General features: G+C 39.0%; 1 protein-coding gene across 1 annotated transcript; it reads right to left on the reverse strand.

Annotated features, from left to right (window-relative positions):
- Positions 1–372: 372 nt before the first annotated feature.
- TACR3 (tachykinin receptor 3) lies at positions 373–36,796 on the reverse strand. Its single transcript, XM_054824423.1, has 4 exons — positions 36,315–36,796; positions 18,891–19,072; positions 17,281–17,444; positions 373–573 (listed from the first exon to the last, which is right to left on the reverse strand). The coding sequence occupies exons 1-4, from the start codon at positions 36,788–36,790 to the stop codon at positions 373–375; spliced, it is 1,023 nt and encodes a 340-aa protein (XP_054680398.1). The 5' UTR covers positions 36,791–36,796.
- Between the last annotated feature and the right edge of the window lie 35,293 nt (positions 36,797–72,089).

Genomic DNA, 72,089 nt, shown 5'->3' on the forward strand with positions numbered 1-72,089 from the left:
AAAACAAATTTGTGGCTACAATTAATTAGTGAACATACAGATTGCACTGTATGTTGCTAATGACTGTCGTCTTTATTTTAATGTTTTGCAAGCCAAAAAATATTAAACTGCTGTAGATCTAAAATTTTGCATATGGAAATGAGAAGGGTTGGTTTCTGAATACTGAATTTTGCTCTGAAATTTTAAGTAGAGCAAAGTATTTACTGGAAGTGTACAATTGTTTTTTGGGATTCATTTCAAGTGCAAACTTAAAGGAAGTTTTCGTTCTACTAACTGTAAACTATTCAAGTGAAAATTCCTTGTCTTTTATCCCGTTTCAACAATTTATATTCTCATTGAAGTTATGCATACCAACTGTTCCATAACCAGCTCTTACCTCTTATTCAGACAGCAGTAGATAATGGGATTGTACATTGTAGAGCTCATGGCAAGCCAAAAGCTGGCCAAATAGATTTGTTGAATGTATTTCCACCGATTTAATTGTTGGTAGATCCCAGTAACTATGAAGTAAATGTGGTAAGGCAGCCAGCAGATGGCAAATGTCAGCACAACCACAATCATCATTTTTACCACCTGAAAGAAGGAAGTAATAATGCTATTTTATCATATACATTAACCTTTTTTATTTGGACTAGCATTTCAACAGCTGTTAATAATATTCTTGCATTTGATTATTAAAGTTAGTCAAAGCAAAAATATGCTTTTATATAATTTTCCTTTTAATCTGACTTTCCTAAGTTTCTGTTTATTTTCTTTTTCTTTTTTCTTTTTTTTTTTTCCTTGGCTGGAGATCCTCCTTTTCCTAAGGAAAATAACATGAAAATCTTCTCTGACTTTATTTGTATTGATTCTTCCAAGTAATATATTTGCTTACTTATATTTGGCTATTTAAAAATACTACTTTTTTCTGTACACAGTATCATGGCATGACATTACAGGGTGTTTTATTTGGACACCTCATTTCGGCCTTTATTGAGCCTGGTGTCTTTTTCTATTGTGGTCTGCAAGTATATTCCTTGTCCCCGGTTATTAGATGTGTTTTGAGTAAACACTAGGTTGTAGGAAATGAGCAACTGCAGTATCCTGTTTAATTTCAGAGGCTAACAATTTCCTTGGCTGGTAATCATTATTTGTTGTTTTCTGCAGGCATCGTAACATCCGTTAGCTACCATAGTTTCCATTAAGCACAAATGAAGAGGAGCTCTGTTTTGTGCTTGAAACACAGGAAGAAAAGTTGCGAGTCACGTAAAATTTTCACCCATGTCTTTCTCTCTTCAGCTATGCCAAATACTAGCCCACCTGCCATTTTCAACACAATACGTCATAACGTTTACACAACAGCGTTTCCTTTTGTAGGTAAAACGAAATCAGACGTGATAGGTCTGTGCTGGAAGGTCTCTTCTTCATTTGTACTGTGAATACTGAGGAATAATAAGGATTGCTATCAACAGCTCCATTCATTTCTCTGTACATGGTACTGTTTCCTACGGTTTGCAGTTTTGCCAGGAAAAAAAAAAAAGACCTGAAATTTCCCATACCTACATGTCTTAGGTTGACATTTTTATAAAATTTCAGCTAACATAATTAAATCATTTTACATATAAATGTCATGGCGCCATCCTTAACTTATATTAGGTCTTCCTGTGGGAAACATAAAGCAATTTTTCATTTAATATCTAGCACCAGTTTACAAGCTTTCCTGCTGGCTAGGACTGTACTATACAAGATTTTGCTTATGAGAATACTTGTTAATACTGATACATATACCAATCATCACCTAAAGATACAAAAGGCATGTCTGTGCACACATACAACAACATTATTAATATTTGGTTCTTCTAAAGCACTAAAAATATGTTGTCAAATCACAGTCTATCATGAAATGGCATGTCTTTTCTACTTTTCTACTCCTTTGGACATAACTTCCACTATTCTTCTGCTGGGGATTTACAACTGTGCCTCGCACACATTGTGCAGGTGGAAGACTTAACTCCATAGTTTTACCACAGTACTTAAGCTCTCTGTCCATTGATTTACAGGTGCACTTTGCTTGTTGCTGTGCTTTTATACCTGTCAGGAATGATAAGTACTACTTCAACACCGTTCAGGATTTCTGTAATTTCAGAACACTTGAGAGTCTAATTACTTGCCTCAATATTTAATTAGCAAGTCTTGCAGTACCAGCTGTGCATGTGAAATTACTCTTAGAATTATTTATCATTGGAATATCATAGGTACTAAATGGAAGGATTTCTGTCTCCAAGTTTTCCAAGTGTAATCAGGCAAATCCATATTTATACTGAACATTTCATCTGTTCAGTGCTTGAGAACTGAAACAGTAGAGCTTTCCAGCAATAAATGTAGTTTAATCTCGTTGAACACCATGTCGCTCATGTCCCAGAGCTGCTAGAAATCAGGTGCGGGTTGCCAGTTTGGCATAGTATATTGTGCTAACAACATTTTCAGAAGAAAGTTGTTTGTCTTTTTTCTAACATTCAAATTCTTATTGGCCAGTTTTCCGTGTTATGCTGAAGGGCAAGTCACGCAGTGCTTCAAGAGTCTACTTAAAGGTCTCCTAAAGGTAATAAACCTTCACAGACTGTACAAATAATAGCTTTTCAATTTCAACTGTTGCACTCAAAAATTAACACAAACTGAATTAAGTTTTGGGTTAACCCAAATATAGTATTTCAGGTTTTCTTCAAGGAAACAGAAATCCCAAAATAACTATTTACACTATGATCCAAAGAAAGTTCTCAACTAAGAAATTTTTGTCACAATTTCAGGCAATTCGATTCTTATTTTAAAGATTTTAACTTTTTTTTTTTAAGTTGTGAAATGAAAAATGCCAAATCACCCCCAGAAAATCACATCTTTTCCTGCAAGGTTACTCTTTTGTTTAAAACAAAACACTCATCTTTAAAAACAATGAAATCCACATAAGATTTTCTTTTTGCTGATTCTGTCTGGAAATCCATGATTAAATATTAAGTCATCATCTTCCTGAAAGCACAAATTTCTGAAGTAAATAGTTAAACTAGACAGGAAGCAAAAGATGATTTTAGATGGTCATTAGTGTTTGATTAAGTTTGTGAAGTAACAGGTAACTGGAATGACAGACAGTGAAGCATGCTACATTCTTAATCATTCAGGTTTGCAGCTATTTTTCATAGATAACAAAAGTTACCTAAAAATTTAAAGTACCATTTTTCTCACAGATAAGGCTGTATCAGTCTGAGTTTCACTGAAGTGAATGGTAATATACAGATATATGTATGTTTAGGGGGAGACCTGCTATGGGGTTTCCTTATTAATATGTAAAGTGTTTTTTCCTGGCACAAAAAAGTGCTAATTTTTTCCAGCAAAAAGGGATGTTTAATAAAAGTCAAGTTGTTATTCTTTTGAGTATTTATGTAGTACAAAGCACTCATTGACATATTACCTGAGGAGAAGATAAGTGAGATGTTGCAAGTATGTGGCATGAAATTGTTTGAAAAACAGAGCAGTTACAGTTGATTTTGAAGTCAGCCACAGAAGTTATGAGAGAAATCAAAAAGCACTATTCTGTACTCATTTCATGGGCAAAGAATGAGTATATGTTGGCAGAAATGGAGGAAAAGAAGAAGAGGAAGCTGAAAAGGAGGGAGATTATTCCCAATTTCCTTTCCTCTTTCAGAGACAGGTACACACCGTGCAAGGCCATACCTTACAGTTTATGGCTGCCATTCTTGTCCATCCCCTTGGTCTTTCCAGTGTTAAGTTTCATTTCTTGATGATATCAATAACTGTGAACAGAAACTGCCTTCAAAGTCTATAAACCCAGGGCACCTTGACTTTTACTTGGTGTAAATCCTGATGAATGAGTGCAGTAAACTGTTCAGCTCAATTAGGGCACAGGGAAAAGAAGTGAAACAGGCCAAGTATGAATTTGCCACAAAAGCCTGATTGTTTTTTTCCAGTATGCCGTGATGTTTCACTAAAAAGTCTCCAATGACACTTGAAGGTTCAACTGTAGAGTATAAGAGAAAGCCTCAATGCTTGGAGTTTTTTGGAGTACTTAGACTTGTGGCTCTGACAATACAGAGTTCTTTTGTTTCTTTTTAATATGACTGTTTTGCTTTATTTTTTTGAGATATTACCATATTTCAGTTGCTTTATTCTCTATTCTGTGGTGCATAGAATTCATTAATAAGGGTTTGCTCTTGTGTGTTAGGAAACATTTCTAAAGCAAGCAAACCAGAAAATTACTGAATTCAGTTGTGCTTAATGTCTAATTCTCTTCCTGCTGCCATTTCACCATGGAGCTTTCCAAAATGTGTGATTGTAGTGAACGTCACCAACCTGTGTCCCAGTGGCACTGTTTTCCCTGGTGTTCTGCTCAATCTCCCTTTGTGTATTGTGGGCAGCATGGCCAGAGGAAAGGGGTTTTTTCTGTTCCAGGACTTCGTTAAAATGAGTTGTACTGAGCCTCTCAGTTGTGCAACCTTTAGGTGTGTCTTGAGGCTAGAGTTGGAATACGATGGAAACATTTGAAGCGGTAAAACTGAAAAGGAGCTAATAGATTCCGCAACACTCGCAAAGAGCAGCAAATATCTTTTCTTTTTCCCATCTGTTTTTATTTTGCATGAAAAATGGCTAGAAAAATGAGTCTGATTTAGATGTAGCGCTGAGAACAGGTCTTGAAAGATTAGGAATAAAATATACTTTTCCGAGAGACTCAGTTGATGCTGGGGGGCTATAGCAATTCACATTGTAAGGCATTGATTTGCCATCAATACCTAAGACTTAGGCTGGGGAATAATTTCCTTTTCAATCTGCTCTGCGGCTCCTTATTGCCTTTCTAAGTCATCTTTGATATTGCTGCTTCTACAAGGTCAGGAGTTTCACACTCTATATCTTCATTAGTTTCAGAACTTTTACTCCTAGGTGTTATGCAGATGTAAATGAGAAGCAGAGCAAATACTTTAAGAACCCATACAGTGTAAGAATGTCTTCGTTTAACCACTGATGGATATTATTTGTCCATGTGAATACAACTTAAACACAGTTTACGGATAACCTCTGGGAGTCATGATGTGTTTCTTTTTCTGCTCTGTGCTCTTTTGGAAGAAGTAAAATACCGAACTAACATTACACAAAGTATTTCTCCCAACATGTTAGGATGCAATCAGTAAATCCACTTCCCAATCCTGGGGATATACATGGCACTTGTGCACTAAGCACTAGAGAGAAGGGAACACCATTATGTCTTCTGCTCCTCCACAACACTAACTTTTGCAAGAAAATTAGAGTTCAAAGGTAACTACTGGGATTAGTATAGAGATAGGGCTGTTTTCTGAGATATCAGGTGCTGTGAGTTTTCATACAATTTTGACAAGCTCAGGGATTTTTTGTGCTCTTTTAGCCCATGGAAAGGATAGAGTCTTAATAGCTGAAGGAGATGCACATTTAAAAGGCGAAGGAATCAGAGCACTTGGAATTCTTTATCAGGTAAGATACTTGTCAATTCCAGTGCTTGACATCATTTTATTCTTCTGACTTATACTTTTCATCCATTTTTTCTCAGTTGCTTGAAATAAAGAAACCACTTTTCATTTCAGTTTGCATAATCCCTTGCTGCAGACAGAATTCACAATCACTTATTTGTTATTTAAGCTATAAAGTTGGAAAGATATTCTGTTCTAGTATGAAGTGGATTTGAATCAGATTGCTGTCTTACAAATGCTAAAATGTGGGGTCCTCCCCAAATCAAAGCAATTCTGACATTTTTCACGAACGGTCTTGGCTACTGCCGTTTTTAAATGATACTTTTCTAATGTTGCATGGAAAACAGCTTTGACAGTGACTTTAAGATTCTCTCGACATGTCAAGAAATATCTGTTCCATTGAAGAAAAGGGGCAAATATTTTGCTCAGGCTTTTATCCTTGAGAAGACATGATTTTACAAACATCTGATTGGAGGCGGGGAAGAAAAGTTGCCACAAGTCTTATGTTACTTTGTTTAAAAGAGATGTCTTAATTTCTCACAAGAGATTGTTAGATATTAGACAATATGTTAATGTCCGCTGTTCAAACTAAAAGAGTTTTCTTCCGTAACCTAGATGACAAGTAAAGGTAGGTAACCTTGTATCATTTCCTTGGTCTTCAGCGTGGAGTAGCATAAGAAGTTTATGTCCTTTAGAAAATGACTCTGAGTGGCTGTGTGGGATTGGCATTACTGGATATGGTTTTCTACCTGAGATCTAGTTCTGAAAAAAAGTGAAAAAGCTGATCTAGTGCTTTTGTACTTAAAATTTACACCATTACTTATTTTACAATAGTTTTCTTCTGTAGATATGACTTGGAATGAGTGATGGGGCACACTTCACTTCCATGCTTCCAAGCAGAGGTGAGGTTTGGTGTGGGGGAAACAAAATAATCGTACCTTCTTTTGTTTTCCCCATAGGAGTAGTTGGTTCTTAAGTCTACTTTCTGCCACAATTCTGAAAATATTCTGGAACCTTTAATCCTCATTGAAGGTGCTCTCAGAACTTTGTAAGTATTTTAAGGCTCGCTTGAATTTTCCATAGAAGACTTCAGAAGGATTGGTACATATGAACTTTTTCTCTTGGAAACTAGACTTTATATTGAACAGTGCAATAAACAAATAAGGCTATGCTGAATTATGCCAATGAATTATGCAAAAGTAGACCTACACGTAGTCTGCTTTCTGTGGGTTCCTATCAATAGAACCTGCCCTCTTGAACCTAAAATGAGATGGGTACCTTTGGTTATCTTTAAAACAGGAGCACAGGCTATTCGTTCATATGGAAAGCCTACAGGCTTTTGGATTGTTCTATTTTCAGCTTATTCACTTAGGGAAATTAAATAAGTGATTTATATAATTAGAAACCATTTTAATGTTTACCACATTTCTCTATAATTTTGGCACAAGCGCATCATGGGAAAGAATGCAGATTATTTAAAACATAGTTTGAAAAACCTCTTTCTTCTCTTTTCTATTGATAGGAATAAAATTGTGTTGCCTGAAGATGAAATGAATTATTCCTGGACTATACTACATAAAACTCACAGCAAAATTCTATTCAGAAAAAACCCACAGTTAAAGCTGTTCTTTTATTGCCATCATAATTATGCATTTGCAATGGTAGTAACATCTTTCCTTTCAAAGGTCAAAGCAAAAGTGTTTATTACCACCTAAGAAAAAACAAAAAAAGCGTAATGTCTTCCAGTCTTATTTTAATTTAAATTGAGTTGAAAGGAAGCTGTTAATGTCAGTGATGCCTGAGGCATATTTTGCATTTGATGCATTTAGTTTATTTTTGTTATTCCACAAACAATGAATTTATTAGAAGTAGGCTTGTCACTCACAAAACATTTTGGAAATATTTGGTCAGTAAAAAGGCTATTTCTGCTTTTGTACAGACATTTTAGCATTGCTTCAAGTGTTAAAGTATCCACACTACTTGGCAATAATGGTCAACACACTGATCATTTCTGCACTGGTTTGATACTCCTGTGGAATAAGGCATAAACTGACCCATGACAGGGTGGCTGAAACTGTTTCCTGGGAAACCTGCTCCAAAGCATGTGGAAATCAAAGAAACTCTTTCTATCCACCCAAGAAAATGAGTAATGATATAAAGGTGCTTTGAATAGGTTGTTTACAACGTTGCAGCACAGAAACTTCTAAAGCATGAAGTACTTGAGTTAAAGGATTAAATTTGTTAGGTGAAGGTATCAATAGACATAACACAAACACCCCTCTGTGTGTAGGTGATAATTTTCACCTGCTTCTAAAAAGCACATTTGGAATATTGTAGGTTCTCTGCAGTTTACCTCCTGCCACCATTTGTAGTGTCTCTGGGCTGTTTCATCTGCTTTCCTCTTTGTAAGTTTATGCTGTAGCAACAGTTTAGTGAGGTCTTTCATGCTAAGTCTTAAGGAAGTAGTGGTATAGACTTCTGCTTTAACTCAGAAAAAGATATGCTGAAATTATGTTTTGTTTTTACATGAAGAGTGACATGGAATTAATGTAAAAGTCTATAAGCGCAATACTGGAACTGCAGTTCTGCTCTGCGGAATATACAGCTCTCGGCGCTGCAGTCCTCCAGAATAACTGATCTGTGTCAGGTTTCCTGGACTTTTTGCCGCACAGGTGCTGGGCACCATTCCAGAAAGCTCACCAGACTCAAAACTCATGCTAAAATTAATTTGTTCATGACTTCCCTACAGGGACTCAATGAGGAGAGGGCTGCTTATGAGCTCTCTCTTCTCTCTCTCTCTTCCTCTCTCTCTACACACACAGGGCTATACATGTGATGGCAATTGAGTATATTTAACAGGATGCCTTTGCAGATTAGATGAGACACATGCAGAAAAGACAAAAGACCTTTTGAGGTTTTCAAGGATTGTTTGGCTGCTGGTGAAAGAATTTCCTTAGAACTTAAAGAATATACTTTCTCCTGAAACTGGGATATTAAGGTTACCTGTCTGGAGGGTCAGGTCCCAGACTTGAACTTGGGGAGAACTACAGAGAGGAAATGGGGGCTGTCTTAGAAAAACCCAAACAACTCCATAGTTTAAATGTGGAGATCATAATCTCCATGCTTAAAATTAAATTTTGAAAAAGAGACTGATTTGGTTTTCATTTGTCTTTCTGGTAGCTATCTTGATTTTATTATTAAATCCTGAAAAGGAGAGAGGGTGAACCCTGTTTTTCCAAAGTTCTAAGCCCATAAAATATCTCTGTAAAAAGTATTTTGGTTTTAACATGCAATAAAAATAATTCCCCCATACCTCATGTCCAGTCTTTCCCTAGGCAACTGCTAAGCATATGAAGAGTGAGTCTATAAAATTAAAATTGTGATACATAACATTAAGAATTTGCTCATTCCCTACATTTTCAGTAGGTATTCAGTCCATATACTCAGTAATAGAAAGGGTTTAACAGAACTTTTTAAAACTTAAAAGAAAATGTTTTCTCAGAGTACTGTTATGCTGCCTCGTATTGCTGGGGAAAAAACCTCTGTGTGTGTGTTTAGGGAGGGGGCCGTACATTGTCATTAATGTGTTTATTGTGCAAGAATTTAAGAATTTACTTGGAAAAATCCTGGGATTTGCTGAATTAAGAACTAATAAAATTTTCTGCTGTGAGTTGTGGAACGAACTGTTGTGAACAGAGGAGGAGGAGACGGATGTATTGATTCATTACAGCACGACAAGGTCATCAGTTTAATGAAAGGAATAAATGAGATATTAGGATGTTCCAGATGAGGCATTTTCAGTGGAGACAGGAAAGTGTTATTACCACTGTGCAGGACCATGGTGAGACTTCATTGCTGGCATTCCTCGTCTGGTTTTAGTCACTTGTTTCATACAGATGTTATTATATCAAAGATGACCAGAAGCACTTGTTTCATTTATGTAATGAATGTAAATAAAGGCTGAGAGATGATATGCCTATAAAAGCATCTGTAGAGGTAGCACCAGTGAGGGAAATAAGTAATTAATTAAGCTAATAGAAAATAATGGCATAAATAGAGCTGTCCATAAGTAAATTTAGCCTGGAAACTGGAACTCTGCGAGTGGTGAGATTTTTAGAGCACTTTCCATTAGATGTAGCGATCCAGAAGGCAAAATGGTTTTAAGATGGAGATTTAAGATGATATCAGAGGAATTCTGTTAGGGTTGTCTGTGATGACAGGTGTTGGGCCATGAGGCTGGTTCCTGTCCTGTTTTCATTTAACATTTTAATATTGAAAGACTCCCAAGGAATAAATGGAGAAAACTCTGGACGCAGCTCAACATCTTCCAGTGTCTGGCAAACAAGGGACGAGTTAGCTTTTGGAGGAGCCTTTAAAAGCTCCTGAGAATTCCTTCTTCCTGGGTTATTTTGACTTTGTCACATTCCTTGCTTAATGTCAAACACAACCACAGATAAAACAGATGTTTAAGACTTGCCATGTCTTATTGATATGAAAATCTTCAAATGGATTTAATTTCTAGAGTAGTTTCACAAAATCTAAGATATATGACTAGGTGAGTCTAGCCTCAGAGGAGACGGACTTAAAGGTATGAAATCATAAAGTTAGACTACTTTTATGATAAGGAAAACAAATTCAGAGCTAATCACTTCAGAAACTCTTAGTTCAATTCCTTGTATTTCATGTAGAGGAAAGACATTGTACGAGCGTAACAGGTTCCCAGTTTGGGTGGCATATTTTGTCACACTTCCAGCTGCCTAAGGAATAAACCAGTAGACATTTCCACATAAGGACTGGAATCATTAAAAAGCATATCTGGGGTTTTTTTGGCTGTTGACTGATAACAAAGCAGTGGAATGTACAGAACTGGTGCTAGCTGGGGTAAATGGTCCTTCAACCTAGTATTACTTTGTCTTTTTGCTTTTTGAATGTGCTGAACAATGCTTGCTAAATTTATGAATGGCTGCACTGAGGTACAGCTGTGGTTTTCCACCACAATAAAGCTTTGGCCTACAAGGCACTCATAGTGCATCAGCATTTTGGATAAATGATAATTTATCTGTAGCTGTATGAAATTTCAGATAGTCAAGCAATATAGCCATCCACGCAGGATAAGCCATAGTGCTGTGTCTGTTACATTAGTGAGCCCAGCTGTTCTTAAAATAGGGTCTAATTCTCCAGCTTTGCCTTATCTGTTGTTTCTCTTCTATCATACCCCTATCTTTTTTCTCCATTTTATTTTCATTGCCAACCTCTACAAAGTCAAAGAGTAGACACATTTGCAGAAGAGGATTACTGATGGACCAAAAAATTACATGGGCACCTATTTTTGGCAGGAGGTATATGTTATTCGTAACGAATTTAATTTCTGCACCTCATTATCCCATGATAGAATGGGTAGGTTGTTTCACTTATCACACTCAGGAACGTAAAATCAACCAAAGGGAAGAAGGGGTAACTTCCCGAGGGAAGAGCATGTGCCTCTTCGTGTATGTTTGCACAGTTGTGGAGTGGGCACCTTGTCAGTATGTAAGCAAAGTGCTCCTACATCACCATGGCAGTCATTTCTCTCCATGAAGTACAAGCACAAACGAATCTACAAGGTGGAAACATTCATGCCCCATGAATAAATAAGTGGTGGGAAAGGCACACAGGCAATATAAGTTTCTTCCACAGTCTACTGTTATATGGCCAGTTTGGATGGGCTGTAACCCAGATGCCTTCCCCCTGTACCTGTGTGCTCCAGAATTTGGTTCTCTTTGCATACATAACATGGAGAAGTGAATATTAGGCGCACATGCAGCCTTGGTAGATCATGACCTGAATAAAGGCCAAAAAATTCTGTGGTTATTGCTGTCTGACTTTTAAAAAATATTCATAGATGGTGAGTCAGTATAGGCTAGGGTGTCAGCTGTGAAGATTTGGGCTATCCCTTGGAGTCTGTAGTGCAAAGCTGTGTAGGGAAGTTGGTTGCAGCTGGTGTTTTTAATGGAATTTAAGATACTAACTTTCTGTTATATTAAACTGTTTATCTCCCTTATGCTATTTGAAAATGGAATACAACATATAAGTTATTGGAGATTGGAATGCTGATCCTCATGCTGGGAAAAGCTAGGGGAAGATGGATTGCTGAAATGCCTGGGAAGATATTAAACTTACCATGTCTTTGTGCAATCCCCTGGGGTAGCAATTATTTTCCAACCTTGAAGAAGTCTGAACAAATGTCTAGGATAAAAGTGGGGTTTCAAGATGGTGTCAGTAGAAAATAGAAAGTCACATGCAAGACAAATCCATGGACCCAGTGTATCAAAACACTTTGTTTCTAATGGCTGGATGCAAACTTTCACGTGAGTTTTATGAATGGGGCACTATCTAACTAGACTGTCTGTCTATGCTTAGTGATTGCTTGTTAACAGTAAGGATCTTTGATTTCAGAATTACTTACCATGTGATATGCGAGTTCATAGTGTAATATTCTCATCACCTATTTTTGATGAATAAGCTTTATATTATGAGTATGGTCTTGTTCTTCCAAATCTGTGCCAGCCTTTGTGGGTGCTCATAATTAATTCAGTGTCCATGAATTTTGATGCTACACTGTAATGCTTTGACTCTCTTGCCTTTTTTTTTTTTTTTTTTAATTTAACAAAATCTGCCTTTAATAAACTACTCCATAGTGAAACAATTCAGCTTATTTCTTTCATCCTGACCTGGTCAGCTACCATTTAATGCCAGCAAAAATATCATTATGTCTAACTAGTGCTTTTCTTATTTTGTGCAATGTAGTATAAAATGTATATTAACATGATTTCATGTCATGTATTCATATGTGGTTAAAAAAAAAAAAAAAGGAAAAAAGGAAAATCTGCCTTTTTAGTTGCACTGCAAATCAGTGAGAAGTCAGGAGTAGTATGCTGAACTACATTTTTATAGCTTTACCGCTATGTAAAAAAGGACTATAAGGACATAGGACAATTCCTCCTGGATCAGACAGTTGTCCATCTATCCTACCATTCTGCCTCTGACAGTGGCAGTAGGAGATGCTGTTTAGGGAGATCCCATGAACCTGACCATTTTCCATCTTCTATTTTCCTAATACTGCCCCAGCATCCAAAATTGTATTAGAGAAGGGTGCACCCCTGATTCATTCTTTCAGTATCTATTTATGAATTTATTGCCTGTTAATTTGCCTAATCCCTTTCGGAACCTTCCGAGATCATAGCATCTGGCAGGAGAGAGTCTCCAAAGCTCTTTATCAACTCTTAAATTACCCTCTTTTAAAGTACTCTCTCTTCCACCTGCTTTAAAGTGCTCTCCTGTTAATTCTTGTATTTCAGGATTTGGTGACCAACAGTTCTTCAGTCACTTTTTCTACCGCCTTTGTGATTCTGTAAACCTGGATCATCTCATCCCCTGGCCTCCTTCTCTCCAAACTGAGAAGCCCAGACCATTTTAATCTCTTCATAAGTCCTTTAATCATTTTAGTTGGCCTTCTTTGGACTGTCTCTAAATCCATGAAAGGAAAGGAAATAAAAAAAAAAAAAAAAAGAGAGCGAGCAAAACAGAGAAATATGTGTGAGTGGCTACGTGTGAAGTGTTCATGCAGTAGTTCTCAGAGAGACCATTTGTTCGGATCCTGTCCTGTTGGTTGATTCTGTAGTCTATGAAAGAGGGGAAATATTTCATATTTCAAAAAATTATTTAAAATTGTTGGCATGCCTTTTTGTAATATTTACCTGTAGTCCTTTAAGACTTCACCTGGATACTTCTGTTTATCTAGCAAAAGCTTTTCACACAGCAATTTTGAGTGATTTTTGAATTCATATGTAACCATTCTGACCCTGACCTGGAAAAGTGTGTCCTGCCATCTTACTTGATTTGTCTTCTCACACTATGTAATATTTCAAATTCATATTCAAAAGTGGTTCTGACATCATCATTCCTACAGTCCCACATTGTTTTGAATATTATTTTCTTTTCAGATGGAAGTCTTAAGTTTTCTGCTTTTTCATTTTCTCCTCCACTGTGTTGCATATACTGTATTAACTGATTAAATAGATGCATTTGACTGTAAATGGATACGGGATGTCTACTTTTGCTGTCAAAATATATATATAAAACTTTGAAAGTTTCCTTATGTAGTTAGGCTGGTAAACCTAACAATCTCTTTAGTGATTCCTGTAATACTTTGAGCCACTAGCAAACGTATGAGGGTTTTTTTCTGTTTTTACAAGCAAATCTGCAAAACGATTTTGATATTGAAAAAATGTGGCTTTTAATAAATCTTCATTGCAGTAAGAAGTTGAGATGACACCTCAAGCTGTGTTAGGAAAAGCAAGAATACAGGCAGAGGCATAAGTATGGAGGAATCATGAAAATTGCTGAAAAAGATGCACAGTGATATATTATCATAAAGTTAATAGAGTTAAGTGGAACTGTAAAGAAAAGATATAAAAGTTAAGGAAAGGATTTTCTGTTCTGTATTCTTCCTATTGGGATAAGGCATTGGCATCTTCTGTTGAGAGAAACACTATTTTTTCAGAAGACAGTTTTATCAGAACTGCATCTCTTGACAAAGACAACAGTAACAAATTGAATTTATTTACAGTACACGATTATCCCCTCTTACAAGGGGGTTAAGTATAGTTGGAAGAGGGATTGGAACAGAAGGTTAGATAGAAAAAACAGTGTGGACACTATATCTGAGAGCAAGTCTCTAAGTCTTTGCGTTGAATATAAAGAAAACTTTAGCCTACTAAAACTGATAGTAACGTTATGAGCCACCTATTTAAACTTCAGTTATGTATAACAGTATTGAAACTATAATTCCATCTTGTGAAAATGGGAATTGCAGGAGAATAAATGATGTTCAGCTGAACATCAGTCAGTCTTATGCCAGGAGCTTTAAGAAGAAGGGGTAATGGCTGTGAAGTCCCCGTATGTACTGATAGTCAACGTTCAGAAGTTCAGAAGACTGCTGTCAGGCAAATTTAAATGGGTCAATCCCTGAGACTTTCGATCTGTCAAAAAAAAAAAAAAAAGTACTGGTTGTAGTCTCATGCAGTCCTGAATTTCTAAAAATGTCAAGTCTTTGACCCTTAAGGATAGCAAGTATGACTTTGTGTTGCCCAGTCTGTAGTGCATACTGTGAAATTTTTTGATTCCTTTCTTCTTTGATGTTGCTTTCAGAAGGATTCAGGGTGCATTGCACAGTCACACATATGAAGTGATGAGACTATCTGTTGAACTACTAACAAATTTCTCAAGCTTTAAATCTTTTCTTGGCAAACATTGTTTCTTTTAAAGGCTTTACATGGTTCCCTACCTTCTTAACATTAAATACCATTTCAAACAATCCCAATCAAACATTCTTTGCACTGTATCATTGCATAATATGAAACATACAGTCAGCTATTTTATATTTCTCCTTCATTATAAGTTCAGTCAGTACAGACTTTCCATATGTCTAGATATCTGCATGCTAAATAGCAAGAAAAACAGATGATTTCTTTGTTTGAATAAAGGAAAAGCAATAGCTCTGCTATCAGAGGCAGGCTGAGTGATGGCTTTATTTGGATTCCAGTCTATTAGTTCATCTCCATGAATGACCAATTATGATTCATCTTTCCAAATACCAGTTATTTCATAAATCCTGCCGGAGAGCACAGCAGTGGAACTGAAGAGCTGTCATGGAGCTCTGCCAATAAAGTCACTGATGCAGTTACAATATATCTGCACATAATTTAATCCCCTTGTTGCATGTGTTGAAGGCATGCATTCCAGTACTCTACATTTAAAATCCTTTAATTAAGGATGCTACTCCTTGTCTCTTGCATATATTTAGAGTTCTAAAGAGATGCTGTTTTTAAACTATCCAAGGGATTTAACTGGACCCTTCACAGCATATAGTAAAAGTCATTTTTTCTCTTCAGAGACCTTTAGTTTTTATGACATAAGATGTTTATTTTACTTAGTCATTATAATAAGAGGTGCTGAAGTTCTGGGATCTCCTGGTTCTCCAAGTTAGCTTTTAATAATTTTCTTTCCACACTAGCTTTTGCCAACTCTGTCTGTTAGAGAGTGATTCCTCAGTTTGTCTTTACAATCAGACGCCGCGGCACCCTCCACTGAGTATTTGTTTCCTTTTTTTCACTGGCTAAAGGGGCAGTATTGGTAATAGCACAGTTAATTGACGAGTGAAATCTTTTTCTGCTTATGGTCTGGAGGAAAGGTAATTTAGTAACTTTGAAAATACACTTTTGGGTAAGTGACAGCATGCATGGCAAAGACTGTTACGGTAATGTTGGACTTTTATGGATGATGTTAAAGAGTGAAATGCTGATCTTTTGAAATGCTTTCAGCACTTCTGGAAATTAGTTCAATAATTTCACTTTGGGAAAAACATGCAAAGCATACTGGTTAGTTTTCCATGATGATTTTTCATCATTTTCTCTCCATTCACATTCCAAATAATCTTTGAACTGTTACAAGGCAATAGTAGTGATACTAGTCAGACTGCATTTTGCTTCCTTAAGAGGGGCTAGCATTTTGCCCTCTTAAAACAGCTATGTAAAAGTGAAAATAAATAACACCTGTGGTTTCATAGGAGGCATTGCCCATCATATCATAAAGCTGTCTAGGCATGTCTGCCATTCTGACAACTGAAAGTTGCCATAGAAAGTTTTATGCTTGTCTCTTACGAGTCTGAAGATGTATGAATGAGAAAATGATCCTAATCTTTCCTTTCATATATCCTCTACCATAACAACTTTTTCTGTGTAGTATGTAGGCAAAAACCACTTTTGTATTCCTGGCAGTGTCCTGTAAGGAATGGAAACATCGGTGTTCTCCAGTATTTACAGAAGATCTGCTATTGTCTCAGGACCCAATGTGTTGCACTCTGCTACTGCTAAAGCGTGGTAGCATATACCACTGTTCATGCATATTCACAGAGTCAGGAAGCAAACTGAGCAATTGAAAATGTGCTAATCTTTGTGAGTTAGAAGTCCGTGTTTGGGTACCATTTTTTCAAATCTGAAAGGTTAAATGCATTTTAGTAGGAAAAAAATGTCAGAAATAAAAAGCAGAAGGGCTGCCTTATTAAAGAAGAAAAGTTAGGTTGAGAAAAAGAATGTTATAAGGAAGAGATCTTCATGGCACTGCAACATCGTGAAAACTGAACTGGAAATAGTCAAATAATCAGTTCATAAGCAATCCACAGTCTTGTTAGATTAGACAATACTTACCGTGAAAAAGATTGAGAGAAAATAACTGTGGGGAAAAAAAAAAGTTTGTATTTGTTGCCAAAGGTTATTGATTTAAAACCTAAATTAGTATATATAAACAGGCTGATCAGCACTCATCTCAAAGATGCACGGGCCTTAATCTACTGAAAATTACAGGAAGATTCACTTTTCTTTTTGTAGGATGAGAATCTGGCCTAAGAGGACCTAATGGTTTGCTAGCCCATTGTTCAAAACTCAATATTTTAGCTCTGTAAAAGCTAAACATTTGGGCTTAGTTTCCACATATCAGACACAGTATATGCTGCTACGTGTGGAGTAAGAAGTTAAAATCCAAATGTTACCTTTATCTAATGCTGAACAATAAAGAATAGCTAATGAACATAGAAGACAATTTGTCAAACTTAATCAAGTTTTTTATTGAAGTAGATCTCTCGTTACTGTTATTTTGAGTGACTTGATGTTTCTGAAGGAATATACTGCAATACTTTGCAACACAATTGCAGGTGATGTTATCAGGATTCACGTAGTGAGATTTAATGGAACAGTACCTTTCTCTTAGCTTTGAGCTGCTCGTGATATTTGTTGGATGTGTCGCCTGGTATTTCTCCTCCCCAGAGGGTAATTCCCACTATTGAATAAGTGATGCCCATGACAAGCAGTGGAAAGCAGTAGACCAGCACAATCACAATGACATGATACCTGCAATGAAAAAGTATTAAGCTGATAAGTGTGTTCAGAGGAGCTATACCAATGGAATGGCCTGCTAGAAGTCGACAGTGTTACTGTAGCACAGCGCATGTTTTATATTGACTGGCTAGTCCCTGGTGTTTTCACTGTCTTTTTGACAGTCTTGAATTGCACTGCAAATTTATTTATATTTTAATGCAAGTGTGTTATGGGGTTTCTAGTTCTGATTCTGAACTCGCGCTAGCCTAAATTAAGAATGACTCTCTAGTTATCAAGATTAGTGACTGCAGAATAAGGTACGTTTGTCCATATCTAGCTGAATTGATTTAATTACTGCACAGCCAAATACCCTAAGGGCAATCTAGGTGTTTTGAGCTCTAGCCTGGACCATAAATGAAAGAGGAAAATAGGTATTTAAATGGTATATTTATACAAAGGCCCTGATAAGTGTCCTGTGTTACCCAACGTACTTCATATGTCAGATCTGTTGCACATAGGCAACACAGATCTGTTGCCTGTGTGTAACATAGTTGTCACTGCTGATGTAAACACTGGGGAAAAAAACCAAAAAGATAACTTCTTTTGCCTCTGGTTAGTTCCTGGTTAAATGCCATCTTCAGATAAAATCCCAGTCAATGATCAGAAGAATCCCCAGCCGTCACTGAAAGTGACCTTACTGCCCTAAAGAGAAATAGCTGTGCATGGGTCCTAATGTGATAAAAATCATATATGCCCAGGGCCTCTTTCACCTGCCTGAAAGAGACCAAAATACCAAATTTGATGCTGGATGGTTACATGGGCTTTCAGCCTTTAACACAGAGTTCATCTTGAATGCCAATGAAGACGTGAAAGGGCAGATAATGTTTCTATGGCTAGGTGACTACTTATTCCTAATTCTGCCAGAGGGACAAATAGAATATATTCCATTTAATTGATTGGTATTCTACGGTGTCAGCAACTGGAACCAGTTATAGGTTTTACAGTTGTCTTATTTGGACTGATATCTGAGATAAGTAATTGTGATAGTGTAACAGACTGAAATGAGAAAATCCAACACTCTCATTAAGAGATCCAGAGAAAAAAAATCTGATTAGGACAAGGAGAGGCTGGAAATACTTATTTTCCTGGTTAGGATGAAAAGGAAGCTTGCTTTGGATTGCATGTTCTGTCCCCATTTCTGACCATCTCTGTCTGTATAGAAGTAGCCATCTGAAGTGAAGCAATGATGGTAAACATGCAGCATGGGACGGAGAACTCTCAGAAGTGGAAGAGAATAAACATGTTCCACTTATCACTTAAAATGCTCTATCTTCCTAGCTTAGATAACTTGCTTTACATTTCTCAGTGATCAATGCTGTTAGTTATTTTGCATGTAGAGTATCTGCATGGTACTCTACAGCTGTTGCCAAGTCCATTGCAAGTGTAGACACCATCATGCACAAGTTTAAAAGAACAAAAGCTTACGTAAAATGTTGTTTTGGACCACCTGGCCATGCTACATAGCAAAGAGTTCTCCCAGGCATCACCTTGGTTATGGAGTATAGGCACTGGGGAAAGGCCAACAAGAAAGCCAAAATCCATATGCTCCCAATGACCACCTTGGTAGCAGTTGCCGAGAGCCTAGGCTTCAAGGGATCAATAATGGCCATGTATCTGTAAAAGAAAGCAAAAACTTGTGTGTAAGAAACCCTCAGAGATTAGGATGCATCTAGAATCAACCAAAGCTTAGGGTTGGGAGAATGATGAGAGAGATATTTATCTTCCTGGATTTCTGATGGCATTGTGCTCTATGGGTGGGTTAGCCCCCATGAAGACAGTGCTGGAAGAAAAAGAAGGTTCATTGAATATTATTTTAAAGCTGTCGGACACCCAGTTAACCATGTGTATACCGGTAGAGCAACTATTTCTCAAAGAGTTAGTTAATCCTGTTACTGCACAACCTGATTGAAAAGCAACAATACAGCTGGATCCTCTGTTACTCTGCTACATAATACAGAGCTTATCTCTAATTAAAAAATTAACAGCCAAGCTGTCAGGATTATCAGTCATCTGTCCAAAAGCTACAGGAACCTGATAAGTCCACATGCATTTATTTCAGTAGACATAGACTGACTTTGAATCGTCTGCCAGAGAGGTCCAGACTGCAACTGGTTCATACAGAGTGAGAGAGGAGCCGTATGAGCGTTTCCTCAGGCAATGTAGAAGTGATAAAAGCACCAAGAGAAATAGATGCATAAAGCATGAAAACATCTCATTTGCTTTGTTCTGTGTTCTCAGGTAGGATAGCGTTCTTCTTGCTGCCCTGTAATTGTATTGACAATCCATGTATGCTGATAACTTGAGAACAACATGCAAAAAATAATTAAAAAGTTTACTCCAAGTGATTACAATTTAAAAGCTTGGGAAAAAAGAGCAATGGGAAGGCATCAAGACAGACTGTGAAAGAAAAACAAATCTTGATTTCTGTCTTTTGTTCTCTATTATAGAGGCAATGAACAAGGGAGACAGAAACTTTGTATTTTATATACTCCATATCACATACTTCATGTGTTTTTCACATTTTTCTTAGTATGCCTACTGCTTTAATTTCTGAGATAAACCCTGAATTAACATATTTTCCACCAACTTCCCTGATCACACTATTTTGTTTCATTTAACAATGACCAAAGAATGACTTGCAAAATCATTAATCATATTAATTAAATAGGAACACTCTTCAAAATTTCTTCCACTATTAGGGGAAATGCTGATAAGTATCAGCCAGAATCACATTTAATGAAATTTTTGTACTTCTGTAAATCCAGGGAGATACTGGCCATATGTGTGTCCATATTGTGTTACCATTATAGCATACTGAATAACTAACTACATGTTCTTTAATCTGACATCCTAATGTTTTCCAAAACAACACAAGGAAATGTTTTTTACATTAATATTTTGCTTCAGATCCAGAGGGTTCCCAAAGTACATTAAAAAATCCTTTTATTCATGATGGAAACACAATGCTGTTTGTGAGTTACTGTAGGAGTTAACAGATAAGCAATTTAAATCAAGAAATTTCCATGGAAGTAGTCAGTGTATCTGTGCTTATTCAAGAAACCAAAGATCTGCCCTTCTGCAGTCATTGGTAGCACTGACATTCTACACTGTGTTTCCCAAACCATTGCTTTGCTGAAATCAGAATTAGAATAGCAATGATTTAGAAGCTCCTCAGGAATCACCAGGGCAAGTCAAAAGGAAACTAAGAAAATTAAAATATTTTTTTCTGTGTTTCCTTGTGGGTTTTTTTTTTTTATTTTCATATTGTATGAAAATGCCTGAAGCAGATGGGAAACTGGAATGAAGATGAAAACCAGCTTGAATGTTTTACTAATGAGAGTTTTCCAAATTTTTGGGAGAATGTCTGGATCAGTTTCAACAGTATATCATCAGTCACAGGTATTAGTACTAATTCTGGAACAAGCAAACTCATTGCCAAAGAATAATTATGGCCCATATACTTTCACTCTCTTTCACAGTACACATGTTCAGTTATCTGATCACCTTTGGCAAGATTATTGGAGTATATCAGTGATTTCCTAAAGGTCCTCTGTGTTTCCATTGTAGGTCTCCAGTCTTCATGCCTGGTAACTGCCCTCGTCCCTGTCTCTTTCAGCTTTTAAATACAATTAGAAAGTCAAACCACACCTATTCCAGCCTACATATGTAGAAAAAATATTTTCAGAACTTTCCAGTATTGCTTCCCTCCTTGTGTCATTTATATCTTCTAAAGGAATTGCAATAAGTAAAAGATGTGCTATGGCTCTTCATCTACTCTTTCTCTACATTTCTACCTCATACAAAGATGGATTGGGATACACTCAGAGACTGTTTCCTGTATGGAAAATTACATAGGCAGTAATAGGCATTGTATGGCAGGGCTGTGGAAAAAAAAAAATCACTTTGTCTTATCAGCATTTGTAGATTTTGTGTTGTTGTTGAGACTTTAGGTGTTGCTGTCAGGCTTAGAAGTTATAAAATCAGTTTACTTTCCACCCACAGAAAATGAATTATTTTGTAGGTAAGCAAGCATAAATTAGTAGATCCTATTCCAAAGTGACACTAATACGCAATTATTGTTATTTTTCTTCTCTATGTTTGTCCTTTCAACATTCATAAATAAAAAGATTTCAAAGCCATTCATGATGTTTGCTTTTTGTGTTTTCATCTTCTGCTTTGGCTTTAGATCATGAGAACCCTTGTTATACTGTTAGGTGACTGCTTGGGTCTGTGCTTCCAAATCCAGGCAGGATTTGACTTGAAATCCATTGAAATCAATGGATAAGCTGCCATTGATTTGAATCAACCCTTTTTTGATGAATAAATTCTGTTCTGCTGCACTTAGAAGAGTAGCACACATTTACAATGAAGGAAGGTGTGACGTATCCTAATTGTTACAGTATACACCTAGATTTTAGGCAGACTTGTCTGAGATTTTTAGGTACAAACATTAGCTACAAGACAATAATAATAATATTCATAATATAATGCTCCTGATAAGAATTTGTGCAAGTAGTCTTCTGCATCCATATTTACCTGCTATCACAAACAAATTTCATTCAAGATATTCCTACATTTTCAAAATTTCATACACGAGAGATGGGTAATTATAGAATAGATTTTCTTTTTTTCTTTCTTTTTTTTTTTTTAGCAAAAATTGCTCTGTTTATAGATAACCATCAAATATGTGATAAATCTAACATCTGCCATCATAGTGGTACTCAGCCTCTAGTAGAGATAACTGTGCTAATACCTTAAAACATCTAAATGCTGTCAGGAGGAGAGAGTGATCTAAACTAACTTCAGTTCTGAATCATCAATTTCCATATCTAGAATTTCAAGCCTATTCATTTTGCATTGTTTTTACCGCACTTACATATTTTTCCCCGCAAGGCAATTAGTTCCCTTCTACTTCACCTGCTTTTTTTTTTTTTTTTCTTTTTTTTAAGCTAAACTGGTGCTTTTGGCATTACATACTAACTATGAAATAGTTTTATTTTAGTGCTGGGTGTCATGTCCCAAGAGAGCAGCAGATCTCATGAAAATATACATCAGTTGGATTGTTGCCCTCTATCCCCTAGTTCCCTTCTCCTCCAAAGAGTAAATGCAACTTGGTAATGAAGATAAGTTTGTAGTCATGAATCCTGTCTTTCATATTGAGCTAGCTTGAGCATGGGGTGCCAGATACTGTCCAAAATGCTTGATGATCTTTACCCGTAGTAGGTGATAACCGATAAACAAGTCATCATTTTCACATGCATGTGGGACTCTTAAGGCATCTTCTCCTAACCTGGAATCATTCCTTTCAATTCCTAGTTTTCTTCAGATTACACATTGACATTATTTTATGTGCTATTGTCAGATTTCTATTATGTTCACATTATTCTTATTCCCTCTTATATTATTCTTATTCCCAACAGGTACCAGCAGTAATTCTCTTTGGCTAAGATAAAATTCTGTTGTTGTATCTCCCCGTCTGGTGACTGCCCTTTAAAGATATGGATTGTTTGTGTGAAATGACTCATACAGCTGTGCTGATGGAAATTTTAACTATTGACTGGCTGAGTGAGGTGAGTCAAAGGACAAGGATCAGATGAAAAGCAGACTCCTTGTCTGTCTTGCTGAGATTTGAGTGATAAGCCAACAGCCTAGCTTTTGCACAAGATTACAAAAACGTAGCAGGCAGTCATTCTAACAAACAAGATGGGGAAGAGGTGGAGGAACCTTGCCCATTCTCTCAATAATGCCTTTGTACAGGACGGACTTAGCTGACCAGAGAGTATTGACAGCTCTCTACTACTGAGCCTTTGATAACAAATCTAATTTATTCTAATTCGCCAGTACACTAGCAATTGTAATGAAGTATCTACCTTGTTCCCCAAGTGGCTTTTCTTAGAAACAAAATTGCTTAATTAAAATAGTGAGATACTGCTTTATATCTGCAATTGTTACACTCAGTCAAATTTGTCACATAAGTTTGGTAGCATTTTCCTAGGGTAGCCATCATTGCCTTAATTAAAGCCAGTGGAAAATATGGAATGACTCTCAGGTGCAGGTTTAAAACCACCTCAGTAGTTGAGCTGTCTCTGGATGCTAATCTCTGTAGCCAAAAGAAGCCCAGAAGAGAACTGAGTCTTTCCTGCGCTGTTAGCTGTCATTTGCAAAGTGCTTAGCCACTCCTGCCTATCATTTTGTTTGCTGGAAATGCTATCTTGCCATTACTGGTACCTAAGGCTGGTAAGTTGTTTGTCTATCTCTTTAGCTTCAACCTGAAAGAGCAGTAGCTAATTTTTCAGTTGGCCATTGCCTTTGATCTCTGTCCATTTTGGCCAGGGAGTTTCTATCAATCAGGAATGAAAGCTCCTTCCAGCACAGGCTGGAGGTTCCATGCTTAGGTGTTGCTCAGAAACTTAGTGAGGTGAGGAGGCTAAGTATGGGATAATGATGGGTATGATGCAGGATATTGCCCCCATATATTCCAGTTACCCATGGCTGACAACTGTCTTTCACGGTGTAGCTCTGTCATTAGGACTCATTTCCCTACTCTGTTTGATATCCTTACATATATTTTGTATGGCAAAGTGCCAGTTATGAGGGGGAGCAGCAGACGTGCTGTTTGAATTGTGCACTGAATGGTGCTGAACATGGTGTAGAAAAAGGAGGATTGTGTGAGTAGGTCAAGAATGAAAGGGAGAATGGTGAGATACGGGATCTGGAGCAAAAGCAAAAGAACTGAGACTGGGGAACATTTTGCTGAATCCAAAAGGAGGAGTAGAAGTGAAACAAGAATAATGAGAAACTAATAGAGGAGAGGAAACAAAAGGAGAATTGTAGAGTAACAGCAGATAGAAATTGGGTTGAGAAGAGACTAAGAAAGGAAACTGGGATGATGTAAAGGCAAAAGACATGAGAAAAATCAGTCCTAGTGGACCGGAGATTCTGAGGTGAGTAGAACTGGTAGAAAAGCACAATGTTTTGACAGTAGGGCTCTGTGGTGGCAAGCCCTTGTGCCTCTGAAAGTGTATGGGAGAGAACTCCCAAAGAGCTGTTTTTTCTGTGATCAGCCAACCATAACTGCATGCAAGGGGAACAAATGGACTCTGATGCTTCGATGTCATCTGTCTTAATGACTGTTCTGCTTCTCCACTGTTCTTTTCAGTAGCCTGAACTTACGCAGTACTTCTCAAGTCAGTGAAAGTGGCGAGTGCTGAGGATCTTGTAGGTCGACTGTATTCCGTGTGTGATATTTATACACAGACCTTGGACCTCCCCACACCTGTGTCCCTAAAGGGCACTAAAAGATGGTAGGCATTTGAGCAGAAGGAGGATTTATAATAGCTACAAGGAACTGAAGACTTGTTACACCACTGAAAAGTGTTTTGTAGCCACACAAACATTATTCAGTGGGGTGCTGTGCCAATTTGCTTTGCAGTCTCTGGACATTTACTGTTCAGTCAGTCACCAGGCTGGAGCAATGGGACTCCCTGCCAAACAAAGGGCTGTGAACTCTCTCTGAGGTCTTTTGATTTCAGGATCGGACTTCTAATGCTTTCTCACTCCAGTGGGAGCTGCTAATAATGCCACAGATAGCTTGTTCCACACACTAAAGCGGGGATGCCGATTCTAAAGTACATATCAACTGAAAAGAATTAACTGATTATGCTCATTTATCACAACAAGCAGAAACCATTATTACCCCATCCAACATAAACACTAACGCTTCGAAGATAATTATAAGATGGAGTAGGCACATTTAGAAATTTAGGGATGTAAATATTTGCAGGTAGAGACTCAAGCCAACGCTTGCAAGAATGTGGATTATTCAACGTTGCGCCATGTTCTATGTATTACTCTAAAGCATTTTTAGGTAGCACTTTAGTTTCATCACTGGAATCATTAGCACATGATTTTGTTTGCCATGATCATGCTATATCCCACTGTCATTGCTTTTCTTCCAGCTTTGGCTTATGTTAGTCTTTGTCCCTAGCTAATTACTACTGAAGTCAGCAAGAGTCTTTCCATTGAGCCTAATGAGAAATCAGTCAGGCTGCAAGATACAATGGCTGGTGCATCATGGTGTGCTTGCTACAGCACTCTCTTCCTTCAAGACTGTTTTCTTATCTGCTGGGGTCAGAATAGATCTAGTTTCCTTCAGAACTGCTCAGTTTGGCTGGAGTCTACAATTTACTGTTTGGTACTTGTTTCTTGGGTTCATCAAATCAAGAAAATCTGTTTTCTCTGACATGATAATAGAGACAGTCCAAATTTGAATAACACTGATAAACTCTTTAAGCCAGTGGTTATAATGACAGCATAATCATGTAGCTCTGTTACAGTTTGCAAATAACAAGAGACAAATGGCTGGTAAGTACTATAAAAACTCCTGAGGTTTGTGTATTATGGTCCTGACAGTAGAAAAGATAAAAAAATCCTAATCTATCTTTTTGTAAAACAGCATACACCGACTAATACAGGCAGAAAAATCTTCCCTCTTTAACATATTATTTAGAAAATTGTAGCAAAAATACATAAGACGTTTTTAAAACAAAACGATGTTCAAAATTGGATCCTACAAATGCCCATCTGGAGACACAGTTAGAACCCTTTAATCATCCTAAGTCATTTGTTTCACCTGTTTACAGTGTGTTTATAAACTCAAATGGGGAAAAAAGTAATCAATTCAGCCCCAGATTGTAACAGGAAATCGGGACTTGACAAAGGAAAAGACTGAGGGAAAATCATCATGCTTGCATATAAGTGGCTCGTCAACAGCAGACAGCAGAGTGCACTTGCTTCATGAATGCACAGGTGCTGTTATTCCCTCAAAACAAGCTGATTTTGAAACTTCGTATTTGGAATTAACTGGTAATTAAAAAACTTAGGTAAGGAAATTGCTATGATCCCCTGCCCTTGTTTAAAATGTTGTTGTGGAAAATCCTACAAAAGGTCTCTGTAAGGTAGATACAGTAGACTAAAGGGGATGGAATGAACTGTGAGATTTTAGAGGCATGTTTTGTATGATGAAAACCAATTCTTTAACTTTTGCATTCTTCGATCTTTATCTTCTACCTTCTAGTGCAAGGTTCTGTCTTTTCTTGTGGGAGTGATCTGTATTCACTCTTTTAGACTGACTTTCTCTGCAGGGAGGGTGACTACGGGCATTTTTGTAGGACTGTTTCTGACTGTTGAATAAGACTTGTTCTGGTGGCCAGAGGGATCTATAGTGAACAATGATACTGTTGTGCAGTGATCACCTTAAAGCCAGCAGCGTAATGAAAGAGTGTATGACAGCATGACGGATAAACAAACACGTACATTTGCGAGATCAGTGGGCTATATCCCAGAGGGATAACTTGGCCTCAATTTATCCAGAGGCACACGTGCTGCTCTTGGTGAATGGCTGTTGTGCTTTGAGCAGGGGGTAACGCTGCCGTTTTTCTGAAATCAGGACTAGCATCCAGTGCCTTGCTTTTGGGTACCTCTGATCAGAAACCTTAGAACAGCAATATTGAAATTTTTCAATACAGCTGAGGTCTCATAAACAGTGCAGCGCTTTCTACTTGAGGAACATTTTGATAACTGGCAATGGGCTAGATTTTTATAAGTATGTAACTGATTTTACACAATGTATGCTCTAACTATGCATATTGATAGAAAAGGGAGAACGCTTTTCTTTGGTCTGTCTCATAAAATGATGGACTAAGTGACTTCCCCCGACAGAAGGGCTTCTGTTTCTCCTGTTCTTTGCATACAATGTACTTGGTCTATCAAGTACCAATATGAATGCAAAGTCTGCAAAACCAGCTCCATCTGCACAGATTAAAACCCACTCTGTTATTGCCTACATTTCTGAAACTGGCTTCTGAATGGCTTCCTTCTTGTTTCTGCAGTTATTTCAAAATAATTTTATTTTAAGTAAACAAAATTATGTGAATGATACCAATTTCTCTCCTGGTTGGTAAATCAGTCAGAAATACATACATATAGGCAATAATATTAAAAAGAAAAAAAGAAAAAAGAAAAAAAGAAAAAAAGAAAAAAAGAAAAAAAGAAAAAAAAGAAAAAAAGAAAAAAGAAAAAAGAAAAAAGAAAAAAGAAAAAAGAAAAAAGAAAGAAAGAAAGAAAGAAAGAAAGAAAGAAAGAAAGAAAGAAAGAAAGAAAGAAAGAGAAAGAAAGAAAAGAAAAAACCTCACAACCCTACCCTTGACTATCTTTGAAAAAGTACTGCAGGCTACATTTCATAGGAAACCACTAGTACAGCTTTTAATAGTTTTCATTAAGCTATAAATAAGGGCACTGAGAATATGTATTTAAGGCTAAGACTCTGTCTAAAATGAACTTCTCATTTGAACATATGGTTCAGACTTGTCAGATGTTGTTTCCTGCCTGCAACAAAAAGACTTGGGGCTAGTCACTGTTGTAAATGTTGCTTATACTCCTCAGGATATTGGCTTATCAACCTCAGGTTTTTTTCACTGCATCTTTTGAAAACAGCTTGTTAAATAGAATATTTACTCAATGCAAAACAAAGAGGAAAAAACCAAACCTGTTATGCCTATATTTATTCCCCAACTGTCTCAGTATATTATTGATAGAATCATTCTGACATGAATTTTGACCAGAAACCAAAAAGATTCTGTCTTTTTGCCTGATCATTATGACTTTGTACTATAGCAAGAAATGGATTATTTTTCCTGTGTCTCTGACAGTCTGAATCTCATAGCCATTGCATCCGGATGTTCTGCAGAAATGATTTCACCTCTTTTCTTGGAAAGAAAGAAAGAGAATTGTCAAACCCAGAAAATCATTTTGGGCCCCCAAGTCATAAAGAGTCCTTTATATTTCACCTCTTGATTTTTGAATCCTTAATGCTCTCCCATTCAACTTTTTCTCTCCAGTTCTGAGGACTAGTATTTTTCAGAGGGCAGCCTAGATATTGTAATCCAGAAATATGATGTGCTTCATCTTAAAATACAAATTTTGGGAATACAGAGGAACAGGGAATGGATTTCCTGTTTGAATTCTATAGTTTGACTGGCAAAGTAATAATAGTGATAATTTTAAAAGCATATCTTTGTGTTTTTCCCTTCATGATATGCAGTGACCAAGGCTGATTAATGAAGTCATAATTATGAAGTCATCCATTAGTCTGGAAAAGAAGCTGTATTGAACTTTAGTTTGGGGGTAGGGCGAGTAGTGTTTTGTGTAGTTATGTGGCACCAGAGGCAGGTAAAGCTAAGCAACAGTAAAAAGGCATCTTGTGGAAAAAACGGCATAGTGAGTTTACAGAAACTCCTTTCATCCATTTCTTTGGATAAAAACATTCTAAGATAATGGTTGGGCGTGTGGGGATCTCTCTGGGGAAAATAGCCTGTAAAGCACAAGAAGCCTGAAAGGAAATCCATCTAGCTCCTTGTTTTTCTTGTTCCTACGTTCATCTCTCTCTCCCCGGTCTTCAGTGCAAATTCTCTCTTCTTTTACATGGAAACCATTTACTTTGAGTCAATAGAGTTTGAGGGAAGGGGAATGAGAGAGGAGTCAAAGGCTGCAGTTCTGTTTGAGCTGAGGTCTGTGCAAGGGACGGCAGCTGGATGGGCGATGCAGGTTTCCTGCCTGCCATTGCTTCAACCTCCTGTGTTCACTGGTGAGCCAAGCACAGAACACTTGGTACCAAGCTCCTGTACAAGAATGCAAGTACCTGTACACATTGTCTTGGTGTGCATCTTTTGCTGACGCCACCATATGACCACAACATGGGGTCATGCCCTGTGCACTCCATATCCTAACCTATTAGATATATTTGAGATCGTTTCTTCACATACCCGTTTCTCTATACTTCAGTGTTTCTGAGCACACAGAACAGGTAACAGATGCGTAACTCCCAATTCAGATAATGTTACTCTAGATCAAAGATGGTCAGGTATAGTTTGGCAGGAGAGTCAGTTTAAAATGTTTATGGCACATGAAGGCCTTGAGCAATTTGTCCCAGGAGTAGGAACTCATGCAGAGACACATACCAAAATGTATTCTACTGGAAAGATAATACATTTTTCAATGTGTCCACTGCCTACTTCAGAACTTCAGTAACAGATTCATTTATAGGGCTTGTGGTACTGCTTTGTGACAATAATATCTGCTCTTACAACATACTCTTGAAGAGAATGAAGAGCCTAAGTGATATTTTGAGGATCTGAGTGTGTACACATGATGAATTTAGGTTTCATTTGATAAACTGAATTGAGTTTATGCCTCGTAACTGTCTTCTGTTACAAGCTTGCTTCATATTACTTATGCTGGAGTCTAATAAGTGTATAGAGGGATTATCAACAGCTATCAGTAACTAAACAGCATCACAGAAAAACAGCAAACTGACCCAGTATATTTGTGCTTCTGTAGATATATTAAAAGCCCAAGAAATAAGGTGGGAAAGTACAATGACAATTTTTGAATAAGGGTATTGGTGTAATAGGCATACTAGAAACTAGGTAGGAGGAATGTAACGCTGTAATACTAAGGTGCATAAAAAAGAGAGGAGATTGTGCAAGAGGAGGAATAAAACCGAATGTTAAATATAGTTTAAAATTAAGCCAGGTAAAACAAATGTAGTCATGAATAATATAGAATTTTATGGTTTGAAAATACAGGCATGACTCTGAAAAAATAAACTTCAGGATTATACACTCAGCTAATTCGCAGTAATAATGGTGACATGCCAAAAGAAATTGGAAAGGCTGTGATAGCAGGTAATGTAATAATAATAGAAGATATCAGTGACTTCTGTGCAGACATAAAATGTATTCTTGATCAACATTAATGACTGCTCTATGGAGCATCCACAAGGAGAAGCCCAAAATAAACAAGGAGGTCCTGAGTTGGTCCTGAACAGTGTCTGTGGTCAGGCTTAAATGTTACTTATTCTTTGAATAGTCTCTAGAGTATGGGTGGTTTTAACATCTCTGCAGAAACAAGAAAAGCCCAAAAAAGCTGCTATGGTAGTGTTTCATTTAAAAAGGGGGAACTAAAAAAAGTTGAGGAAGTTTATTCAAAAGAACTGAGAAGGGCAACCAAAAGGAAACAGAGACTGTTAATAACAAGAATCAATCATATTCTGAAACACTGGCATTCTCTAATTATCTAATATTTTATTAGTGAAAGTTAATTTGATTTTGGGTCTGGTGTTCAGCAAAGTGAGTGCAGGGGTGTTGGGAAAGAGAAAGCTGGGCCCATATCTCTTGGATTCTGATTCTCTTTCTGCTGCAAATTGTTTGATTATTTGATTTTTTAATCAAATTTTTAAAAACATCCATCCTGATGTCAACATGTTATCCATGTCAACAACATGATGCCGTGTAGTCATACTTAAGTGAGCTGTCTGGGGTACCAGAGGTAAAAGTACTAATATTCCTGTCTTTTAGGTCTAATTTTAATAGCTTAATTCCTTCTAAAAATAGTTGCAGACACACTTCTGTGGAATAAATACAAACAGAAAGTTTCATAACAGCTCTGTTGGACTAGACAAATATAGAATAAAGCTCTGTATCTGCCTGTAGGTCAAAAAAGGGGCATTTCATTCTGTCAGAACAACCAAAAAGGGGGGAAAAGATGAAGTTATTATTGAAATCATAATGGGACTTTGGGAGATGATCAAGTTTTAAGTTTTAAAAATGGTGATTTACTTTGATAGTCTCCTGATTTGAAGTTAATTATTGGACTTTTATTATTAATAGCACACTGAAACAGCAAATTGTAACAGCTCCAGAGTTTACATCCATACAACATGTGAGGAAAGTTTTGCGATTAAAAAAAAATGCATTAAAGTGGAATTCACTTTAACACTGGACTTTATTTTGTCATTCTTCTATTGCAATACCTTTGACTCTGCTGAAGTAGCTGAACTGAAAAATGGGCTGGGATTTTTGCAGAGTATAAGGCTGGGATAGATGGGTAACATTTGGCAGAATTTGATCTTTAGAAAGGATTAGGTCAAATCCATCATTTTGCTCTTTCCTAAGAATTTGTTAAAAAGAAGTTACATAGGTCTTTTTGGTGCTATTATGTTGACCCATGTTGAGCAGCAGTAAGCCTTATAGGCTGTTTTGCAGTAATGCAGAATATTGTAATTTTACTTACATTTTTGGCATATATATGTCACTTTTCAATTACTTTTGCATATAAAGAAATCTAATATATATGTAGTAGCTCTTCAAAGACTAAAATTTTGCTTGCATACTAGGAAGAAAAGACATGGTAAGATATGAATAGGATCAGCAACTACTCACTGTTAGAATACCTTGCTTAGTTCCAGGGCAGTTGCTTTTACAGAGTTAAACTTGTTGAAATGAGGAAATAATTATGGAATTACTGGGAGAACAATAACTGAGAAAGTCATACTGTAGATATGCTAATAACAGGAAAAAATGCATTAGAATATACTAAGTGCTTTACTGAAGGCATATTATTTTATGCTATATTGCTACATCTCCAAAATTCCACTTTAACCATCAGATATCTGCAGAGAATTTCTAGGCCTACACACACAACTGATTGTATAATGAGGCAATCTTGGGATTGGAAATTAATTGCCAGCATACACGAACCATGTTTTTTGCATGCTAAGAACTATTAGGAAGGGACAGTGGGTCTTCAATGGCCAGGGCCAGATGGCCTAAATTCTAAGTTACTGTTTTTAATATATCCAAGAACTGTACCGCAGCTAGTAGTCACATACAGAGTTAAAAACACATGACCCTTCAGGATCACGCACTGGCCATTGGCACGGAAATACTGGCTCAAGAACTAACCCCTGTTCAGTTTATCTTGGGGTATTTAAAAAGTGTATCCTCATCAGGTAGCTAAAGGAAGTGTTGTACTGGAAGCAATGTAACTGTGGGACTGCGCAGCATGAGCTACAGAAGAACTAATGAATAAATGCCCATGAAGCAGTACAGTGTAAAATCTGTGCTGCTTCTGATACTTGAACTGGCTTGGTTAAAGCTACCTGTGGCATCTCTGCAGCAGACTGCAAACAGGCAGTTAGAAAAGAAGCAGAAGGCAGAGGGGAAAGACCACGAGGAAGGAGTGGTCAGAAGTGTGAACAAACCCACATAAATTTGAGTCTGTGTTCAATGATGAGGTGGTCATACAGCGGTCGTGACTACTGTCATCCTCAGCTCCGGACACAGCACATCCCGCTGCAGGAACTGCCTACTCCACAGAAGTCTCTGTCAGTCCAGTAATTTCACAGTGCACACAATTTAGACAACATGGCCTACAGAATCAGATGTGTGAGGAAGTATGTACTGCCCGTTACCTCTGCTCAGTGATGTCTAGAATCACAGTGACTCATTCATACTCTGTGAACATTTCGATGTTCTAAAACAATCAATGGAGCATATCAAGACATACTTCTTAGTGAATTGCAACCCATGACCTTTCAGTATTTTGGGATGTCAACAATTTCTACTGGAAAATCATCTGATATGATCCCATCATTTCAGTTCTCTCAGTAGCTTTATCCTAATTTGTAGCTTTTATTTTTTTTTTAAATTTTAAATGAACGTGAATGTCTAAGGATGAGTTTACTGTGTCAAAACTAAAGCAGAGTGTCCTGTCTGAAGCACTGGCTGAACTTTTACAGAAGGCAAATGGGAACCAAAGTTTTAAAAAATGTCCACCCAGCAGATCTGTGCCCTGGAATAGGGCAGTCTGTACATAGAATCATAGAATCACAGAATGGTTAGGGTTGGAAGGGACCTCAAAGATCATCTAGTTCCAACCCCCCTGCTGCGGGCAGGGACACCCTCCACTAGACCACATTGCCCAAAGCCCCATCCAACCTGGCCTTGAACACTTCTGGGGACGGGGCATCCACAACTTCTCTGGGCAACCTGTTCCAGTGCCTCACCACCCTCACAGTAAAGAATTTCTTTCTAACATCTAATCTAAATTGACCCTCCTTCAGCTTGAACCCATTACCCCTTGTCCTGTCACTACACTCCCTGATAAACAGTCCCTCACCATCTTTCCTGTAGGCCCCTTCAGGTACTGGTAAGCCACAATTAGGTTTCCCCGGAGCCTTCTTTTCTCCAGGCTGAACAACCCCAACTCTCTCAGCCTGTCCTCACAGGAGAGGTGCTCCAGCCCTCTGATCAGCTTCATGGCCCTCCTCTGGACTAGCTCCAACAGCTCCATGTCTCTCCTGTACTGGGGCCCCCAGAGCTGGACGCAGTACTCCAGGTGGGGTCTCACAAGGGCAGAGCAGAGGGGCAGGATCACCTCCCTCGACCTGCTGGTCACACCTCCTTTGATGCAGCCCAGGACACGGTTGGCTTTCTGGGCTGCAAGCGCACACTGCCGGCTCATGCTGAGCTTCTCATCAGTCAATACCCCCAAGTCCTTCTCCTCGGGTCTGCTCTCAATCCATTCCTCGCCCAGCCTGTATTTGGTACCGGGGGTTGCCCTGACCCATGTGCAGGACCTTGCACTTGGCCTTGTTGAACTTCATGCAGTTCGCACGAGCCCACCTCTCCAGCCTGTCAAGGTCCCTCTGGATGGCATCCCTTCCCTCCAGCGTGTTGACCACACCACACAGCTTGGTGTCGTCGGCAAACTTGCTGAGGGTGCACTCAATCCCATCCAAGGACATTCCTTGGGATTCACTTTGACCCTCAGTTTTCCTCTTGACTCTGCAGAATTGTTCTGCAGAGGTAGCCAGGAAATGGTTAAAGGTACTGAATGCATCAGGTGTGATCTGGTATGAAAGGAAAAGGAACAGAAGTGTGAATAGGGAAGGAGGGGTAGACCGCTCTTCTCATTGTTTTACATGCTGCTGCTTGGTACTACAGAGAGCTCACCTAAACCCAGCTGTGACATTGTTCACTGTGCTCCCCCCAAGGCAGGATTTTGATTTGTTTCAGGGGGAGGTGAGCTTGGAAGATGTGGTGGGGTGGAAATTGTGATTTCTTCACGGGATTTTCAGACAAGAAATAGATCAGAGTGAATAACAGCAGTAATTGACTCACTTCTGAGCACCAGTGTCTCACATTGCTGAACCAGGGAAAACATTTTCCAGTATCTTTGTATCTGACCAGTGCACTTCAGTCAGTGTGGAACAGAGTTACTCTTTACTCACTATGGAAATGCACCCTTTGGATTCCTAAGGAACTGTATTCACCTTCGTTTCCAGTTTCCTAGCATAAATTTAGGAACTTTCAAGGTGGTAAGTACTATATCTCTCCGGATGTTTTTGTCAGAAAAATGAAAAAAACCTTACTCAGAGCATCCTAGTAACTGCTCAGCTAATGACATGCTCAGCTGCAACAATAACATTTAAATCCTCAGCATCAGCTAAACCCCCTTTGTCGTTCTGAAAACCTCAAGCTAGGTGGGAATCTAAGCTAAACCCAAATTGACAGTGGAAGAAATCTTTGCCTGGTTAAAGATAGTATCACTGGCTCTACACTACTTCCTACTTTATTAATGGGAAGTAACAGCTGGGAACAAGATACATCACTGGCAGGAGGGAAGTGTAGGTTTCCTCATGTCTTCACCCATTCCAAGAGCAGAGAGGTAGAGGAGCTGCTAAGAATCACATTTTCAGTTTTAGCTTTACAGAACAGACTTGCATCTGGCTAAGAATGCCACCTAAAATTTGCAATTAGTAGGGCCAACAGAAAAGCATTATTATGAACTTGTCCACAGCACAGACAAAAGGTACAACAACATGTTTTCCAATATTTGCAACTGGAAATGAGAAATAACATTTCCGGAGATGGATTGAACCTTATAAAATCTTAACTACCATCACTGGAAAGTGCTGCAGTTCTGCCAAGTTAATTCAGACACGATGCATATTGTGATTTAAATATATAGAAAGGAGTTTTGTGAGTAATTTCAGTGCATTGCTAAAAGGAATAAAAGATCTGAAGTACTAAGTGAGCTGTTTTTCTGAATGAAAATTCAGGATTTTTTTGATTTCTAAAGCATGGGGTAAGTTATCTCTCCAGTATGGCAAATGTGAAAATGATCATAAAGAGAGGAACATTTTTCTGGGAAGACTCACAGCACCTTCTGAGAAAGATGGTCCATCAAAGCATCTCTATTGGAAATCTGACAACTACATCTCCCCTTTACTCTATGGAGACTACAGCTGTCCTATTCCATTATTGTCAAGAGCAAAAAGGTAAAGTTTTTCCCTGTCCTGTTTTCTTTCACAGTCCCAAAGGCTTGTTTTGCTGCAACTAATCAGAAAACGATCAAGCACTTTGGAACCGTGTTCTTACCAGACCTCTGGATATGCACAGATGGCAATGTAAATAGTCTCATTAGTTAAAATCAGGAGGAACCAAGCAGCTCAGAGCTATCTGTGAGAAGAGCTATTAAAAACAGTCTGAAGTGATTTCTGAGGAGGCGGCAAATGCCTCTGCCAGCTGCAGAAATACAAAGAAGAGGGCAATTTGAAATCCTCTCCCTTCACACACAATCTCTACGACTCCTTATCAGTATGAATTAGATGACATTGACTGAGGGACAGATACTGTTTTCACCGGTGGGGAAGCAAAACCATGAGCAATGGCTGCTGTTACAGAATTAGTATTGAAAGATGAAGCACAGAGAGCAGCTGAAGTCAAACAGAGAGAGGAAGTCTTGTAAAAGAAAGCAAGAGAGTAAAACCAATGAAAGGCTGAAGGAGAAAGACTTGTTAGGGAGAGATCTTAAAGAAGTACAGAGGAGCACAATTGACGAACTATTGAGGACGCTGCCTCTCCTCACTTAATGACTGTTATCTCTGTATTTTTATTTCAGCAGAGAATCTAATCTCAATCTCTCTCTCTAAAGTTTTTGTCTCTTTTCTCACCTGTCCACAGCTATCGCTGTCATGGAGTAGATGCTGGCGAAGACAGCTGTGATTGGGAAGAAGTTGTGGAAGCGGCAGTAAGCCTCTCCAAAGTACCACTCGCTGTGCAGTGCGTAGATGAAGTTGATGAGAGTATTGAAAGCAGCCATGGAGGCATCGGAGAAGGCCAGGTTCACCAGGAAGTAGTTGGTCACTGTCCTCATGCGCTTGTGAGCCAGGATAATCCAGATGACAATGAGATTTCCAAAAACGGCCACTGCCACGACACCACCATATGCCAGAGACCACAGGGCAATGCGCCAAGAGGGCTGCACAAACTGATTGGAGAAGTTAGCTGCTGAGGATGCTACAGGGGGAGAAGCGCTTCCAGCTGGTGCTCCCAGCGCCTGTCCCCAGGGATCACCCGCTGCAGCAAGGCTCACGTTCCACCTGCTGCTCATGCTCACGTTCCAGTTTGCTGTGGGGACAGAAGTCATCTTGGATGTTCCTCTCCTCTCTTCCAGGAATGATGTGCCTCTCCCACCTCCCCCTCCCAACCTTCCAAAATCCCAACGAACAGATAAGAAGAGGAAAGAAAGAAAAAAGCAAGTTAGGCAGCACAGCAGGTACTGGGAAGGAGAGATCTGTCAGAAAAAGCTTTGGCTACGATGTTCAAACTGTTAGAAATGCTGTACCAGCTGAGTCAGGAGAGCTGCCTCTGGATAGAGCAGCATCCCATTCCTCCTCTGTACAGCCACCTCTTGCTTTTGGTTTTGCTGCAGGAGAAGGGGATTGGGAGCCAAGGCACATTTTATAGGCTCCTGAGTTCCCAGCGTCATGAAGGGAGTGGAGCGATAAACTCGTTGGCTGGTAAGATAACACCTCTTTCTCTCTGTTCTCCCTCCTCCCCCTTCTATTTCATTCATTGCCAGCAGCAGGCACTTTCAGGAGCTGTGGCGAGCGCCACAGGGAAAATGAGTTCTTGTCTCCTTTTTGTTGAGAGATTTGTTTTATATTGCCTTTCTTTAAGTTTCATTATTGTGCTTCCTTTTTAAATATTCTTTTTGCCCTGCCTTTGCAGAGCTAATTAGCTGGCTTAGTTGAACATCCCAGGACTGAGACTGCTTTTTATTAAAGCTGTTTCCAGACGAATTTATGAATTTATTCCAGACAAATTCAGATCTGCTGTTTTGCTGCTGTCTTTTCAATTAGTATGTGCTTTCCTTTTGACCATTCTATTAACTACAGATTTGGAATAGTGACCTCTTTCAGATAAAGAAATACATCTTCCTGCTCTCTAATTTCACTTTTCAATCTGTAATATGACATCAAGAAACACTTATAAAATGTGACTATCTTTTTCTTACCGCACTAACTTTGGTGCCTGTAAAGCTATGAAAATGTTCAGCAGACACTGATTTTTGTTGAAAAATGATACAGTCCTAAATATAGATATTCTTAAATATGGGTAAAATAGTTGGGGTTTGTTTTCGTGTGTCTTTGAAAAAAAAATTTTTTTTAGTTCTTATTTGCATTTATTTCACACTTAGTACTATTATCGTACCTTTATTTTGAGCAAACAATATTTTTATGTGCAGTGATTTCTATACTGGTAGAAAAGTGTAAATGAGGAAATTTAACAGCTAATGTTTTCACATCCAGGAAATCAGTTTTCTTGTTAATATGTTAACAACATTTGGCATAGATAATGCAAGCTTTGTGCAAAGGTTGATTGCAAGGGACTTCAACTAACAAACCTTTGTCATTCAATAGGCTGCAGTCTTCAGGGAGAAAATGTGTTTTAGTGCTGATCTGCTCCGTGCTTTAACAATTTAGAGCTACTACTTGTCATCATCAGAGATTTCAACTGTATCACAGCAGTGGGAGCTATTCAATACCCCTATCAGCAATGACACATTCTACATTTTTTTAAACAAAAGCTTCATACAAAAATCAAATATTCCTGTGTGCCACTTCCTCCCTGCTGTATTTACCCGGTGGAAGTAGTGCCTGCACTTTAATTGTCAGGTCTTCACTGCAGTTTTAATTTGAATGACTGCAATTGTGGCCATTTCTATATGCTTCTCATGTCTTACCAGCTGACACGATCCCAAGCAGCAGCCCACTCCAGGCTTACAAGCTCTGCTGAAAACCACCCTTTGCTACAGCATGTCTACAGCCTCCTCATGTGCTGCAGGTCCTCATCACAGGAAAACCATGGAGTTAATCCCACAGTTCCATTTCGAGTCCCAAATCTTCCATCCACATGATCTTTCATCCTCTTCCCAGATGTGAGTCTGAAGAAGGGAATAAGTAGTTCGTGTGCCATTTCCCCAATAGACTTTGCGCCGTGTTCTCAAGAGATCAGAGAAGACGCAGAGTCAGCAGAGGCTGTAGTAGTGCTGAGTGAGTTGAACTACTCTTTCAGTTAGCTCCCCAGTGAACTGTGGGATATATTTCTCTGCCTTTTGGGCATGTACAGAGAGGACTTTGGGAAGGCAGTGAAGAATAAGCACCTGAGTAATTCAGGTGCACTCTCCTGGTAAAATCACTGAGGTGCTGGCCAGAGGGTTAGTAGCTAGGGCTCCTTATTGTATCATATCGTCCAAAATAGGCCAGTGGGATAGACTGAGAGAATCCCATACCTGGGCAAAGAAGTCTGACTTGTAATACGTTATCTAAATCACAGGCAAAATCCAAGAAAGAAGTTGAATCAACTGTGGTAAAGAAAACCTCTGTGAGTTTGAGTGTTGAAAGAATTCAAATGGTGGTTCCAGTGAGTGAGGAATACCGGATTGACTAGTTATAGCAGAGACTTGAACATTCAACTCTTGAATGAAGCTTCACTCAAGATTTTCACGTGGCTTTGAGCCAGAAAGCATAAACCCAGCCCTGTGTCCTATACCTTTCCACCGTTATGCCCAAACTAGGAACACCAGACTGTATCCTTTTACTAAGCTGATGTGTTTTTCACGTTCCCACACCAGCCGCCCAGGTCCTTGTGTCCCATGTGCTTCTGTTGCTTCCACCCAGCTCTCCCAACCCCAGCTCTGTTACTCCTTTTCCTCAGTTTCAGCAGAGATACAGGGATCTTATTTCTTGTGCACAGTACTGCCAAGCGTGCAGCAGCGGGCAAACATATAGGAACAGTGTACTGTATAGCACCTGCAGTAACTTCCCCTGTATAGAAACACAAAGGTTCTGTGTTTGAACTACTTGCTCTGTATAGTTCATGGAGTCACATTCTGGTCATGCGTGTAAATTCCATCTCAGTGGTGAGTTCTCCTGAAAAATGTGCAATATGCAGTAGTTCTGCACCAATGCTGCAAACTAGGGGCCATATTTTGACTTTGAGAGTGGGAGTATCATTTGTTGTTCCTCTTTTCTCACAGGAATGAAGCTTGTTCTAGCTCTCTGTCTTGGAAAAGAGCTTGCCATTGCATACCAGGTGTCCTGGAGAGATCATTCCCATGTGTCTTTCCCTAATCCTCTACATTGCCCCAAAGGAAATTGTTCTCCTCAATGCATTTCCAGTCACAGTGTGAGAAGTCAGTACAACTCAACATCTCATTATGAAAGCAAAGCTACAGGCAAATTGAGTCCTTGAGACTTACTTTAAACAAAAATCGGGAATCTTTTTGTAGTCTGTTTGTGAAATGTCAGCCAGACCACCAACACAGTATCTGAACAAAAGTGTCAATTTGCAGTGTAGAAATGAAAGTATCATCGATTCCTGTCTTCCTCCTCAGGGGTACCCTGAAGAAACCAATCATAGAATCATAGAATCATAGAATGGTTTGGGTTGGAAGGGACCTCAAAGATCACCTAGTTCCAACCCCCCTGCTGCGGGCAGGGACACCCTCCACTAGACCACATTGCCCAAAGCCCCATCCAACCTGGCCTTGAACACTTCCAGGGATGGGGCATCCACAACCTCTCTGTTTGAAATACTCCACTCCTGTAAGCAACTTTTTATACACTCTGGTCTTCCCCATCCCCTCTCCTCCACACATGAGGAAAAAACTGTGGGGTACCATTAGCATAGTTCCATAATGGACAACGTAGATATTTTGTTAGTTGCTTGCTCAGTAAGCTGGATGTTATCTATTGTGTTGCAGCAGGTATCCAAATCTGGCAGAAGAGGTGGCTGAGTACGCAGAGCTGTTTTGTTTTGAGAAGTGGAACACTGAACAGCACAGGGCAAATGTTGGGCAACTGGATCAACTTCCCATGGGGAACACTTACGATTCCTTCTGGAGATGTAAAAATTTGCTAGAATAAATTCTCTGTGCTCTGACTTTCTTATTGGAACCCTAGAGGAGCAGTCTGGTACAATCAATCGGAGCAAAACCAGGTCCTCCTACATCCAAATGACTACAGCAAAGAAATAGGTTGACCTACCCTTTAGCACCTGTCTTGCTAGCATTTTATTTAACTAATTAAGGAAGGAGGTTAGGCAACCAGTAATTGGATCTTGCCAGAGAGGAAATTCACTTGGACACTGAAGTCAGCTGTGCTTCTCCATCAAAATTTGTATTGATTATACATGTACGGATTGAAGTTTGGTCAGCTGAAGGTCATCAGCATTCAGTTTCTCATATAAGTTCCACAGCAGCTTTGGTGAAAACATTTGTATTAATAACTTCTGAGTGACATAACCTGCCTGACTGTGGTGAAACTTAAGCAAAGAAGCAGTACAAAAGACAAAAATCTGTGGTTTTTCTCAGTCTCTTGCAGAAAAATAAGGTAGTTGTAGAGGGTAACCATTCTGGCATTTTCTTCTAAAACTGTTAGAGGAACATGATTCTTCTGTTAACTTTTGACCATTCTAGCTTATGCATATTCACAGTGGGAATGTTTCATTTTCCTCTAGGTAAGACTGTACTCTATTTTAGAGTGACTGCTTTCTGGTCATCTGCTATTTGGTGTTCGCTTTTGCCCTTCCACTGAGACCTACTTTGTGCTTGTACAGTCTGCTGCAGTTAAACCTGCAGCTATTAGCAGTTCCACTTTCCCAGCTTCACAGAAACACTTAGAAATGTGAAAGAAATATCCAAAGTGTGAGCAGGAAAGTAGCTGTGATTGTCTGTAGTTCCTCCTTTGTGTTACATAGCTTGAAGCTCTTTTTTCACAGTTCCAGCAAAACCTTTCCTACTGATCCCAGAGTGGAAGCTAAGCTCTTGACTTAGGATCTTGACTACAAGGTAGATTTAGAAATTATTATATTCTTTGCTATTTATGAGACTGTGATTTAATCTTCTACAGGTCTTCTGGTGTACTTGATGTTTTTGTCTGAAGTCACTCTTCCACTAAATTCATCTGTGTGTTATGGGAAAGACAGCCAGAGTAGGGCACAAGCAGAGATCTGTAGTAAAATAGCAGCCTGCACAGCGTATCCATTTAGCATGAGTGCTAACTGCATCATTGTTAATTACGGAAGTTCTGTTTCACAAGACCTATCCGTTGTGGTTCCTTTTTTTTTTTTTTTGTATATAGCACTGAGGGCATTGCTAAGTTTGCTTTTGTTTTTGGATTTGCTTGCTTGATTAGGCTTAGCTTAATGACCTCATTCCCTCCCTCCTTCCTCCTGCCCCCAGCTGGAAGAGATGATCTGTCAGCAGCAGCTTGCTTTTTCTTCAGCTTTGATATCTCCTGTTGACCAGTCAGTCATGCAAAGCTTTAGCTATGTTAAGAGAATTTTTGCAATTTAAGGATGCTCGACACTGTCCTATTTATTATGGCTGCTTGTTAGCATTGTGCTGCTGTCACGACAATGCCAGCCTACCTGGATTTTGAACAGTTTGCTTTTCTTTGTGTAGCTTAAAACACAGCTGGAAAACTCAGTTTGAACTTGGTTTCTGATTATTGCTTACGAACGCAAAAGTCTTCTTCCTGGCACCACCTGAAAATGACTCAGTAGGGTATCAGGCAACTTCACAAGCGTGTGAGTGAGGATGTCACGGCACAGGGGTAGGCCAAACCCAGAAGTATTGTATGTGGCTCTTCATCATAGCTAGAGGGGTCCAGAAGGGTGGGGACAATCAGAGGCAAAGAACTGATTAGAGACAAGTTTGCTTCTGGAATATGATGCTGAGGTACAACTTCACTGAAACCACCTTTAGAATAAATTAAAACTCAGCAGGTCTAGGGATGAGCTATGGGAAATTAACTAACACTAAAGAGAAACAAAGCTTAGCCCTCTGGTTTTTAGCTGCTGCACGTAGGACGTGACTGAAGGGGCTGAACAGCTGGTACAGGGAAGTGCCTGTGTCAGAGTGTAATTTGTAGGGCACAGTTGTTCTGTGAAAAAGAATTCTTATTCATTTGCTTTCCCGGTCAGCTAGGGCTTTGAGGGGAAAATACATTATACAAAGTGCAATACTAGCAATTTTTTGGAAAAAATTAAGTGTGTTGATCCAAGTGGTTCTTCTGCCTGGTAGCAGTATATCTGGAGAGGAGGTAAAGGCAGAGTGAAATGGGATGTGATTTAATAAACTTTTTCTTGGGCTAGTGTGGTTAGTCTTATTTCCTGCTATTATTCTTTTACTCTTTACAGTTTTTGTTGCAGTCCCTGACATAAAGTAGTGTGAAACCTTCACTGAATTATTATTATTTTTTTTCTAACTGGAGTACATTCTTTATTTTCTCCAGTGGGAGACAAATTATTTGCAATTGTAATTCCAAGTACCTCTGCGTTTTCATCTTTCTCCGGCTGCTCAAGTGCATGTCTAATGCCATAGGTGAGATGAACTACCAATGTACATATATGTGGGCACTCATACGTGTTTTCCCATATTCTTCTTTTCTTTTAAATTGCTTTGATATTTTCAAAGTTACATTTAACAACAGAATTATACTTTCATATAAATCAGAGATTAAAAGAATGTGTTTTATTAGATCTTGCAGGTTCTGAACCTACAGTCTTGAAACTAATGGGTAGTTGCTGTTCCCAGCTGAAATTCCTGTGGGCCTGTCTATTAGTCCACTTATGTCAATAGAAAAGACACCTACTGGCAAAACAATTTCCTTTGTCTCCTACAGGGCTCTTTCCAGTGACTTGTTTCCTTCCAAACACCCAAATTAAGGGGGATTTTATTGGTGACATTTCTGTCTCCTGGAGTTACTGAATATATGTTATATATAATAAAATGTACATACATATACATAATAAACTGCATATTTTAAGATATTGAGCAAGATGAGGAGGTGTGAATGGAATCATAGTAACTCACTGCTGAGTGAAATCAGGAAAACAGATTTTCAGGTGGCTTTATCCACGTTATTCGTAGAGCATCAGTGACGCATCTGTGTTTCACCATTACCTGAAAAGTAAACCAAGGAGGCTTTTTGACTTTGCTTTTTAATAGCTGGATATATTATCTTACTATCACTGTTACATCAAGAGAATATGCAATGTTATTTGCTTCCCTCATTAAAAAAGATTTTTTACGGATTGCTTTTCATAAAGCATTACAGGTAATTCACAGATTTAGAATACTATCTAAAGAGTATTTCTAAAAAAATACTATAATCTCATCCATATTAGAAGACTGTCTAATTGGAATGCTTAAATGAGACCATATTCTGGCAGCATAGAAATAATGTGTTACTTTTGTCTTTGTTGTACAAGGAAAATAGAAAAAAAAAAAAAGGTATACATTTGCATATGATATTACTACATTCTTATGACTTTTGTCCAAAAATTATTCTAAATTCTATGTGCTAGAGCAGAATCAGAATCCAGTGACTTTTGTAATTGCTTATGTGGTAAGGATATAACAACTTAGTAGAAAAGCCGTATCTGCAAATAGTGTAGCAAATATAGGAGGGAGCCTTTTGGTAACATAGCAAATTTTGTGTCTTGAAATATATCTTTTTGCATTGGAAGTAGAGGATGAAAAGGAAACATTCTCAGCTACTCTCTCCAATGTGGAAAAACACTTGCTTTCTCCTGTTCTGCATTTTGGAATCGAAGATTTGTGTCCTGCCTTCTTCAGAATCCAGTTTTTCATCTGAGATGCAGGTGGAGAGGGGATCTGAACTTGACTTTTCCGCATCCTAGAGCACTGTTGTGGCTTACGTGCTGACAATATCTTGTCATGTTTTGTGTGTTTGCCTATGTGACTGTCAGTGGAAAAGAAACAACTGTCAAAACTGGTGCATAAGGATCATGGTATTCTTATGACATTTTATCAAAACATTCTATTTCTAAACTATAGAGTTTCTTAAGTCAGAAGATCTAGTTAGTTGGTTTTCAGCAGAAGAAATAATTTAATTTCTTTTTCCAAAATACAATATGATCTGCCTATGCAGAGTTTTATGGAACCCATTATTGAAATAATCATGTCTTAAGAACTCTTATTTTTCAATGAAAGTTAATCACTGTTACCAAACATAATTTTTCTTTTCCTGTCTCTTCTCCCTAATGCTCAGTTTTGGCTTCCCTGTTGTGTGATCTTTCTCCCTCCTTTGGAATTGGAATGAAAGGAAAAATAACTATGACCATATCAGTGAAATTCAATTTGTGGTTTCAAGAAGTCAGTCGATCTCTTGCACCTTTTCTGCAAACCATTGGACCATCTTATTTCTGCTATAATACATATTTAGAAAAGAGTTTTTATTAATTTGATTTCCTATATTCATGTGGAAAGAAGATTACTTATGTAAGAAGAAGACTACCTGGCATTTGCTCTTCATAATTCAGACTTAGAATTTTTCAGCATGAGAGGACTCATTCCTGCAGCCAGCCCAATGAACGACACTCTGAAGTTGACTGGCCAATTGTTATTGAATGCTGAAGATCACATACTTGGTTCATGTTCAACAAGCTACATTACAGCTCAAAAATGTGAGGAAAATATGACTGATTACAAATTGACTTGAAGATTTTTAGGTCATTATGACCCCCAAAAAGCTGTGATAGGAAAAGAAAAAAAAAAAGAGAATGAGTGATGAAGAGGGTAATTTTGTAGTTTTTCTCATGGAAGATTTTCTAGAAATATGCTAACTGTAATTTCCCTCCTCCAAGCCTTCCAGACAACAAATATTTTTTTCCCACAAGTTTGCTGCAAATGGTTCTGTAAATTGTTACTGTGATTCTGCCTGCTCAGTAAACTGTTTTTTTAAAACATTCTAGCTTTATTCACAAGGCCAAAGAAGCTTTCCTGCTACACTCATACATTGCTTGGGGTTTAAGGAAAAGCAGAATAATTGCATTTTGAGGCTTTTAGAAAAAGTAAATCACCACATTTAATATCCATAACCTCTGTGAAACAAACAGATTAACCAGAGCAGATTAAGGAATCGGGAAGAATTGAGCATTACAAGTAGTACTAATAATAAAACTGCAAAATACTATAGCACAGTGGATTATTACAGAAAATATATTTACTTAAAAAAGGAGTACAGTCTAAACTCTTCACAGAAATCACTGTAAGGAAGAATGAAAGGATGTGCTGATGCTAGGTTAGATATTCATGACAGCTTCTGATCTCACTTACACTGATGTTGACTCCGAATTACTCTGATTTCTGGTGAATTGCTCTAAATTTCTGCATTTTTAACTAAAGAGCAAAGTCATCTTTTAGTTCTGCATCCAAAAGTAAAATTTTAGTTTCTCTTTTTATCTTAGCCGTCATTTAAAATACTCATAATTTCCCCACCAAAAATGAGTTACAGTAGAGATCATCCAGGAAGAGCAGATATAATTTAGACACGAATCACGCCATGATTTCTGTGCTCATCATAATTCTAGGAATAATTTGTAGTGCTGAACATATTTTCCTTGCTTTGATCATCTTATGTAATAGGATGTGCTAGCTCCCTTATGGGGGTCAGATCCATCAAACTCATATTCTCAGTGATTTCTCTTCCTATATGCTAGAAAAAAGTATTTTCTCTCATTTATGAAGTATTACTAGAGTATCAGCAGAGTTCAAGAAAGTGTTTTCTTACTAGCGTCTGTGCTTCTGACATGGTAACTAATGAGTGGAAGATTGACTAAAAGTAACTTCTAATTAGAAATTATTTTCAAAACTCTTTCCTGACTTTTTTGGTTTTGGCTTTTGATGAAAATATTTAAATTTTCAGCTTTGTATAAGCCTTAGTTGTGCTATGGAGAGGAGGAGAGTGAAGAGCATGGGCATTTCTCACTTTTGGTTTCTTTTAGCACACAGTATTGTAAGTATGCTGGCTTGCTTGGTCTGCGGCTGATCTGCAGTGCCACAGATTCTTCAGCTGATATATTCTATAAATTGTAGAAAAGAGACCTAAGTTGTACTACTTTTGTCTTAGCATGGGATGGTGTTCCTATTGCCCATTCTTTTAATTGAGCTGACAAATCACCTGGCTGCTACACGCTGTTGTGCTACATCAGCCCTGTTCAGCATTCTTGACACTGCTTAAAACCATCAGCTTTTGGTTTTAAACATGTGGAATGACCTATATTTACTTGAAAAAATAAGTAAGGAAAAGTACATTCTTAGTTAATCTTTTGCTTTTTCCTAGAAAAGTGGCAGGAAAAAGACGATTGGTTGCTGAGTATTAAAATCATTGAACTGGGTTTGTGGAGACCTGCATTCCAGTTTGGCTGTGGCACAACCCAGCTTGGAGAAATCAATTCCTCTCTCACCTTCAAAATTCTCATCCTCCTAATCTGCGTTGTAAAGTGTTCCGAGATTACCAGCTCCATCAACAAACCGTTGCTGTTAAGGCTGGAACCCAAATGTCAGTAATTTTGTCCCAAGCTTTTCCGTGTATGCCACTCCTGGCAAAAAATCAGATTGCCTTTTTATGTACCAAATCACAATACCTTTCTCCTATTTCCAGTGTCAGACAGGCTCATTTGACAGAAAAAAAAAATCTTGTTGCAAATGAGCTGACCTTTCTCAATAATTCAGCATGTTCCAAAGGCATTGTGAAGACAACAGAGAGGAAGGCAATTAATTTTCTGAGGTAAAATGATTTAGAGTAATTTATTTTTTGTGGATACAACATATATCATCAAATGAGTTTTGAACAAGCAGTAGCAAAGAGGGAATAAGAGGCTTGAAAGCAGAAGGTGGTGACTAAATATAACTTGTAAACAATGTATGTTATTTATTTAGACAAGTTCCAAATATTAGCATTCACATTTGGTGACTATTTTGGAACTTTCTGGAAGGTATTTAGATTTTTATCACCATGTCCTTATTTATTTATTAATTCTCAAGTAACAATGTGGCATATATTGTTTTCTGATTTAGGCTCAATCTCTCAGTTTATGTGAAGACAGGTTTTGCACGTTCTTTACCTGTGCTGAGCTCTGCTATACTAAACCATGCTGTACTACATAGTACTATACTATAGCTAATACTGACAAGGGTTGATGGCAAAATTATTTCCTTGTATACTCTTTCTAAAGGGACAAACATCTTTCATTTATGAGAAGTGTAATTACCATAGTGCTTAATCACTGGCTGATTTCGCCATTTACCCTGTCCAGTTCACTGACTGATGTTCAGTGACTAGGCTTGTAGTCATAAATTACAATGCAAAATAGGAACTGTGCATGGCAAATGCTTTCTTGTATTATTTTCATGAGTGTGAGCATGATTTGGTCAGATGACTTTTGTTATTTTCTGTAGTAATAGGATTTTTTTTTCCCCTGTGGAAAACTTGCCTTTATACACATTTTCTTTTCTTCCTCTTCATTTTCTAAAAAACAAACAAAAAAACCCCCAAAACCCTTGAAAATGGAAATTTTTCTAATCAAAAAGTTGAAATTTTCAGTGTAAATTTCCCACAAAAAGATAAAAGTTGCTCACTTAAAATGTCTATTTCTGTCAAAAACTGTTTCAAATTAATATTTAGACTGATCTTTTATAGTAAGAGTTTCTATTGCTTATTAATCCAGCTATGCTTGTGAAATGCATATTTCTTTAATTGTTTATATGTATTTTTCAATGAGTGGGCTCACACATTTCATAGGTGAACTCCGATCTACTCTCCTGTCAAAGCAGGTTTCTCTTCTTAAATCTTTAAGGAACATGAATAGTTATGCTCATGGCTGATGGATTAACTCAACTGAGAAGCTGCTATCAATTTACTAACGTACCAGGCCAGGACCTAGAGATTCTTACTTTAAAGGTTTCACTTACTTTAGACTATTAGCAAGAATTTAAGGAAGGACTCTCAGATACTAAGCTGGATCACCTCAGAACATCAACTTTTCTGTTGCTCTTGGGACAGCATAGAGTGGTAAGTTGCCTGAAAATATTTGTTTCCTCTTCCATTTCAGTTACAACTCCCCACGAGGATTAAAAATGCATAGTCAACTCTATCTTCCTCCTAGTTTGTCATTTCTGTACTGCCTGGCTTTAGGGGGTAACAGAAAAGCATTCTGCCATAAATCTTATGTGTTCGTGCATGCGTGTAATAAATGTTATGCATGTACACAAAATACACACATACACGTAGAACATTAATCAAATATACTACAGGTGGGAAAGTTGTCTAATGTGTTTAGCTGGAAGGGTACATAGAATCATAGAATGGTTAGGGTTGGAAGGGACCTTAAAGATCATCTAGTTCCACCCCCCCTGCTGCGGGCAGGGACACCCTCCACTAGACCACGTTGCCCAAAGCCCCATCCAACCTGGCCTTGAACACTTCCAGGGATGGGGCATCCACAACCTCTCTGGGCAACCTGTTCCAGTGCCTCACCACCCTCACAGTAAAGAATTTCTTTCTAACATCTAATCTAAATCGACCCTCCTTCAGCTTAAACCCATTACCCCTTGTCCTGTCACTACACTCCCTGATAAACAGTCCCTCACCATCTTTCCTGTAGGCCCCTTCAGGTACTGGAAAGCCGCAATTAGATCTCCCCGGAGCCTTCTTTTCTCCAGGCTGAACAACCCCAACTCTCTCAGCCTGTCCTCACAGGAGAGGTGCTCCAGCCCTCTGATCAGCTTCATGGCCCTCCTCTGGACTCTCTCCAACAGCTCCATGTCTCTCCTGTACTGGGGCCCCCAGAGCTGGACGCAGTACTCCAGGTGGGGTCTCACCAGAGCAGAGTAGAGGGGCAGGATCACCTCCCTCGACCTGCTGGTCACACCTCCTTTGATGCAGCCCAGGACACAGTTGGCTTTCTGGGCTGCAAGCGCACACTGCCGGCTCATGTTGAGCTTCTCATCAGTCAATACCCCCAAGTCCTTCTCCTCGGGTCTGCTCTCAATCCATTCCTCGCCCAGCCTATAGTCGTGCTTGGGATTGCGCTGACCCATGTGCAGGACCTTGCACTTGGCCTTGTTGAACTTCATGCGGTTCGCACGGGCCCACCTCTCCAGCCTGTCAAGGTCCCTCTGGATGGCATCCCTTCCCTCCAGCGTGTTGACCACACCACACAGCTTGGTGTCGTCGGCAAACTTGCTGAGATTGCACTCGATCCCATTGTCCAATGTCACTAACAAAGATGTTGAACAGTGCTGGTCCCAGTACCGACCCCTGAGGAACACCACTCATGACCGTTCTCCACTTGGACATTGAGCAGTTGACCACAACCCTTTGAGTGCGACCACCCAGCCAATTCCTTATCCACCAAGTGGTCCATCTGAGTAAGGGCTGTGGCAATTGGCTACTAACGCAGCTCCTGCAGGGGATCACATCGCAGTCTGTAGAGCTGCCCCTGCCTTGCCACTTCTTGCACACTACTTGAGTAGCAAAGTCTCAGTTCTCTCATTTGTCTCTTATTTGTTGCCCATCAGCTGAGAGACATTTTCATGCTTGCCTTTTTTTTTTTTTTGACGTGAATTCCTACAATTTGTACTTGGCATTTATTCTTTCCTCTAGGCTACCTCATCCTTAAAGCACCCCATTATGAGCTTGTCATTGTTTAACCCCTGTAGGCAGCGAAGCACCACACAGCTGCTTGCTCAATTCCTGCCCCATGAGATGGGGGAGAGAACTGAAAGGAAAAAAGTGAAAAAACTCGTTGAAATAAAGACAGTTTAATAGGTAAAGCTGCATGTGTAAGCAAAGCAAAATAAGGAATTGACTATTTCTCATTGGCAGGCAGATGTTCAGCCATCTCCAGGAAAGCAGGGCTCCATCATGGTAACAGTTACTTGGGAAAACAAATACCATAACTCTGCATGTTCCCCCCTTCCTTCTTTCTTTCCCCCATCTTTTATTGCTGAGCGTGACATCATATGATATGGAATATCGCTTTAGGGTATTGGGGTTGGGGTCAACTGTCCCAGCTGTGTCCCCTCCCAACGCCTTGTGCACCCCCAGCCTACTTGCTGATGGGGTGGTGTGAGAAGCAGAAAAGGCCTTGACTGTAAGCACTGCTCAGCAATAACTAAAACATCCCTGTGTTATCAAGACTGTTTTCATCATTAATTCAAAACATAGCCCCATACAAGCTACTATGAAGAAATTTAACTCTACCTCAGCCAAAACCACTACAGATCTCTATCCACAGGATACTAAAATTATATTTTTTTAATATCCTCCCATGTGACTTTTTGTTTGCAAACATTTTCCAAGATAGGACTTACACTCATAGACACACCCTTTCACCATTCTTTTGCAAGTCTCTTAAGTCAATCACAAATGAGGAATTTCTTCACTGAGATGTTGCATCTCCATATTGTTAGATGAAGAAAGGACACACAGGTCTTCAAGAGATAAACAATTCTCATAACAGAAAGCAGGAATTTCAGAATACTGACCATGGGAGACGGGCAATCAAAACCCAATAGGAGTAATTCTATTGGGTAGGTTTGGAAATATCTCCATAATATTGCAAGATGAAAATAAAATTTTGGAGATGATAACATCCATTTAATGCTATGATCTAAAGGTGCAAGCTTCTCTAAAGTGCTCACTTTATTTCTCTTATTTCTCTTCAAGTTGGGGTTGTTCAGCCTGGAGAAAAGAAGGTTCCAGGGAAACCTAATTGCAGCCTTCCAGTACCTGAAGGAGGCCTACAGGAAAGATGGGGAGGGGCTGTTTACAAGGGCATATGGTGATAGGACAAGGGGTAATGGCTTTAAGCTGAAGGAGGGTAGATTTAGACTAGATATTAGGAAGAAATTCTTTACTGTGAGGGTGGTGAGGCACTGTGACAGGTTGCCCAGAGAGGTTGTGGATGCCCCATCCCTGGAAGTGTTCAAGGCCAGGTTGGATGGGGCTTTGGGCAACGTGGTCTAGTGGAGGGTGTCCCTGCCCATGGCAGGGGGGTTGGAACTAGATGATCTTTGAGGTCCCTTCCAACCCAAACCATTCTATGATTCTATGACAAATGACATATGAGAATGAGTTCTATGGTATTATGAACTTACAAACTAAGCCTTAGTATAAAAAAAACCCCAACCAAACCAAACAAAAACCAACGAAACAAAACACCCCAGAGGCAACTACCATTCCCCAACGCAATGGCTCTTATAAGAGAGTAGCTACATAAAGGACTATAAAAAGAATTCAGAGATGTGGGGTTTTTAAAATTAAAATGTGAGTCTTCCTTTGCTTTCCTGAGGCAGGCAGAAAAAAAAAAATCTTTTGATTAAATCTCCCATATTCCCTTTAGGCTATTGTCTGAAAATAATTTGTTCTCATACATGTAGGAAGCACTTGGGATTGAAGCTGGTTTATAAATCTGTTGCTCTTTTAAAACCAATACAGATGGTGAGTGTTGATAAAATGTTTGTTGTCTCACTAAATTGTTCAGATAATTTAATTTTGTCAAGTAGGATTTGTAGTGGTAGGAATATTTGTAGAGGTAGCATTTGTAGGCTGAAGAAACTAATTTCTTGTGTCTGGCTTCACGTGTTCAGAGTGTTATCTAATGGATTTATTTCCAGATTAATCTGGTGGAGAAAGGGCCCTTCATCCCTCTTGCTGTGGAGCACACATTTACTTTTATGGATGATAAAGGTAGGGAAATCCTGGGCTGGCATATGTACTTCTAGCATTGCCCTAATGAAACACTGCTATACCAGAAAGATGAACTAGCATTCCCTGCTGCTATGCAGTGTTTTTGCCTCATGTTCTTGTTTCTTACCGAGGTAGTGTGTGGGATGCCCAAGAAGGCAAAGCAAAGGGTAATTGGAGTCCGGACGTGGGGCAGTAGACAATGACAGCCATTAAAACCAATTTCCATTCTGAACAAAAAGACAGAAAACTGGAGAGAAGAAATTCAAAGGAAGGATGTAAGGGTAAAAGGCAAATCAATAAATAGCGGGGAAACAGGAGACTGGAAATAGAGCACTGAAGATAATTGAAAGTTGAACTAAATTGTTTGGAGGAGGGAGGAGGAAAGACTGAAAAAAAACCCACTGGTTTTGTCTGTGGTTATATTAACACTTGTATAATGATGTATTTTGTCAGGCATCCATAGTGAGACCTATAAATATTGCCATTTTATTTGTCGACACAGAGCAGCTTTGTTTAGACCCCTGTTTTCATTGGAAGGATTTTATTCAGCATCCATTACCACAGAGTCTAGATGCTTCTCATGTCTCCAGATGAAAGCATTTGACTTGCAGACTGTGGCAATTATTTCTTTTGTGAAATACAGCAAAGCATGTTGTTGTTTTGTTTTGTTTTTGTTTTAAATATAAACTTTTGAGAATCTTCACTTGGGAAAAAATTAATCTCAAGCTCTATGTTGACTTTTTATCTTGATTCAGGACCAAAATACATATTGAAATTTCTCATGGCTGTACACTGGAGGCTGGTTTTTTTGCATACTATCCAGCTCCTGGCTTCTTTTTACAGGCAGCCCAAAGCCTTAAGGTCAGAAAATCGTGGTTTGATACTGTGGACAGAAAATAGTACATTTCACTTAAAGATTTTCTTTATCCAGTTGCATCTCTCTTACCCCAACTGCCATCAATCTGCAGCAATCAACTGTGTTTTTCACTGCTGTCACTTCTTATTTGAGAAGAGCAAACCGTTCTTTTTTAAAGTGAAGTGCAACCTGGCATTCCAGGTTTATATGACTGACAAATTCATATTGATATGCTAATCAATGCATGTTGTCACCTTCGTGCCGAGCTCTTTCCTGTCAGAATGTTCTACGTCCCACAGGCTTTGCTTTTTGCAAGACGCTTTGCTAATGCAATTAATCAGCTAATCCAGAAATCATCTCCCATCAGAGAAAACAAATAATCTTTCGTACTGTATATACTTCACATCTTTTCTCTATGGTGGAATCATATACTCTTAGACAGATCTAGAATGTATTTTATCATGAATCACTACCAGCACTAGTTCCAGTTCCATGCAAAGGTGCACTACATATGTATAATTTTGAAAGCTTGTCTATCTTTACCATTGACTTCACTGAGCAATTGGTCCAGTGGAAATCCCTCCTTCAGTCCTATGATGTTAAGTCTTGAAAAGCACACAGATCCAAAAGCTCTAATTCTAAGGTCTATTTAGAGTGTTTCCTGCTTAGCACAGATTCTGTGAAATGAGATTTAGAGATTTAAGAGAAAGGAAGCTCAGTGAAGTAAATTACTCTCCTGAATTCCCACTGCAATGAAAATGTTTTTCAACAGCCACAGAGAGGTTCGCACAAGGAGTGATGCCGCTGCTATTTTTGTCATCCAGTAAAAGAGGTCCCAGTAGTTCCAGATAAAACCAGAATGACTCTGTGATGACTCACTAAAGATGGGCTTCTGGGTGAAGACTTGGGCATCAGGTCTTTTCTAGTACAGAGATGGATAAAGCTGAACCCTCTGTGTGACCGTGATCAGCTGCAGCTTTCTATGTCAGAAACAGAAAGAACCAGAGAAGTGTAATAATGGTGTTTTCTCTGGTGTGCCTTCTAACTTTTTGTTATTTGGTGTCCTGGGAACTTACTGAGGAGATCAAGTTTAGGCTACCATGTTTAATAGCCATGCTGAGACCTAGTGAAAGTGCTTTTATTTATACGTTTGGTATATATATCATCTGACTGTGAGATACACAATATCCTGTGCGAAAAAGTATTTCATCTTGTCTTTTAAATTTGTGGCCTGATAATTTCTTTGGACTTTCTCTGCTATTTTTGTTTCTAAAACTCAGGAAATAACCATTCTCTATTCATTTTCTCCAAATCAGTGAAGATGTATTAGATGTGGTTTTTTGGCAAGCAGAGGATTTCTAGTATTTTTAAACCCTCTTATGTGTGAACTACACCGTATCTCTCATTTCTGTTAAAGATTGTTGCCTTTCTCTGCAAATCTTCTGCTTACCTGTAATTTTTTTTTTTTCCCCCTGAGTGGTTGTAGTTGCATTACAGATTCATACTGTGGAATAATTGTGTTTTTTTTCTTTATACCATTTCTAACAGTTCATAACATCCTATTTGAACTTTGGCTGCTTCTGAGCCAATGCTTTCTGAGAATATCCACATTGATTCTGACATCTTGTCTCTGAGTGAAGACCGCCAGTTAAAGTCTAACGCGGTGGGCCAGTAGCCACAGGGGTATGTAATGAAAGCCCTTTATTCCATGAGAGTCGATACCGACTCTTTTGGTAGTAAAGTATCTTTATATATATGCAGTGTTGTCATTACAGGATTTTAAGTTTCTTTCATTAAAAAAAAAATCTAGTACCCTTAGTTGCAGAAGGGAATTTGAAAAATTACATGTATACCCTGAGAAACCAGAAGGCAAATGAGAAGGCCCTGCAGATTTTTAGCCTTCCTCCCGCAAGCCGAGGATTTTCAATGGACTGCTTTGCCTTCTAAGATCAGAATCCTAATGTTTGGACCTTTGAGATTATTTTTCTTGTGTTAGAGAATTGGAAGGGTTGGGTGGCCAGAGAGAGACGATAGGACAGGCTGGCTGTAGAAATCTTTGAAGCAGCCACCCCTTGGGGGAAGGCATGGATTAGAATAAATGAGACACAAGAATTGCTCTGGTGGAAGAAAACTGGGGCTTCTGTCAGTGAATTTCTTTAGAATTATCTTTGTGTCAGCTAATGAGATATGAAGGGGCAGGTTTTTGTTGTACAATGAGTTGATCGTTTATATCTGAGGCAGTAATATAATTTTACCTGTTTATATTTTCCTGGAGTATTAAGAGAAAAAATAAGCATTCCTATATGGCTTTTAAAAAAATATAAATTAGAGAAGCAATAGATTTTCAAAACCTGTAGAAAAAGACTATTCCCTATTACATGCTACCTGTTTCTTATATCATATAAAGATGAGTTGATTTCTTTTAAATCCTGTATGATTTTTCTGGTTGGGATGGTATTCTGAATTTTTAAATGAAAATTCTAGCTAGAGTTTTTAGCAGTACCTTTCAGAATTATAGAAACCACAAAATGTAGAAGAGAGCTATTGAATAATGTTGGTAGGTCTAAAGTTTCCAGAGGAAGATCACCATCATCATGTGTAAACCGCATAGATTTTCTCTGTAAGGAATATGCAGTGTGGTAGATGAAAAACAAAGAACAGTTTTAAGTAATAACTCTCCAAACAGGTAGGAGTATGGATTAGAAATGGATAAATGCATCCTTTATCTGGCAAAATTAGTATCAAAAAAAGAGACAGAACATATACTTAATGTCTCATTAGGCATAATCAAGCTTGTTGATTAATTTGATCTTCTAATCTGCCTTGTATCTGGAAAACAAAGTCTGTGCCAGAAACACCTTGATTGCATAACTGAATGTCATTCTCCTGGGATAAAACGTCTAAGAATTACACTGTCTGCGTAGTAAGAGAAAACTGAAGACAGCCTAAATGACAAGGGGGAAAACTAGCATTTGCTTCAAAAAGGCAGGAGGCTGTTTACATTTATGTCTGTCATACCTAATTCTTAAAGGTCAATACAGTTTCTTTTTTAGAAAACAATAAATTAAATGGTATAACAATAAGACATCAAACACTGTAACAAAATATATACTGTCATTGAAGAAGAATGCTGACATTTTGCAAGAGATGTTGGAGTCGTCAATGGAAAACATTGAAGAAGGGAAATTATGTACTTGCAAACATTAATAAGAGTTAGTGGTAATTTTTTAAACACGTACGCTATTGTTCGGGAGAATGAAAGTATTTGCAGTTCAATAATGGCATTCATTCAAGGCATTTGGGTCTGAATTCTGATTTAGAGTGGCTGACGTAGAATTGTGGCCCTTTATCAGCCCAGCTAGTCCAGTGGGAGCTAACAAAGCTGTGTAAGGAACTGCTCAGGAGCCGCTCTTCACACCTCGGTCTGGAGTAAAGCAAAATTATTAGCAGTTACTTGACAGTCATTCAGATAATCTCAAAACCATCTAAATTGAGGTACGGAATTGTACTTCTTGGAAGAGAATGCTGCATTTTTGGTGATTAAATGTTTTGGGACTGTTAGCCAGTTTTTATGCCTTGGGGAAATACACCCCCGCCCTTCCTTTCGGAGCCTCTGGTATGGAAGTCCATGAATAAATTGTGCAGTCTGAGAGGGTTCGTCATTGCTCTTATAATGACCTGTGTGCGGTGTCTCCTTGCTAAAGGGGGCACCTTCGGCTCCTTGCGGAAACCTGAAAGACTGATGCTAATTAGACAGAAGAAGGAGACCTGGGAAAACGTAAAGGCGCTTGGCTTGAGGAAGAAGCAGCCAGTGGACATATAGAAGCACAAAGGACAGAGCTCACTGTGTAGCTACTGTCCATTAAAGCAACCCTCTGTAAAAGTAGTAAAATTAATTTCAAAGGACTCCCCCTTCCCCCAAGCTCTTATTAATATTAGTCAAACTAAGCTTTTATTAAATGATACTCAAGCTGGTTATTCCCTTTTGAAAAACTGGCGATATCTTTTTCCCCAAATACGATGATATGAAGACATTTAGCTGGCTAAGAGCAGAGACAAACATAGAGCAGAAACAGCTCATTTTGCTGTTAATAAGGTCTAGCATGGTGTCTAATTGGCTGTGCTCGGAAATGCGCAGGCCAGTTGGGACAGCAACAGCATTCAGAATGATGAACAGCCACCTTTCACAAGGTCACCCATCGCTTGTCCTTTGATGCTGTTTGAATGCAAAGACCCTAGTTTATAGGGAGATCTTTTCAAATAGGGTAAGACAGACTATCTTTTCAATGGTTCGCTTCTGCAGCTGAAGTAGAAAAATAAACTTGCAAACAATAATTCACAGTAATTATCCAAATGATTTTCCAGCAGAGATTTATGTTAGAAGTATGTGGAAGTCAAAGCATGAGACAAGGTTAAAGAAAATATCTCTGGGTTGTGTTCTTTAGGCATCCACCTAATAATCACTTCCTTTGAATGGTTGTTTTGTAATTAAATAACTAATGTTCATAAAGCTTTTTGGAAAATGTAAGTAGAAACACTGTGCAAATGCTCATTATTATTATTATTATTACACATAAATCATTGTATTAAGTACAATAATCGCCTGTCTCAGTTATGGACCCAATCCAGCTCCCAATGTTTTTGATAGGATGTATTTCCTCTAGGCTAACGAGTAGGCCAAAGTAGTGGACTTTTCCATGTCTTTTAGAGACAAAAACATTTTCTTTCCCAACATTATCATTATATACAGAGACTCTAATAGGAGTCCCATGCCTTTTTTCTTTATGTATAATAGCTAGTCCTATAAGTATTATTTTATCAAATGGTACGAAAAATATTGTTGGTTTGGAAACAAAACTGAAAGCCCAGCCTTTCTACTAGAGATAAATAGCTTAGGGGTGACAATATGTTCTCCTTGAACTCAAAGGTAAATTCTTCAGCTAGTTCACATTGCTGTTTCAGAGTACTGAAATAATAGCTTTGACTGCCATTTCTTTTTAGCAGAGACTGTGAATAGAAAACCCTGCAATTTGGGAATTTTGGTTACAATTGCTTGCCTTTCTACATTTTCAATTCTGCTTCAAGGATAGCACATGGCGGCTGTATAATCCCATTTATCAGCTGTTCTTCTTGTGAGAAACATTCACTACCTTGGAAACTTAGCTTTGTTTCTTGTCTCTTCCACCAGCTGCAATAGTACAGACAGGCTGTAACACAGAACCGTCTTAAGCGTCATGGCTGAAGAAATCTTTAAGACATGCTGGAATGCAAACACTATGTCCTGGCTTCTGGCTGGGATAGAGTTAATTTTCACAAGAAGCTGGGAGGGGACACAGCCAGGACAGCTGACCCAAATAGCCAAAGGGATATTCGATGCCATATGATGTCATGCTGAGTGTATAAGGAGGGGAGCTGGCTGGGGAGGAGGGATTACTGCTTGAGGATGGGCTGAGCATTGGGTTCTGGGCAGGGAGCAAATTGCATTGTGTATCACCTGCTTTGTATATTCTTTTATTAGTATTATTGTTGTAATTTTTCTCTTCCAAGTGAGCGAGCAGGTGCTTAGTTGCCACCTGGGCTTAATCACGACACACTCCAAAACTTTTCTCAATGCAGGAGCTAAGTGACTGAAAATGGACAAGGTTGGAGAAATATTTGAGGAAACCGACTTTAGTAAAGAGGAACATATGAAGTTCTTAAATCATCCATTTTATTTGCAGTGCCTGGAGCAGACATTGATAGTATAAGCCCACTTGGGCATTACTTGTGCATGTATCTTTCTGTATCACCCCACATCCACAGTGTTTGAGATTCTTAAATAAGCATTGTAATTGTACTGTTGGATTACAGAAGTCAATGTTTTAAAGATCTTTTCATGTGTTGCTTTCTGATAGATGTCACCAACAAGTGCAAAACTACTGTGTTCACATCTCCCGTATTTGTTCTACTAAAAGCTAGCAGAGTTCTTCTCTGACTTTACAGTCCATTATGTATAGCAACTCTGTATTGATGTTTGCTATAGATCACTATGTAATTTGTTTCTCTTTTGTTAGCAGACTTTCATTTTCCTTTAAAACGTGCCAGCAATCAGATGTCTCTCAACTCCAGCATTTTTTTAGCATTCATAAACACGAAAGTTAGGTGGTATTAATTAAGCCCGGTGGCAAAACTTTGCGATTTAGGCTTCTGTTTCTAGAGCACTGGCTGTCTTTTCCCTTCATGGTGTAAGTATAGAAGAGCATTAAGCATACTCAGCTGCACGTTTCACTCAAGTACGACAACGTCGGTGAGCACCCAGAGCGTTGTTGTTAAGCTTGCGGGACTGAACAGGAGATACAGGTGTGTGGCAGAGGGAGCTGTGGGGAGAGGGAAGCGTCTTTGTGCGCACATGCTAACAACCGTCGTGCTGGTCTGAAGTCACTCCTCTGACTTGGTTCCTCTGGCTTGCTTCGTCATATAGACAGTTGCTGCCTGTGAGTCGGAGGTTGAATTCATACTCGACTCTCTGTGGTAAATCCAATACCTTTTCAGCTCTGTTTTCTAAATATGTCTTGATACTACCTTTGAAGCCGTTTTTCTGTCTTATTTGTACTCAGCTCAACTGGCAACATCGGCTTTTTTGCTGACAGTTCGAAAGAATCGACTTCCCCTTGCTCACCTTTCCTGTGCCATTGCTGCCTGGAACAGCCTCTTGTTAGAATACAGCTGGGAGACTAGACAGAAAGATCTGTATTTTCCAGGTTGATGTTAGCTGGTGGCAATGCTGTCAGAAAATCTATTTGAACAGATTCTTGTACAATCCATTTACCTCTCTTCAGCTGTCTCTCCACTTCTCCATACGCTGACATGAAAGGTACAAAATAATGATGATGAGACCTGTGTAGTATCTGAATCAGTTCCTATCTCTATTACTTTACAAAGTCTAGCTTTTTACTTCAGTTTGCTCTAAACAAAGACCATGAAAGAAAACTAAACCCCCTTAATTTCTGGACCATAAAAAGCTTGAAACTGAATTTGCAGGGCTTTAAGATATTCTTAATTTAATCCACAGAAAATAGCGGGAAATTGAAATAAAACCACTTTTTTAGGTGTAAAATTTTTAAATTAAAAATAATTTTAGTTGATAAGAAATTATCATGATTTTTAAAGGACTTTTATTAGAACATACAATCTTTCAAAAATTCTGAAAAAAATTGCTTTGCTGGTTTAGCACCTATCCATTTTTATGTCCAGTCAAGATAAAAGGACTGTAGACTTTTAGGAGTTATTGATTGCTTTGGCAGTGGTTTTGGCCCCTTTCATGTTCAAGAAACAAGATTTCAAAAGATGTATTTGTATTTACAGAAAAGGTTTTGTGTCTTGCATTTGAAGCCGCACATTACAGGCTAAATACAGAATAACACAGAATCAAACGGGAGCTGCATTTCTGGTATCTGTTTCCACAGATACATAATTAGGGAGGAATAGAGGACAGTGAAAAAGAGCGATGAGTCAAAGTACAGAGCACAAAAAGTAATATCTAGTATTTGGTAACAAATGCAAATGAAGCCATGCTAAACTGTCAACTATGGCAACCATACATAGTTGTATAAATTATTGATAAAATTTCCTCATTTGAAGATAGAAGAGGAATTGAAGAATACTTTTATGAAGCTCTTTTCCTTCAAGGTGATGAAATGATGGTACCTGTTCATCCTCTTTCTGCCATGCTACGGTTACAAGTTATGGAATTCATTGTTAGAATTGCCTTTATTTCAACAGCAACGACAACCACTTGTGTTTTGTTTGTGAGGTGGGATCTCTGCAAACACAACTACTTGCAGAACTCTGATGTGTGAGATTTGTTTAGAGAAACACAACAAACAACAAATACTGAATGCAGGATTTGGAAACTTGGAATGAGAGTGGAAGCAACAATAAAATACCTTTTTATAGTTTTAGAAATAAGCCGAATTTAAATTCATTTCCATCCCTGCCATCGTTGGCCAACGGGAACAAATAACACAGGATGTCACAGCTGAAGTTACATGCTTCTCACAGCTTTCATTCTTTGAGTTGATTGACTGAAAAGTTGTCTGTAATAAAGACTTGAAAAAGAAACAGGGAACTTGAAGCTGAGTAGAAAGGCAGCTGTCAGTGCTGCTAAGGAGTTAATAAAGCACAGCCTGGAGGTGATTCAGAGGTGATACCTTATGTGTCCTGTTTAGCCTTTGGCACCTATCCACACTCTACCCAACAACCAAGTGAACAACTATAAGGGTAGATAGAAGATGGCTGTGAAGGATCAGAAAAACGAAAAATAGCTGCAGCCAGTTGTCTTCAGATTCCCGAGTGCCTTACTATGCTCTTGAGAGTACAGTGTCATTATAAGACCTAGTTTCTTTTCTGTTCAGTACTGTTTTTAGTGTTGTTCCTTTGATATGAACTATAGCAGAAGAATAAGTACCTGCTAATTTGCATCCGGCTCCTATTCTGGCAGACCTGGATGGGTTTTGCCACTTATTGCAGCAAAAGCCATGTTAGGTCCTCAGCTCTGCTCTGGAGGCAAGGAGTGATGAATGACTCCAACAGAAAAGTGTGAGCAACACAGGAGCTGCCAGGAAAGTAAATGGGCATCTACTGAGCAACCTGGCATTTGACAAGAGGGAAAAGAAGATAAATGATCCACATGAAGCAAGTATATAAGGAGAGTGGTCAAAAATGCGTTGACTAAGTGGAGCCCAAGGTTGTACTGAAAACTTTGCCATTTGATTGCCCACTGACCTTGGGCAGTTATTTCTCTTCGATAATTTTCTTCAAAAAATTATTTGCAGTCTATGCTGAGTATCAAAGCTGGACTATTCCTGGTGTCTTCTGTTAAAAGAGCAACATGGGCACCATCACTTTATGCGTCTGGATTTCCTTTCAAAGGAGAGTATGGAGGCTATATTGTAATGGTTCCTAGAATAGGAATGTGATGTGCACTATACTGCTGTGCCTGTTGCAACTGAAGGTCTCATTCTCTGCATGAACTAGGTGCTCATGTGCACTAGCTGGTTTTGTCTGATGGGTACACAGTGATGCATTTTTGTCTCTCTTTGAAGGGAAAAAGTAAATGAAATATAAACATAATTCATTACCTGAATCCTTTCCTACACTAGGGATTTTTCTGCAAATATTGCATCAGAAACGTCTCCCATTTGGTGCTGAGATCTTCCTGTTCAGTTTATTTTATAATATCTTGTTATTCTATTTATGGTGATGCTTAGCTAGGGTTTTTATTCTTTAAAAATATTGAATGCAGATATCTGCTGAATGGGAACATTCTCTCTTTCCATTCAGAGGGTATCTGAATTCAATTTACCTCTTCTCTCTTTTTGATGCACTAAACACAAGTTTAGTGTCATTGGTCTCTTCAAGTTATGTCTGCATCTGTGGCTGAATTTTATTTACTTATTTTTGAAGGGTCAAAGGCAATAGACTGTGAGCTTTTTAAGGTGAGTGTATGCTAACTGTCTGGCAAGTTCTACAGTGCCTTGAATTATATTACTTTGATATAGAATTGGCTAGATTTAGAAGTAGTTTCAGTACCAAAAGGTACTGCAATTCTAGTGCTCTTTATACCAGTTAAGATAAGATTATTATGTCATCTACTTCTACAGTTGGAAAGACTATGAGACTCCTACTATAACGCACCCAGAATTACCACCAGTGGGCTTTTGAAGACTTCCTGTGCATTTCCATGACACTATTGCAAGGGTCAACCAAATCAGCTATATGATACAAAGGTGATTTGTGGTTAAAAATAGATATAGATCTAAAGAATTGTTAATAACAGCAGGGAGTGCGTAGAGGTAACGCTAAGAGTTGTAAGTGGCAAGCGTGTGGAAACTTATGTCTCTGTCAGAATTATACAATGCTCACAGAATATCAGAGAAATACTCTTTTCTGCTTGGATCTACAACCCAGAATATTATCCTGAGGGTTAATGTATCACAAATAATGTTTCTAATTATTCTGTAAGAGAATTTATGCTTTTCAGTCATGTTGCTGTTACTGCTGACCATGTAATAGCCAGCTGGCTAAGAGTCCTCATCTACAAAGTGTGCAATTGCTGTGAAATCCCGTATCTTGCTGTGTGCTGTAGTGAATTGAATCTGTCTCCAGCTTTCTAAAGGTCTGTACCAGGAGGCTGCTTTGGACTTAGCACTCTTCTGTTGCAATTGGGCCAGTGTCCACTAAAGGACTGAAGAAGAAGCAAAACTGGAAATGTTTGGGCTCTCAGAGATGAGAACACTTGTCTGAATATCTGTGTTTGGATATTTACCTCAGTGCTCATCTCTGTATTTTATTCAATCACTGATTAAATATATATCACAAAACAACTGTTGCCTAGGATGGAAGAGGTTGCAAATTGGGCTAGTGAATTAGCATGTGTTGGGGGGTCATGAAAGAGAATGGTTAGCCTTAGACATAAAGAGTATTTGTTGTGGTAGTTGGGCAATACACCTTTTGAAGTGTTGATACCCTAGGACTGGAACATAATTGAGCAGGAAGAAAAACATCTGATAAGATGTGATGAAACAACTTGTTGCATACATATTTCTGTGCAAAACTAGACAGTGGTGTCATGGAAAGGTATGGTGATATGGATGCAAACAAAGCTATGTGAAGTCCATAGAAGATGTATCTTGTTTCTTCTGGTATTGTGTCTTATGTGTGTTCTCAACCAATTACTGTGTATCAAAGCTAGCTTGAAGATAAAAAGGATTTTAAAGAATGGCTTTGGGGATCCTATTCATAAAATGACAATGTTCACCTTGTGTCTGCCATGCTGCCTATGTGTGAGAGAACTAGTTTGTTTTTAAGAACTGACTTTCTTTTGAATCAAGAAAATTATCCTGTGTCTTGTTTTTTTCTGTGCAAACCCAACTGTGGACAGTAATTCTTTGTATCTGGCCTTTGGAAGAATGGGCAGGCAACTCAAGGGGACTACAAATGTGTTGTTAGGCTATGCAGGGAGAAAATTAGAAGGGCCAAGGTCCAGCTAGAACTTAATCTGACTACTGCCATTAAAGACAACTTTAAAAGTTTCTATAAATACATTAAAAACAACAGGAGGACTAAGGAGAATCTCCATCCTTTATTAGATGTGGGGGAAAACATAATGATATACAGGACAACAAGGTGATCAGGCCCAGTCAGCATGGGTTTATGAAAGGCAGGTCCTGCTTGATTAACCTGATCTCCTTCTTTCACAAGGTGACCCACTTAGTGGATGAGGGAAGGGCTGTGGATGTTGTCTACCTAGACTTTAGTAAATCCTTTGACACCGTTTTCCACAGCATTCTCCCGGAGAAACTGGCTGCTCATAGCTTGGACAGGCGTAAGCTTCTCTTGGTAAAAAACTGGCTGGATGGCTGGGCCCAAAGAGTTGTGAATGGAGTTAAATCCAGTTGGCAGCTGGTCACAAGTGGTGTTCCCCAGGGCTCAGTATTGGGACCAGTTCTCTTTAATATCTTTATCAATGATCTGGATGAGGGAATTGCGATGACACCAAGTTGAGCGGAGTGTTGGTCTGGACAAGGGGATTGAGTGGACCCTCAGTAAGTTTGCGGTTGGGTGGGAGTGTTGATCTGCTTGAGGGTAGGAAGGCTCTACAGAGGGATCTGGACAGGCTGGATTGATGGTTCAAGGCCATTTGTATGAGAGTCAACAAGGCTAAGTGTCGGGTTCTGCACTTGGGTCACAACAACCCCATGTAATGCTACAGGCATGGGGAAGAGTGGCTAGAAAGCTGCCTGGCAGAGAAGAACCTGGGGTTGTTGCTCAACAGCTGGCTGAATATGAGCCAGCAGTGTGCCCAGGTGGTGAAGTAGGCCAACAGCATCCTGGCTTGTATCAGAAATGGTGTGGCCAGTAGGACTAGGGAAGTGATCGTCCCCCTGTACTCGGCTCTGGTGAAGCCGCACCTCGAGTACTGGGTTCAGTTTTAGGCCCCTCACTATAAGAAGGACATTGAGGTGCTGGAGCATGTCCAAAGAAGGGCAACGAAGCTGTTGAGGGATCTAGAGCACAGGTCTGATGAGGAGCAGCTGAGGGAACTGGGGTGGTTTAGCATGGAGAAGAGGAGGCTGAGGGGAGACCTTATCGCTCTCTACAGCTACCTGAAAGGAGGTTGTAGCCAGGTGGGTGTTGGTCTCTTCTCCCAAGTAAGAAGTGATAGGACAAGATGAAATGGCTTCAAGTTGCACCAAGGGAGGTTTAAATTGGATATTAGGAAATATTTCTTCACAGAAAGGGTTGTCAAGCACTGGAACAGGCTGCCCTGTGGTTGAGTCACCATCCCTGGAGGTATTTAAAACACATATAGATGTGGTGGACTTGGCAGTGCTAGGTTAACGGTTAGACTTGATGATCTGAAAGGTCTTTTCCAACCAAAACAATTCTATGATTCTATGACCACTGAGAGGGATAAATCTTAAAAAAACCCCCCAAAACCCCCCCAAAAAACCCAACAAAAAAAATTCCCAATGCTCCTGCCCAAACCCTACCCTAGGAATTTTAATTTAATAGTTGCATTGTTCTAGGAGTCAAATAAAAAATGGAAAACTATGCTTTCTGGGAATAGCGTCTTTGTTAGGAAGTGCTTTTTAAAGAATAAATAACTAGATTATATATGTTTTGCAGTCCTGAAAAGCCTTAATGTAGTTTTACATCTGTTCTTCAAATCAAAAGGACCCTAAACCAAAAAAGCTAACTCAAATTCAAAGGACCCTAAGTCATTTTGAGTTAGCTTTTAGCTCCTTAGTCCGTAAGTCTAATTTGAAAATCATCCTTCCAGCCCTCAGGCCTCACGTTTTGCTGAACTCTCTTCCCAAGAGGCAATAGTGTGTGATGTTGTTTGGTTCCCTGCAAAAGGCTGGTCACTACATGTTCCATATATTCTCTCTGCTTAGAGACAGTTGGTTTAGAGACCTTGGTTTGAGCTTAGAGTGAACATGAAAAAAAAATCATACAATCATAGAATATCCTGAGTTGGAAGGGACCCATAAGGATCATCGAGTCCAACTCCTGGCTCCTCACAGGACCAGCCAAATCAGAGCATATGACTGAGAGCATTGTCCAGCCGTTTCTTGAACTCAGTCAAGCTCGGCACTGTGACCACTTCCTTGGGGAGCCTGTTCCAGTGCCCGACCACCCTCTCGGTGAAGAACCTTTTCCTGATACCCAACCTAAACCTCCCCCGTTGCAGCTTCATGCCGTTCCCTCGGGTTCTATCGCTGGTCACCAGAGGGAGGAGATCAGAGCCTGCTCCTTCGCTCGCCCTCGTGAGGAAGCTGTAGGCCATGATGAGGTCTCCCCTCAGTCTCCTCTTCTCTAGGCTGAACAAACCAAGGGACTACATTCACTAAAGACATGGTGTTTGAGAGTCACGGTGCCTATGACATGCCTATGATATGCCTGTTACATGTTATACAGTCACAGAGGTTTAAACTGCAGCAATATTCAGTGGAAAAATATTCGGTGTCTGTCTCTTGTTAGAGCTGGGTTTCTTCTTTGGAGGGTGAAAAATAACCCCAAACCCAAAACTTAGCAAAAGTCCAGTAGAGAGTCTGAATCTTCATATGGTCTTTAATTGCATCAGGAAGTCTGCACCTCGTTCTCAGAGCACCGAGATTTTCACTGACCACCATACCCAGCAACAGATGGTGAATTTGGATTGCTCTGATTCTTGTAGTTTGGAATCATTAGATTCTTCTTGCTCATGGGATATTTGCTGCCTTGTACCATCAGAAAAGAAACATACATGCAGCTGAGACACCTATGAGATCGGGAGAGGGATGGAGTGTTTCCAACAGCCACAAACTGGCAGACCCACTCCTGTTACCCAGTCAAAGGTTTTGATGATGTCTTATGCTGGAGGATCCACAGCTCAATTGTCCTGAGTGGGTCTGGACTCTCACCTCTACCTAGGTGCATTCAGAGATGAATTGGCATGTAAAACTGCAGTTTTCATATCTGATATCAAGTATATCTCCATGGCAGATCTTTTGTTTTGAGAAGACAAAACTTGTTTGTTTGTTTGTTTGTTTGTTTCATCATGGTAAGTTGTACTTGGTGAAAAAGCCAGTTGCTCTGACAACCCATGGAAGACTAGCAGCGGTTTCTGACTTCTCATGCATTTCTTGCTATTGAGACTCGACTATAGATTTCAAACCAAAGAACTAAAAAATGATTTGTTGGAGAAATGACTTCATGTTAGAAAGGGAAGGAAAAAAAATGAGTGCCATTACTCAGTAATCCTGTTCTTTCTGCTTCTGGCCTGGTCTCCATCAGCATTAGGGATTTTTTTTTTTCTTTTAAGTAAGCAGATGAATGAACCCTAGCAAGTGTCAAGGCTGAAGCATTTCATATACAGAATAATTCCTCTAAAGGTGTCACTTGCTGAAGAGTTCAAAACATATTTACATGGTTGTTCATGAAGTAAACTAATACCACCAGCAGAATGAGAAAAAGGGTTTTTACAAAAAAAATTTGGCATCACCTGGGGTTCAAATAGATGACGGTTTCAATTCAAGCAGGTTTGTCAGTCTGTGAAACTAATACTAACTACATCTTTATGACTTTAAGACTTCAAGAAACAAAACTATCTAAACCTGACCTGATATAAGGGGGAAAAATGACAGAGAGTAGCTGACAGGTTGCCCAGAGAGACTGGGAAAGAATGAAACTTTGATATTTGTAGTTTCTTTGAATATTCCCTCACACTTTATATCTTTAGCACTCTATAGCTGCATGCATTGCTCTTCTGAGATTTAAGGAAAAAAATATAATAATGATAACATGGCATTAATTTGTGGAAATAAACAATTTAAAATTGGACAAAGAGAAGGATAAATGCATTCAGACAAATTAAGATGCTGACACTTATTAGCATCTGAAGCAAATGAAATTAAGTAAAAGATGCTTTGATGTTTTAGCTGGGAGGAAGTAGCACTAATGGTCTTTACTTGAGTAATTATGGCAATTGAAAATTCCTGCTGTGATCAGTATTTATTAGATGTTAATGTTGTGGTAATGCTCCATATTGCTGTTAAAATCTAACTAATTGACGCTACTTTTATAAATACAGCCAAAAGCATATTCAAAGGTAGTAGTAGCTGATACTTCCTAAGGAGCCATCTACAACATTTTTTGCATTCCAAGTATGCTTCAGCATTTTGATAATGCTTTGAAAAAACCCTAAATTCTTACTGGCACTGATTGCTTTTTTTTTTTTTTTTTTTAATAACCAGGAGGGCAGAAGGAAGACTTACGATTACCTTGTCTGTCCTTCTGAGTATCTCAAGCCACTGAGTTCTGCCCAGGAATTCCTTCAGAAAAAGAGATGAGCTCCCTCCAAAGCTGACAGGACCACCTCTTTTGGAAAAATGTTCAGTTTCAGTTCAACAACTTCAAGTTCAACTACATCCTCTGGTAACCTACTGCAAATATTTATTCCCTTGACCACTTCTATTGGTGTACCCTTTTGAAGAAGTCTGTTCCTGTCTTCCAATCAGGACTGCAATTCTGTGAAACGGTAGTATGCTCTACCAACAGTCAGCTGTGGGACTGTTAAATCCACAGCACCTCTTTTAATGTCCCTCCTTCTGTCCTTGCTTTTGTTCCCTGCTTGATGAAACTGTTCCCTCTTTTATTACCATACTCCGAGCCTACACACGGTTTTTCAGGCATTTTAGTGACTTCTAGTCCTTTTAAACCATTTAAGCTGAAACTACTAACCACTATATACTATGAAAGCAACCTAATTTCACTAGTGAGGACATATACACAAACATAATCTTTTTTATTCATGTCTCATTGAAGCTAGCAGATGCACATATAGTTGAATGTTTGTGGGATTAGGCCTAAAGTATATGTATTAATCAGAATATAGGGTATTTCTGGAGAGGGGTCAGTCTTTGAATGGGACTGGGTGTAGCAAACTGAAGTGTTATTAGGGCAGAAATATTGCTGTGCTGCTGCTGTTTTCTCTTTAGGACTCTTCCTTCATTAACAGGAGGATTTGGTGGAATTTCTAAGTGGGGATGAAATGGTGCTCATATCAAAAATGTGTGCCAAGGGGAGGGAGAGGATGACACATTTAAAACTCATTAGTTTAACTAATGTATCAATGTAATTATTTGGTGTCTTAGTCCTCTAGAGATTGCAATGATTTGTTTTTCTTCCGTAGAACCATCTGGTTGTCATACAGCCCTATTTATTAATTTTACCTTTAGCTCTTATAGCATGAATATGGTGTCTTGAGAATTTCTTCAGCTGACTGTGGCTTATTTATCTCTGTATTTATTACTCCTTTAAAATAAGTGTCTTCCTAAAATGTCTTTTTGAGACTAATCTTCACAGAAAAAAAAAAAAGGAAGAGTGTGATATACTGCTAGGAGAAATCTGGAAATTTGTGACTTCTCTTTTCTCTCTCTTTTCTCTCTCTTTTCTCTCTCTTTTCTGAGATCCTTGAGTATTTTAAATCAAAGCATCTCCACTACTATCAATGACGTATCTGTAATTTACATCTGGTCTGTATCTATAAATTGTGCCTGCCCTAGAATTCTATGATTTCTTTCTGGAGGCATTAGTTCTGTATTTTTTTCCTCTCTTTCCATCCTCCCTGCCCATTCTCTCTTGATGTTTACCAACCAAATGTCAACAGAAAGTAGAATTTTCATTCATTAAGCAACCTGCTCATTGTCATGCCTGGGTCTGATATTTCTTTGGAAGACACATGCTAATATTCACTCTATTAGATTCCTTACAGTTTAAGAAAAAGTTCCTATTCTTATTCTTCTGAACCATGAAGAAGATATGATTTCTGAAGCTTACATAGAAACTATGTGGTTATCGAACGTTAGCTGTCTTTTATATTGCAGAAAGCCTCTGCAATATGTCAAAGCACAAACTTTTTTAAATAGGCCAAGTCACTGTCCAGATGACATTGTGTCTTGAGACAAAGCATGTTTTCAGATAACTTTTATATGTTTAAAAAAAATTCTGCTTTCTATGAGTATGGTGCCTATATAGCATCTATCTACATGACACAGTGGTTTTTTCCATTCTTCTCCCCACTGCCCTGGGGGGAGGAGGGGTGAGCGAGCCGCTGCGTGGTGCTTGGTTACTGGCTGGGGTTGAACCATGACAGTCCTTTTTGATGCCCACTGTGGGGCACGAAGGCTTGAGATAATGACAGATCTGACCAGAAAAAAAATTGTTATAAGTATTCACTATATTAGGTAAATAGTTGCTGGTCACAATGTTGATTCATTCACTCTTAAAGTTGTTGCACTTGTTCTCAGAGTTGTGTGATGTAACACCTTACTTGCAATATATGTTCCCTGTTGTGCTGTTTATCATCTCAGTGAACTGGGTCAAGGTTATCATTGTGGTGTACTTTGTAATACTGGACTGCGTGGATTTGATGGCCTGGCACATCAGACCCACAGGAGTACAAGGCTCTAGTGGACACCAGTTGGTGCACAGTGTACCCTAATGCCATCAAGCCATGAAGGAGCAGAACCCATCTGTATTTCTGGAGTGGCAGGGGGATCCCAACAGCTAACTGTACTGGAGGGCAAAGTGAGCCTAACTGGGAATGAGTGCCAAAAGCACCCCATTGTGACTGGCCCAGAGGCTCTGTGCATCCTTGGCATAGACTTACCTCAGGAGAAGGTATCTCAAGGACCCAAAAGGGTACCAATCAACTTTTGGTATAGCTGCCTTGGAGATGGAGGAAATTGAACAGCTGTCTACCTTGCCTGGTCTCTCGGAGGACCCTTCTGTTGTGAGGTTGCTGAAGGTCGAAGAACAACAGAAGCCAATTGCTACCACAACGGTGCACCGGCGGCAATACCGCACCAACTGAGACTCCCTGGTTCCCATCCATAAGCTGATTCGTCAACTGGAGAGTAAGGGAGCGATCAGCAGAACCCACTCACTCTTTAACAGTCCCATAAAGCCATTGTGAAAATCTGATGGAGGGTGGAGACAGACAGTAGACTATCATAGCCTGAATGAAGTCACACCACTGCTGAGTGCTGCTGTGCTGGACATGCTAGAGCTTCAATATGAACTGAAGTCAAAGGCAGCCAAGTTGTATGCCACAACTGATATCGCGAATGCATTTTTCTCAGTCCCTTTGGCGGCAGAGTGCAGGGCACAGTTTGCTTTCACTTGGAGGGGCATCCAGTACACCTGGAATTGACTGCCCCAAGGGTGGGAACAGCCCCACCATTTGCCATGGACTGATCCAGACTGCACTGGAACAGGGTGAAGCTCCAGAGCACCTGCAATACATTGATGACATCATCATATGGGGCAACACAGTAGAAGAAGTCGTTGAGAAAGGGAAGAAAATAGTCCAAATCCTTCCGAAAGTCAGTTTTGCCATAAAATGAAGTAAGGTCAAATGATCTGCACAGGAGATCCAGTTTTTAGGAATAAAATGGCAAGATGGGCATTGTCAGATCCCAATGGATGTGATCAACAAAATAGTAGATATGTCTCCACTGACTAGCAAAAAGGAAACACAACCTTTCTTAGGCCTTGTGGGTTTTTGGAGGACGCATATTCCAAATTACAGTCTGATTGTAAGCCCCCTCTGTCAGGTGACCCAGAAGAAGAATTATTTCAAATGAACCCCTGAGCAATGACAAGCCTTTGAACAAATTAAACAGGAAATAGTTCATGCAGTAGCTCTTGGGCCAGTCTGGGCAGGACTGGATGTAAAAAATGTGCTCTACGCTGCAGCCGGGGAGAATGGCCCTATCTGGAGTCTCTGGCAGAAAGCACCAAGGGAGACTCGAGGTTGACCCCTGGGGTTTTGGAGTCGGGCATACAGAGGCTGTGAGGCTGCTACACTCCAACTGAAAAAGAGAGATTGGCAGCATATGAAGGGGTTTGAGCTGCTTCAGAAGTGATTGGCACTGAAGCACAGCTCCTCCTGGCACCCCGACTGCCGGTGCTGGGCTGGATGTTCAAAGAGAGGG

Source organism: Grus americana, chromosome 4, assembly GCF_028858705.1.
Source record: "Grus americana isolate bGruAme1 chromosome 4, bGruAme1.mat, whole genome shotgun sequence".
Classification (NCBI taxonomy): Eukaryota; Metazoa; Chordata; class Aves; order Gruiformes; family Gruidae; genus Grus; species Grus americana.

What these genes read in the sequence shown, in the direction of transcription:
- TACR3 (XM_054824423.1), bottom strand. Translation starts at nt 36,790, where the DNA reads ATGACTTCTGTCCCCACAGCAAACTGGAACGTGAGCATGAGCAGCAGG. An exon ending in ACAGCGATAGCTGTGGACAG is followed by an intron (nt 19,073 to 36,314) that starts GTGAGAAAAGAG and finishes TTTCTTTTACAG; the next exon opens with ATACATGGCCATTATTGATC. An exon ending in AGCTCAAAGCTAAGAGAAAG is followed by an intron (nt 574 to 17,280) that starts GTACTGTTCCAT and finishes TCCTTCTTTCAG; the next exon opens with GTGGTAAAAATGATGATTGT.